Genomic DNA, 72089 nt, shown 5'->3' on the forward strand with positions numbered 1-72089 from the left:
TCTTCTTTGCCTGGACTCCTATGGAAGAACAAAAGGGAAGAAAACAGGGACTATCCGTTCAGTCTGTCGGATAGTGTTTTGAGAGTTCTTTCCACTTTATTCTCATGGAGCAAATGTATGCCGGTCCTTCTAATGAATATTTGAATGATCTCTTCCTCTGTTGTTTCTGGAGTCTCAATTGCAATGGGGAGCAGAATTCAACCTGCCCAGCCAGTTATTCCTGGCATCCTCTCTTATAATTTGTGGGATCGAGAGCCGATGAACACCACTGGGACTTGTGGTCCTTTGTTGTCAGCCCTGAGGAGTCCATCTGATGCTGGTTCCAGAAGGAATAACTCCACGGAAGAAAGAGGTATGAGTGGAGGAGCTCAACAGGAAATATGTCAGTTCCAGCTTTTCTAATACTTCTTTATCAGTGGAAGAGCCAGCATAGGAAATGAGATTAAAAACCTCAAGGGCTATGGCTTCTCCATTGTCCGTGAGAAAATCAGACCGGTATAAGCCCATTAGGTTTCTTCATGTTTATAATTTGATTATCTGGCACTCCCTCATTCTCAATCCATTAGCCTGATTTCTTCTTTATAGCTCTTATCATTACACGACACTTCATTTTCTATTCATTTGTGTATCCATTGTATGGATGTCCCATTCAAATATACATCTGATGATGGCAGGGGCTTTATGTATCTTGTTTACTGTTAAATTCTATACAACTGGAAACACTGCAGAGTACCAGGCAGGTGCTCGATTAATATTCTTTGGGTAAATAAAGCTTACCAGTGTACGGATTATTTAATTTACATTTAGGGACTGACCACTGCGATGAGGCCCTGTGTAAGAAGGTAAACAGAGCTTGTCCTTCAGTGTGAGACGCAGATACATGAACAGATATAACCTAAAAGTTGCAATGGTAGAGGGGCATGGAGGAAATCATGAGATTACTGAGATGAGGTACTTAACTGGAGAAACAAGCTGACCCAAACCTTAAAGAACGAGTAGGATATTCACCTGGTTAGAAATCAAATAACCTCTCTGCATTCCGCTCCCCCACCCCTTCCTCCATGGGACTGAAGGTCCTAGGGACTAGCGAGGTAGCAGCCTAAGATATTAGGAAATAAAAAACACATATTTTAGACAACAGCAATCCAAGAAGATAACATACGGGCTACGAAACATTTTAATAGCAGTTATCGTAGGCGCAATGGGAGCACAGGAATCAGACTGATGAGTACAAGAATGAGACAGAGTGGTGGGGATAAGTAAAAAGAGGAAGGGATATTGGATAACTGTGTAGAACAGGTGTTAGAGTTTGGGTTTGCTTAGACAGGCAGTCTGGAGCTTAGGGCTGGTCTAACCAAGATCGTCGGGATCAGGAATGACTAACCTAGAGTGCCGGGGTCCTCTGCCGTGCGGGCTGCCGTTGTGGACCTATATCCCCCCTAGCACAGCTTGCTTCTTTTATCCTATATGAGTATAGGAGGTAATGCGAGGGAAGATGAAAGAGAAGAGAGGAAGCAGAGTAAGGAAAAAGAGTGTAAAAGATGTGAAGGAGAGAGGAAAAACAATTTTTATAAGGCAACAAGGAAAGGAAATAGAAAGTTGAAAAATAAAAGAAGAGGGAAGGGAACTTTCCAGCCCTTATTAGGTTTGAGTGCTAGCAGTTATTTAAGTGGTCCCTTTGGAGGGGTAGACACTTTGAGCATTTCACTTTTGGTTTGTTTATATTTATACACCATAAAGTCAAGTTCAGATTTCTGCTAGAAAAGCACTTCTAGAAGGCTGTGAGATCTTATCTTTCATTTTCTATAGATCAGTTTTGCAGCCTTTTGAAGTATTTATAGTTTTAATACATAACCATAAATGCCCCCTAAACAAGTAAAATTGCACCGTTCGATTACTATTATTGCTTTATTGCTCATCACACCCATAAATTAGCACCATCCTTCGGCATTGCTGAAAGAGCATTGAATTAGGTTACCACACGAGTACACGAGAACCTATTAAAGCTTTGCTATTTCTTAAAAGTCTTTATAGTTTTCTAGCGCACCCCTTAAGTGTTTCAATTAAAGAACTACTTGCCTGCTCCATAATAGCCCTCGTGTTCAAGACAGGATAGTAGCGTCAGGAAAGAAAAGCAAGATTAAAAGGAGGAAAATTGGAATGTAAAATATTAAAAAATGAAATTGCTACAAAAAGGATATCAGGTGTTCACGCATTTTAAAGGCATTTAAATTGTCAAACTATTTAAGGCACCCTGATGTGCATACCGACCTATCTATATCATGTCAATGGCAAAGTTTATGTCTAGGTCTGTACTTACATATCTATTCCCCCCAGTGAGCGTGTAGTTCCATCTTTGCTATCTTTTACTTTTTCAATAATTGGTCACGTGGGAAAGAACTCCGTTAAAATGACAAAAATGGCACAAAAAATTCACTTGTAGAACAAAATAGGTAGATACTGACCTAGACATCAGCCTGATGCCTAGAAGACGAAGACGAGGATGGTAACATAGCACCTTGGAGATAAATACCACACAGACTATCATTAGGATTACAAATCAAATACGACATAGTATTTGTCCCAAATACATATCCCAAAATTATTGGGATCCAGGAGATCTGTATTACACAAGGACTCTGCTAGTAACCTTTATAAATATTTTTACATTTTTTCTGGGTTTCCTTGGGCACCGATGAGCTGATATAATCAGATAAGATGTGAGGCATTCATTTTAAATATGTACTAAGTAACTGCTAGGCATTGTGGGAAATTTTTTAAAAAGTGTATTTCTCACCCTCAAGAAGCTTATAGTTTTTTGGGGTTTTTTTTTTTTTTTTTTTTTTGGTTATGTTTTTTTTTTTTTTTTTTTTTTTTTTACATTCCGTGTTTAAAATGCAAATGATATTGCTTCTGGCTACTATGTGGAAAGTCACAAATGACCAGGACTCCCACCTTGATAAAGAGAATTAGCCAAATCTGCTACAAACACATACAGTGTGTGTGTGTGTGTGTGTGTGTGTGTGTTCAAATACACAATAGAGCTGAGTTTGGAAAGAAAGCTAACCTACAGAAAATGATGGCACCTTTCTAAAAGAGAAGAGACCCATAATAGCTTTTATTCCTAGTTAATTGTGGATAAGAGACTGTTACTCTCCTCTCACTAACGACAAAGATAAGCCATAAAATTTGTCTTTTTTTCAAGACTGTCAGAGAGATGAAAGTGCAAAAAAAAAAAAATCTAAATTTCAGAAAGTGAAAATAAAATCTCTTCCTAGGAGAGAAGAAACCCATGACAGCTTTTATTTTTGGCAGTGCTGTGGGATGAGGAAGAATCCATAGGAAACCTGGGTAAAGGGGAGACCAACCAGCCTGTCAATTCTTCCTCCTGAACTTTAACTGAGTAGAAGGGGAATTGTGCCAAACGATGAGGGCAAGGCAGGAAAACTGATACTCTCTCTCTTTAGTCATGCCAAGCCATCATCAGGAATACAGCAGCAACTTTCAGAAAGTTGGGATGGGAAAGGATATCAGATAAAAACCCATACAAAATACTCTGGCCCCTATGTAGTATGTAAGACAGTTGTAACACAGGCTAGTGGCAGGGCAGCTGAGTGGAAATCGATTTTCTGAGGTTTTGAGATCTTAAGGTGGTATTGGTGAGCAAAGAGAACTCTCTAGTGACCCAAAAATATGGCGTATTTTCCCTGAAAAACAGAGACCACTGAACTGCAAGGCACAAAATGATGTACAAAATTTCTTGAGGGCTCAGATCCTCACCATGCTAGAAGTAAAGTCCTGATCCAGCCCTCAAAACATTTGAAGTCAGCGATAAACAATCTCCGTTGCAAGAAAAGCCGGACCAAACTCAGCTGAAGATGAAATGGGCTTAATCCTCACAAAACACAGTCTGACAGAATAGGTGTGTCCAATTTGGGATATAATGTCATTTATTTCCGAATCTACTGATATATCAGAGACAATTCAAACATGCTATCAAAAATATGCATACAGAGACCAGAAAATGAAATTCCTTGGTCCAGAGAGAAACACTCAAGAGAAGTAGACGGGAAGAAGACTTAGATATTGACATGATCATAAAGGGACTTTAAAATAACTATAACAAATATATCAGTGGGTCTGGATCACATGTTGGGCACATGCTCAAATAGATGGAGAGTTTCACCAAAGAGATGAACTCTATGAAAAGAACCAAATGAATCTGTAGAGGCTTCCTCTCTGTTGTATAGCTGAATAATAGTCAGCACGTACATGTAAAGATAATACCTAAAGCTAGAATCACCTGAAAGGAAGCAGAGGCAGCAATTTCTGGAGCTCACACAGAGCTAGGAATAGTTTGTATTCCCACGCTCCAAAGAGAAAAAAAAAAAAAGGTCACAAATTGTGAGATAACAGTAGAATACTCTGACAGGTATTACTTCAAGAGTGGGGAAAAATTCACCTTAGAGTAAAGGCTGCTCTGGTCCCGACTAACAAAGCTTAAAAATAACCAAACAATTTCCAAGTGACTTAACTGCATCCCAGAAAAAAAAAAAAGCGTAAGAATTCAGTAAAGTATTCAAAAAGTAAATGGCACAATTAAAATTCCAACTCAAAAGTATCAGTTATACAGTTTTCAAAAAAGAAAAGGTGGGGCGCCTGAGTGGCTCAGTCAGTTGGGCGACCAACTTCAGCTCAGTTCGTGATCTCATGGCTTGTGGGCTCGAGCCCCACGTCTGGCTCTGTGCTGACAGCGTAGAGCCTGGAGCCTGCTTCCAAATCTGTGTCTTTGTCTCTGTCTGCCCCTCCTTTGCTCATTCTCTCTCTCAAAAATAAATAAACATTAAAAAGTTATAAAAAAAAAAAAGAAAACTTTCTCCACCACATAAAAACATCTCCGAAAAAAAACCTATAGCTAATATCACACTTAATGACATTAAGTGTGATATTGTACTTCTTTTTAGTATCAGAAATGAGGCAAAGGTATCCATATTCATCAGTACTTTTCAATATTGCACTAGAGTTCCAGTCAATGCAATAAGACATGAAAAAGAAATAAAAGACCTCTAGATAAAAAAAAAAGAAAGAAAGAAAGAAAGAAACCGTTGTTATCCTCAGTCATCCATGTAAAAAACCCTACAGAAGCCATAAAAAAGCCACTAGAACTAAGTTTAGCATACTAGAAGAAGTTGGAGTATATGAAGTTAATATACAAAAACACTTAAGGTGAATGTTACAAAAGATGTATAAGATTTGTTACACTGAAAACTATAAAACATCATTGAAATAAATTAAATATTGAAATAAATTGATATATAATGTTCATGGATAAGAAGATTCAATATTGTTAAGATGCCAACCGTCTCAAATTAATCTGTAGATTCCCAATCAGCAGCAGGCTTTTTCTTCTTCTTCCTCTTCCCCTTCCCCTCCTCGTCCTCCTCATCCTTCTTCTTCTTCTTGCAATTAAAAAAAAGTAGATCCTGAAAGTTATATGGAAATGTGATAGACCCACAGTAGCAAAACAACTTTATAAAATATTGAAAATAGCTCTAAAAATAATAAGAAAAACCTGCTTCGATACTTATTGTAAAGCTAAAGTCATTAGTTCTGCATGGCTTGAGAAAAACATGGACATATTCACCCCTGAAACAGAATAGAAAATTGAGTCATAGATCTACATATATGTAGTCGATTGATTTTCAACAAAGCTGCCATGGCAATCAATGGGGGGAAATTTTTTCAAACGACAATGTTGCAGTAATTGGGATGCCTATTTACAAATGACCCTCACTCTTTTTCTCCCACAGTGTATAATAAGGAAATCAAAAAGAAAAAGTTGAGAGTTGCCTGGTTAGCTCAGTAGTTAAGCCTCTGATTCTTGATTTCAGCTCAGGTCATGAACCCATGGTTCATGGGGTTGAGCCCCGTGTCAGGTTCCATGCTGACAGTGCAGTTTTCCTATCTCTCTGCCCCTCCCCTACTCATTCTTTCTCTCAATAAATAAATAAACTTTAAAAAAACAGAGAGAAAGATGATAAGCCAAATGCAAGAGTTAAAAATATAAATCTTCCAGAAAAAAATCAGTAGAAAGCCTTACTAATCTTGGGTTGGGCAAATATTTCTCAAGATTCAAAAAGCATGAACCATAAAGGAAAACTTCAATAACTTGGAATCCATCAGTTTTTAAACTTTCTCTTCAAAACACTATTACTAAAATTAAAGGCAAACCCCAGTCTTGACAGAAAACATTTTTTTTTAAATTTTTTTTTTCAACGTTTATTTATTTTTGGGACAGAGAGAGACAGAGCATGAACAGGGGAGGGGCAGAGAGAGAGGGAGACACAGAATCGGAAACAGGCTCCAGGCTCCGAGCCATCAGCCCAGAGCCCAACGCGGGGCTCGAACTCACGGACCGCGAGATCGTGACCTGGCTGAAGTCGGACGCTTAACCGACTGCGCCACCCAGGCGCCCCGACAGAAAACATTTTTAAAATACATATCCGACAGAGGATGTGCGTCTAGAACATAGTAAGAATGCTTACAACTCAATAATTAGAAGATAAAAAAGGCCAGGTAAAAAATGAGCAGAAGATTTGAATAGACATCTCACCAAAGAGGATATAAAAATAGCAAATAAGTACAAATGGCACAAAAAAAAAAAATCAACATCATTAATCATCAGGGAACATGAAATTTAAAATGAGTTATCATCTATGTTCCCCCTAAAATGCTTAAATTTAAAAGATTGATCATACCAAGCTTTGGTAGGATTGTAGAACATATAGAACTCTCAATTTCTGATGAGACATTAAATAGGAGAATAATTTTGAAAAAAAAATGGTTTGTAGCTTTATAAAAAGTTAAACACATACCTAATTTATAACATAGTTATTTTATTCCTAAGTTTTTACCTAAGAAATGAAAGCAAATGCTCATACAAAGACTTGTACATAAGTGTTCATAGCATATTTATTTGTAATATCATAGAGCTGGAATCTGCCCAAATGTCAAGCAACGTGTGAGTGGATAAACAGATTGTGGCATAAAAATATGGCAGAATACTGCTTGGCAATATGAATAAACAAATAACAACAACAACAAAGAAGAAAGAAAAAGCTACTGATATAGGCAACAGTCTGAATGAAAATCACAGTAATTGGGGTTGATGAAAAGGAGCCAGACAAAAAAGAGCCCATCCTATAATGATCCATTTCTATAAAATTTTAGGAAAATGCAAAATAATCTACGGCAACAAAAAGCAGTTCAGTTGTCACTTGGGATAGGAGTGGAGTGAGAGATTATCAAGGAGCATGAAAGACTTGCGAGTTATGGAAACGTTCATTTTTTTGATCGTAGTGATATTTTCATAAATGTATACTTCTGTCAAATTGTACAATTTGAATATGTGAAGTTAATTGTACTTCAATTGTACATGAATAAGTTTATTATTAAAAAAAAAAAAACTTCAGTAAAGTAGGAAAACAAGATAATTTTCCAACTTGGATAAGAAGCTTCTACAGGGGTCCTGCGTGGCTCAGTCGGTAAGTGTCCGACTTCAGCTCAGGTCATGATCTCAAGGTTCGTGAGATCAAGCCCCGCATCGGGCTCTGTGCTGACAGCTCAGAGCCTGGAGCCTGCTTTGGATTCTGTGTCTCCCTCTCTCTCTGCTCCGACCCCACTCACACTCTGTCTCTCTCTCAAAAATAAATAAACATTTAAAAAATGTTTTAAAAAAAGAGAAGCTTCTACCAAAAAGACCTAGTGATAAGATCATATTTACTGATGAAAGATTGAATGTTTCCCAAAGCTTAAGAAAACACAGATATCTACTCCCACCACGTGTATTCTTAGTGGAGCTCCTAGTACTAAATAAGAAAAAGAAGTACTCAATAAGTACTAAAATAAGAAAAATAAATTAAAAATGGACATTTTTAGAAAGAAAAGGGTAAAACTATATTTATTTACAGTTGACATGATCATGTGCATTAGAAAATCCTAAAGAATCTATTAAGAACTATCATAGCACATGAGTTTAGAAATACAGCAGCATAATAGGCTAATATTTCTATAGGTTAGCAATGGAAAATTGGAAGTGGAAATAGTAAATATAGTACCATTTTTATAGCATCCAAATATGAAATATTTGTGGATAAATTTAACAAAATATATGTAAAACCTGTGCACTAAAGACTACAAGACATTGCTGAGAGAACTTTTAAAAGGTGAAAGCAAATGCAGATTACAAAACAGAATAGAGAGTCTAGAATAAAACCACACGTAATTGATTTTTGACAAAAAGGACAGGGAAGCTAGTTGCGAAATAGAATCTTTCCCACAAATAATACTGGAACAACGGCTCATTCCTAAGGAGGCGCACGAAGAGCAACCTTAACCTTCTATTGTAACCAAAAACGAATACAGAATGAATCATAGACCTAAAAGTTAAAGCAAACTCTGCAATATTATATTAAGTCCAGGTGTACAACATAGTGATTCAACAATTCCATGCATTCACGACTCAGTGCTCATCCCTATGAGTGCAGTCAACATCTGTCACCATACGACACTATTACAACATTATTGATTATATTCCTTATGCTGTGCTCATTGTCTCCGTGACTTATTTTGTAACTGGAAGTTTGTATCACCTAATCCCCTTTCCCTATTTCTCCCATCCCCCACCCACCTTCCCTCTGGCCACCAAAACCAATATAGAGATGCTGTTGAAGTCAGCTTGCTTATCTGAAAGAGTTTATTCAGTATACCAATTACTAGCATCACTGGGCCAGTATAGGAATTGTTATGTTATAACCTATTATTAAAATACCACTGGATCTTTTCTAAGGTCCAACTCTAAAACTTGTAAAAGGAAACATTAGAGAAAAAAATTTTGTCACATGGAAATAAGTAAAGTCTTCTTCGATGGGACACAACAAGGATGAAACATAAAAGTTGGATAAATTGTACTTCATCAAAATCATTACCTTCCGCTCTTCTAAAGACGTGATCAAGAAGTTAAGAAGTAAGCCACTACCTGGGAGAATACTCATAGCTGACACAGGACTTACATTCAGAAAAAAACATAGAACTCTTACAACGTAACTATAAGAAAACAAGCAATTAAGACAATGGCAAAAGATTCAAAAAGAAGTTGAACGAAAGAAGATACATCAACGGTCAATAAGCACATGGAAGCATGCTTAATGTTTTTTGTCACCTGAAAAATGTAAGTTAAAATCACAATGGCATAATACGTCATGCACATTAGAATAGTCAAAATTAGGGGAAAAAAAAAAAAAACCCTGACAAATGCAAGTTTTGATAAGCTTGTGGAACAATTGGAACTCTCATGCATTGCTGGTGGGAATGGATAACGACAAAGCCACTTAAGAAAAAAAATCTGTCACTTTCTTAAAAAGTTATACATACATAGACTATGAAACTCAGCAACTCAATTTTTCAATATTTGCCCAAGAGAACTAAAAACATATGTCTACACCAAAGCTTGCACTGCCTATATTCACAATAGCCCCAAACTGGAAACAACCCAAATGTCCTTCAACTGTGGCATATGCATACAATAGCTACAACTGAGCGTTAAAAAGGAACAAAGATTTTATGGATGCCTGCAACAGCACAGATTAATTTAAAAATCAGTATGTTCTTGGGAAGAGATATAAAAGGGTACGTATCATAGGAATCCTTTCATATGAAACTATAAAAGAGAAAATCAAGAAATTCAAGTTTACCCTTTTGAAATATTAATAAGTTGATAAACTCCTTCAAAATAAACAAAATCAAAAATTACCAATATTAACAGAGTAGCACTACAAAACCTATGAAAATTAATAAAGCAATGAGATATTGGTACAATTTTATGACAATAAATTTAAAATGTAGAGGAAAGGTATAAATTCCTTGAAAAAAATAAAAGGGATATGAAATGGAGAGTTTAAATAGCCATATGTCTATTAAAATGGCTGAATTTGTAATAAAAATATGCCCAGAAAGGAAATTTCAGTCCTAGTTGGTTTTACTGGTCAATCATATTAAACATTTAAAGAAAAAATAACACCAATCTTACACACATTCTTTCTGAAAACAAAGAAGGAGAGAATGTTTTCTAACTTCTTTTATGAGACTAGCATAAACCTGATATCAAAACCCGACAAAGATATTTACAAGGAAAGAAATTTTCAGACCAATATTCCTCACGCACATAGATATATTTTTTTTAATTTTTTTTCAACGTTTTTTATTTATTTTTGGGACAGAGAGAGACAGAGCATGAGCAGGGGAGGGGCAGAGAGAGAGGGAGACACAGAATCGGAAGCAGGCTCCAGGCTCTGAGCCATCAGCCCAGAGCCCGATAGATATATTTTTAATGAAACATTAGTAAATATAATCCAGAAATAAATAAAAAAAAGATAATAAATTCTGACCAAGTAGGGTTTATACTAGGAAGGCAAAGTCAAATTTTAGAAAAATCAATCAATGTAATTCACAATATTAACAGAATACAGAAGAAAAACCATATGATATCTCAGTCGATGGAGGGAAAAATGACAAAATTCAATATCCATTTATAATAATAACTCAAAGCAAACTAGGAATACATAGAAACCATCTCGATCTGTTAAAGCATATCTGTGAAATACCTGTATTTAGTATCATTAATAATGGTAAAATATTTAGTTTTTTCCTGCAATCAGAAACAGCATAAGAACATACTATTTACATTAACTTCAAAAACACATCATAGACTTAAGAATAAATCTAACAAAAGGTATACATAACCTCTGCAGTGAAAACAAATTGTTGCTAAGATAACTTTAAAGACAAATAAATGGAGACATACACCAGATTTGAGAGATTTGATATTGTTATCCATTCTCCCTATATTTATCAATGGATTCAATGTAATTGGAATTAAGAAAAAAACAGGATTTTTTTAAAAACTTTTTTTAATGTTTATTTATTTTTGAGCCAGAGAGAGACAGAGCATGACTGGGGGAGGGTCAGAGAGAGGGAGACACAGAATCTGAAGCAGGCTCCAGGCTCTGAGCTGTCAGCACAGAGCCTGATGCAGGGCTCGAACTCATGGAGTGTGAGATCATGACCTGAGCTGAAGTCGGACGCTTAACCAACTGAACCACCCAGGCGCCCCAAATAGGATATTTTTAAAAAAGAGATTGACAAACTTTCTCTAACTTACTTGAGAATTTAAAGTGATCTAGAAGAGCCAAAACACTCATGAAAAGTAAGAACAAGTGGGCACCTGGGTGGCTCAGTCGGTTCAGCGTCTGACTCTCGATGGTCTTCATGGTGGCTCAGGTCGTGATCTCACAGTCGGGAGATCGACCCTCCCATCAGGCTCCAGCATGAAGCCTGCTAAAGATTCTGGCTCTCCCTCTCCCTCTGCCCCTCCCCTGCTCACTCATGCTCTCTCTCTCTCTCAAAATATAAATAAATAAATAAATAAATAAATAAATAAATAAATAAATAAATATAAGGATAAGCAGTGGGATGGATATCCCTTGACTGGAAGACTTTCTATAAAGTTCCAATAAGTAAGACAGGGTGATAGTGTCACAGAGATAGATAAACTGATCAAGAGAGCAGATTAAATAGTCCCAGATATATCCACACATATAAAGTCAATTAATTTTCAACCAAATCAATATGCCAATTCAATTGGAGAAGAGAAAGGGTATATCCTAGGAAGACAGAGTTAATTTTAAATAGTGCTGGGATACCTGATAAAAGTAGAGATCAAAAAATAATCCTCAACCCCTATCTTGCTTACCAACATGCATTAACATTGATCTAAGATGTCTAATAAATCCTAACATTAGCTCGAACACTAAACTGCTAGAAGAAAACATAAGCGAATATCTTTGCAACTTAGGGAAGTCGAAGAACTTCGTGTTTATCCAGAACATGAAAAGCATTGGCCAAAAAGAATAGGCAAGCCACAAACTGGCAAAAATTCTGATTGGTAGATAGATGATAGATACATAGACAGATGATAGATGAAGAATATATGAAGAACCTCTACAAGTGAATTATAAAAAAACAAACAATCCAATAAAAAAACCATGCTCGGACAGTTTAAAAAAGAAGCTACAAATGGCCATCGATGACAAGATTTATTACATGAGAAGAAGCTCAACATCTTAGTTGTCAGAGATACACATACTGGAACCAAAATGAAATACCATTATGTGTCCATGAAGTCAAAAATCAAAATGCCAGTTACCCCAAATTTTGGCAAGCATGTGGGGCAACCGAAATGCTTGGACTTTGTCTACGGCCGAGGAAAATGTTACAGCCACTTTAGTTAACCGTTTCTCTTGTTCTAATCATGCTAAACATACATCTAAGTTGTGACCTAGAAATACACGCCTACATATTTACTCAAGAGAAATGAAAATGTCTGTTCGCAAGAAGACAGGTAAAATACTACCATGCCTCATTCATAGTAGATCAATATTGGAAACACAGCCCACACGTTCACCAACAAAAGATAATGACATTGTTGTATGTTAATACAGTGAACACAACTCAGCAATTCAGGAGTGAATTATTGATAGGGGCAGCATCACGGATACATTTCCAAACACTACTTTAAGTGAAAGAAGGCAGACACAGAAAAATACACACTGTATGAGCCCATGATAAAGCATCTAGAAATAGACCAAACTAGCTATAATGAGAGAAATTTCAAAAGTATTTGCCTCAGGAGCATGGAGGAATTGAGCGGAAGAAGCCATGAGCAGTAGCGTCTGTTAAATGTTTAACAACGAGCGTGGGTGGGGTGAAAGTCCTGATTTATAGCATCTGTTGATTTTCATGCTGTAAATACTCTCAATTTCAAGATTTCCAGCTGCCAAATGACGTGACTGAATGAGGACTTGGGAATGGATATACACAATTGATTCTCACGAGGCATTGCAAGCTGGCTTCAGTACACTGCGGCGTGGGCACGAGGAAAATTTCTGACGATAAAAACATTTTATTTCTTCTTCTGGGATGTGGTTACGAGGGTATATATATGTCAAAGCTCATCATATTCCTTGAAAATGTGAGATCGGTGCATTTTTGTATGCAAGTTATATTTTAATGTAAAAAAAAAGTGATAAGTGCCATATGCTGGGTACAGCGAAATACTTGCCACTGGGATTGTTCCCATTGTAACATTATAGCATCCCAGTATATCCCAGTAGAAGAAACAACTCCCGGGGCGCCTGGGTGCTCAGTCGGTTGAGCCTCCGACTTCGGCTCAGGTCATGATCTCATGGTCTGTAAGTTCAAGCCCCATGTCGGGCTCTGGGCTGACACCTCAGAGCCTGGAGCCTGCTTCGGATTCTGGGTCTCCCTCTCTCTCTGACCCTCCCCCGTTCATGCTCTGTCTCTCTCTGTCTCAAAAATAAATAGACATTAAAAAAAGAAGAAAAGAAAAAGAAGAAGAAGAAGAAGAAGAAGAAACAACTCCGAAATGTAATGGCTTAAATCAGTGGCATTTTGTTCAAGTTTGGGCGGCTTGAAGGCTGGGCGTGGAATCATCTCTCTTGCATTTAAACATCTGGTAGTGAATAACGGGCTGTCGAGGGGACTACTTACCTGTGACCTTTCCATGTGACTTGGGCTTTCTTACAACATGATGCCTGAGTTTCAAGGGTGAATACCAAGAGAAGGAAATCCAAGCAGAAGCTGTATCACCTTTCCTAACCAAGCCTGGGAAGGCACAGTGCATCACTTCCACCACCTTCTACTTGTGGGAGTGGCCACAAGCTTGCCCAGGATCAAGAGACGGAGAAACAGATTTCAACTCCTGACGGCAAATGGCAAAGTTCTAGAACAGTATATACGACTGGAAATACTGCTGTGGCTATTTTTGAAAAATACATCTTGCCACAAGCTATCAGCTGGCCTACTTTACCTCTTTCCTGGACGCAAAATACTTGTCGCTCCTCCAACACCCTCCAAAGTCTTATCCCATTTTGGCATCATATTCGGATTGAGGGCCCAGGGTCCTATTGTCTGAGTCAGATGCAGGGGTAGAGGAGGCTCCTTGGATGTGTTCCTCAAGTACCGTGACTTAAATGGAGTTCTTCTCCATATGAGGACCTAGAAACTAAAGAGAGAAGTTTTCTGAACTCCACACACCTATCCTCAACTGTAGGACAGTCATTAAGATACCGTAATGCACTTACCACTCGTAAAATGGGGAAACTGGAAGCTTCCGATATTTATCGGTTCAAGGTCAATGTGGCATCTTTGCCAAACTTGGTCCTACTTCCTGGGAATGATTCACTATTACCTCTATTGGCTTTGCCATCTGGGATTTGCTTCTGCCCTCTGTGTAATACTTCCCTGCTCTATAAGAAGTGGCTAGTCCTTGAGGCGCCTGGGTGGTGCAGTCGGTTAATCGTCTGACTTCAGCCAGGTCACGATCTCGGGGTCTGTGAGTTCGAGCCCCGCATCAGGCTCTGGGATGATGGCTCAGAGCCTGGAGCCTGTTTCCGATTCTGTGTCTCCCTCTCTCTCTGCCCCTCCTCAGTTCATGCTCTGTCTCTCTCTGTCCCAAAAATAAATAAACGTTAAAAAAAATTAAAAAAAAAAAAAAAGAAGTGGCTAGTCCTTGCTTATAGCCATTCAGGAGTCTGATGCCTTTTTCCTTTTCTTTTCTTTAACATAAACCATAGAAATTCATTCAGATTTCTCTGGTTTTTCCATTAACGCTTAAAATCCCAGGATTCCAACCAGGATACTGCATTTCATTTCATTTTAATGTCTCTTTAGTCTTCGCCAACCTGTGACAGTTTTGCAGTCTGTCTTTCTAACCTTCTTAATTAAAAAAAAAACTGTATTGAAATATAATTCACATATCATACAATTCACCAATTAAGGTATACAATCCACTGGTTTTTAATACATCCAAAGAATTGCATGATCATTGAGGCCCTGTGCTGACAGCTCAGGGCCTGGAGCCTGCTTCGGATTCTGTGTCTCCCTCTCTCTCTCTGCCCCTCCCCCGCTCATGCTCTGTCTCTCTCTCTCTCTGTCAAAAATAAACATTAAAAAAAATTAAAAAAAACAGAAGTGCATGATCATCACTATAGTCCAATTTTATTTTATATTTTATAAAGATAGAAAGTACAAGTGGGGGAGAGGGGGAGAGAGAGAGAAAGAGAGAGAGAGAGAGAACCTTAAGCAGGTTTCCAAGCTGTCAATGTGAAGCCTGATGCAGGGTTTGATCCAACAAACCATGAGATCCTGACTTGAGCCAAAATCAAGAGTCTAACGCTTACCCAACTGAGCGACCCAGGCACTCCTCTCATTACAATTTTGATCTGAATCTCCCTAATGACTAAGTCTTGAGCACATTTTCATGTGCGTGTTAACACTTTGCATATCTTCTTGGGAGAACTGTCTATTCAAATCCTTTGCCCATTTTAAAATTGGGTTATTTATCTTTTTTATTATTGAGTCAAATACGTTCTTTATATGGTCTGGATACAATCCCCTTAGCAGATATATGACTGAAATATATTTCCTCTTATTCTGTGGGTTGTCTTTTAACTTTCGTGATGTATCAAGCCATTTGTATCACGTGGTTCTTAATTTGGTAAAAACGAATTTATCTATGTGTTATTTTGTTGCTGTTGTTTTTGGTGTCATATCCAAGAACCCATTAACAAGGCCAAGGTCATGAAGATTTACTTCTATGTTTTCTTTTAAGCGTTTTGTATTCTTAGCTTTTACATTTAGGTCTACGACCCATTTTGAGACAATTTGTATCTGGTGTATTTTTGCATGTGGTTATCCAGTTGTTCCAACACCATTTGTTAAAAAGATTAAGCGTTTCCATTTGAATTGTTTTGAAAATCTTGTCTCAAATCAATTGACCCTAAATGGAAGGGTTTGTTTCTGGACTCTCTGTTCTATTTCATGGATTTATACATCTATCCTTGTGCCAGTATGACATTGTCTTGATTACTGTATCTTTGTAGTAAGTTTGAAATTGCAGCAATCCCTCTCAAAATAACACCAGCAGAGCTAGAACAAGCAATCCTAAAGCAATCAGAGCTATAACAAACAGTCCTAAAATTTGTATGGAACCAGAAAAGACCCTGAATAGCCAAAGCAATCCTGAAAAGGAAAACCAAACCTGGAAGCATCACAATTCCAGACTTCAGGCTGTATTACAAAGCTGTAATCATCAAGACAGTATGGTACTGGCACAAAAACAGACACATAGATCAGTGGAACAGAATAGAGAACCCAGAAATGGACCTGCAAACGTAAGGCCAACTAATCTTTGACAAAGCGGGAAAGAATATCCAATGGAAAAAAGACAGTTTCTTCAGCAAATAGTGTTGGGAAAACTGGACAGCGACTTGCAGAAGAAGGAACCTGGACCACTTTCTTACACCATACATAAAACTAAATTCGAAATGGATGAGAGACCTAAATGTAAGACAGGAAGCCATAAAAATCCTAGAGGAGAAAACAGGGAACAACCTCTTTGACCTTGACCACAGCAACTTCTTACTTGACATGTCTCCAGAGGCAAGGGAAACAAAAGCCAAAATGACCTCATCAAGATAAAAAGCTTCTGCACAGTGAAGCAAACAATCAGCAAAACTAACAGGCAACCTACGAAATGGAAGAAGATATTTGCAAATGACATCCCAGATCAAGGGTTAGTATCCAAAATCTATAAAGAACTTATCAAACTCAACACCCAAAAAAACAAATAATCCAGTGAAGAAATGGGCAAAGACATGAGTAAACACTTTTCCAGAGAAGACGTCCAGATGGCTAACAGACATGTGAAAAAATGCTCAACATCACTCATTACCAGGGAAATACAAATCAAATAGCCAAACTGTGGAAAGAACCCAAATGTCCATTGACTGATGAATGGATAAAGAATATGTGGTATATATGTGTGTGTGTGTGTGTGTGTGTGTGTGTGTGTATACACACACACATACATACACACATATATATACACATACACACACTGGAATATTACTAGACAATCAAAAAGAATGAAATCTTGCCATTTGCAACAATGTGGATGGAACCAGAATGTATTTATGCTAAGCGAAATAAGTCAGTCAGAGAAAAACAAATATGAAATGATTTCACTCATATATAGAATTTAAGATACAAAACAAATGAACATAAGGGAAGGGAAGCAAAAATAATATGAAAACAGAGAGGGAAACCATAAGAGACCCTTAAATACAGAAAACAAACTGAGGATTGCTGGTGTGGTGTTGTGGGTGGGGCGGAAGGGCTAAAGGGGTGAAGGACCTTAAGAAGGATGAGCACTGAGTCCAATATGTAAGTAATGAGTCACTACATTCTATTCTTGAAAAATAAATATATTTTTATTAAAAAAAAAAAGAGAAATTGCAAAGTGTGAGTCCTCCATTTTTTTTCCTTTTCAAGAGTATTTAGTCTATTTTTAGTCCCTTGGATTTCCATATGAATTTTAACATAAAAGTGAGATTATCGCAAAATATGAGATCCGAGCTTTTGATAGGGATTGCATTGAATCTGTAGATCAATTAACACATCACCATCTTAACAATAGAAAGACTTCCAATCCATGAACATGGGATGTATTTCTATTTGGTTTTCCTTTATTTGGGTTTCCATTGAATTTCTTTCAATGATATTTTGTGGTTTTCAGGGAGTACGTTTTGAACCGTTTTTGTTCAATTTTTTCCTAAGTATCTTACTCACCTTGATACTATGGTAGTAGAATTTAATTATCATTTCATCTTTAGATCATTCATTGCTAGCATAAAGAAATACAGTGGATTTTCATAGATTAATCTTGTGTCATGCCCTGTTTGTTAGTTCTAAGAGCTTTTGGTAGATTCCTTAGTATTTATACTGCAATATCACATCATCTGAAAATAGAGATAAATAGATTATTTCATCCTTCACAATCTGGATGTCTTTTATTTCTTATTCATTCATTATTTATTTACTTATGTATTTATGTTGTCTAATTTTCTTGACCAGATATCAGTACAATAAAAATTGTGAAAGTGGTCATTTTTGACTTGTTCCTGATATTAGGGAAGAAAACATTCAATCTTTTGTCTTAAGTATGAGGTTTTAGCTATGGAGTTTTTACAGATATCCTCTATCAGGTTGAAGAACTTCAATCCTACTCTTAATTTGCTGAGCTCTTTTCTACTTTATGTTTCATTCTAAACATTTCATTGAGGTTGACTCCATGAGACAAAAGTAGCTACATAGCCACAAATTTCTTCGAGAAATTCTACCTTGGGTGTCCCATAAGGCTACTATGAGAAAACACCCTGAAGATTCTTAGAAAATGTGTTTTTTAAACAGACACTACCCTTGAGGCATGGCCTTACTATCATTGGACTAACATAGCTTGCGGAACTCGAGATGCCACCTTAAATTTTTCTGAGGTTTCAGTGTATGGTTGTTCAGTTAGGACATTGGTTTTCTCTTTAGATGAAGCCTTAGTTTTGTCCTTTCGGATGTAGCTCTGGATTTGACCTTTGCTTCGAAACAATTCATTAATTTTAGCATCATTTGCCATTTGGAGAGGCTGGTATTGAGAAACAGCAAGACCTGATTTGTTTAAATTTAACAGATCCTTCTTCAGTGCATTGTTTTCTCCTCACATTATACTATAAAGAACAAGAAGAGGCTAAATAACACCTTTAACACTCTGCCTGGAAATCTCCTTAGCTGCATCACACAGTTCATTAGGTGAAATTTCTATTTCCTATGTCATCATAGGGGATCAAGTGGCTAAACTTTTTGTCACTTTATAACAAGGGCCCCTTTCCTCAAGCTTCCAAAATTGTTTTCCTCACTTTCCTAAAAGCCCTCAGAGACAACCTCCTCAGGGTCATCAGACCTCAGCTAACAGACTCCTCAAGGGTTATCCGACATCAACCCTTTCCTTGGTCCCGAAACCACTTTAGGATGTTGTCGAGAGCTCTCTACCTCCGATACCAAAAATCTGTTCTCGCTATTATGGCTGCGTAACAAGCCACTCTAAATCTTAATAGCTTAAAACAATGTCAGCACTTAGTTTACTCATGAATCTGCAGTTTGAGCAAGGCTCAGCAGGGATCATCCATCTCTTCCCCACAGCAGCTTGAAGAGCGAGAACTAGAGTCATCCGAAGGCTTCTTTGCTCATGTGTTTGGAGTTGACATTGATGCTCAGCTGAAATCTTAACTGGGAATGTCAACCAGGATATATACAGGCACCTCTCAGTGTGGCTTGGGCTTCCTGCCAACATGGCATCTGGGTTCCAAGGTAGAGCCTATGAGAAAGAGAGAGAGAGCAGGAGTGCTAGGCAGAAGCTCTGTCGCCTGTTCTAAGATAACTTTAGAAGTCACACAATGTCACTTCTACCACAGTCTCTATGTTGACACATCGCAAACCTGCCCCGGGCGAAGGAAAGGAAAACAGCCTTTACTTCTCGCATGTAGAGTGGCAAGTTTCCGGAAAAGCATGTTGGATGGAAATATTGTGGTGGCCATTTTTGATGGAAATATCGTGGTGGCCATTTTTGATAACTACAGTCTGCCACAGGAATCAATTCGTCTTTCTTATGGCAATGTTGCCTCGAAAATATCCTTGAAAAAATGTAGAGCTGCATATGAATTAATGGGCAAGGTGAAAGATAGACTTATCTTATATACTTAACATATACAGTTGACCCTTGAACAACTTGGAGCTGAACTGCATGGGTCCACTTATACCAGGATTTTTTTTTTTAAGTGTTGACAGCAAAACCCATAAGACATTTATTACAACTGTCCAGCACCGTCTCCACAGGACCCAATGGAAGGTGAATGGCTCAGAGATTGACCTGCTGTTCTCTGAGTACCCAGGAGGTCTGTGGAGACCATCAGCACTCGTCAAAGGGGCCTGGGACCTGGCTTCAGGTCACCCCGTGTGCTGACATGGTGGTCAGGTCCATTGCCTGGGGCGGAGGGGAGGGCAGCCAGGAGACTGGGGTGAAGCAGAGGACCAGGCCTAGAGAGCAGGACGGTGCTGCACAGACCCCAGGCACAGATCCCTCCGCTGACCCGTGATTCTGCGTATCCAGGCTCCTGGAGGCCAGGCACTCACCTGCGACAATGGCTGCCGCAGTCGTGGGCCGTGGTGCACCGCCAGGCAGACGGGCAACTACAACTCTGTGCTCTTGTCTCCGCCACGGCGGCTGCTGCTGCTACTGATCCAAGGCCCCCAAGCTGTGATCATCGCCGTCGGTCAGGGCAGACCGGCTGGCACTCCTGCCCCCGCCTATTCACAGATTTTTTTTTCAATAAATAGACGATAACGTGCTGCAAATGTATTTTCTCCTTCTGATGATTTTCTTAAAAACATTTTCTTTTTTCCAGCGTACTTGAAGAATACAGTATATAAGACATATTATAACATACAAAAGATGTACTAATCCATTGTTTCTGTTATCAGTAAGGCTTCTTCTGGTCAACAGTAGTCAAGTTGCAGGGGAGCCAAAAGTTGTTGAGTTTGGATCACAGAGATCAATTGTGCAGGCGCGTGCACAATTTTTTCCCACCTTTTATTATTCAGGTCACTTATTAGAATCTGGGCTGGACTGAACTTTTTTATCCTGAATTTTTTGTTTGTTTGTCCATAATGTGCCTCTGGTTTCTGTCCCTGTGTCATTTCTATGGATGTCCCTTGCAGAAGCAAGAAATTGGACAGAGGCAAATCACTGAATCAGTCAAGAGATAGGCAAGGTTTGGGGTATTACATGAGATTGCTCAATACGTCATGACCTTTTTCCTACAGATGTGGACCTTCGAACAAGTGTCCTTGCTTGCACAGGAGGGAAAAAATAAGCCATGACTGTGGATCGAGAACAGAGAGAGAGATGGCTCTATGTCTCCAATTTGACTTACTACACGCCATCAGGATTCATTGGCATGCGTCTGCATTGTGCTCTCTGCCCATGACCAGCCTTTCAAGAACTAAGTGCCAGTAGGAAGGAAAGTATACACAGTAACTGGTGGGCATTAATCAAGGCCACACTGGGCTGCTTCCAGGGGAACACATGTCTAATGGCCACAGAAAGAGGAGAGAATAGAAATCAATCTGCTTAATGTTATTCTCGCCTCTGTCAAGAGATGAAGAGATGGGCTTATCATGCTTTGAAATGTAATGCAAACTTGGAAATCAGGATAGTGGACAGAATGAAACAGAGAGAGATTTGATTCTTTCTGCTCTCCAAAGCTCCCTAAAAGAGCCAACTTCCCATTCGGCAGACCATGTCAATAAGGCTGTATTTTCCTACTGTGTTTTCATAATGGTATCATGAGCGTGGTGTTGTCATCACCATTAGAGAATGACAGGCATCCCTTGGTACCAGTTCTGTGATGTTATGATTCTTGGGCACAGACGTTGATCCCAGCCAGAATATGGAGGCAGGAAGCATGGAGACAATCACTCCAAGGAAGGCAAAGCAAATCCCCAGATGTCATTTATGTAGGTAGTGGCCAAGGGATCAGACCCCATAAGTGTCTTTTCTTGCTTGGATCAGCAGAATGATGTTGGGTAGGTGGGTGGGAAGGGGAACATTAAACTGAGAACCAGGTTTGGCTTCATGACTCTACCACTAACTCACATCCTCAAATGAGGATATTGTGTCCCATGCTCTCTGAATTATTCCCCAGTTCTGATATTCCCTTCTTCATGGTCCCAACCTTGCCCCTGAGGAGCATAGCTTTTATCTAGGCTCCCCAACTAAAGAGACGGCCCAAACTGTTGTATCTTGTGCTATGTAAAGTTTTTATCTTTAGGGATTCTGATGTTACCACCAGAAACAGGCTTCTTGCAAGACAATCCTACAAGCAGGCTAATGTCAGAATTAACCAAAGGAAAAGGTCTGATGGAGAGTGCTTGGTGAAGAATCTGCTAGCTAACAGTTTGGGATGTGGCATATGCTTGCCCTGGAAGAGACAGGAACGTCCTGGAAAAGCAGCACATTTGTTGCAAAGCTCTGGAGATCCCACTTCCCTTCCAATGTTTGCATATTTTTTAATTAAATTATTTTCCATCCTCGGTGAGAAAAGTATGTGAGGTTATGGAGGAAATAGTTGGTCAGTTTGTTCCCCAGTTCCCAGTTCAGCTTCTGGCCAGCTCGTCCTTTTGGGCAGGCCACCCCCTCACCTCCCCGCGTTTAGCGGTTTCATCTGTAAAACGCGACTGCCTTTCTCACGGAGATACGAATTTTACATTTTTCAATGAAATCTTAGAGGTGAAATTCTTTGAAAATGGGATAGTGGAACACAATTTTGAGGTGCTGCTAGCGCTGGCTTATTAGACTTCTCTGGAAACGCCTAGATTAGTTTGGCTCAGCGTTGGGTGTTTTTCAGGTACAGAGAGATTCAAAGTCAGAGATTTTCGACTTCCAAAGCAACCTAAGCACTTAGGTCTCAACTGCATGAAGCCGGCACCACAGAGGAAACTGCAAAGGTGGGGACTCCCTGCAGAGTCTAGCTTTTTCAAAGGAAATAATGAGCTATTCAGTTACTATTCTGTGGGCTTACAAATTTTTTTTTTTTTGGAAAATGTTAGTTCAACCACTATTACTGAAAAATGCTCACTGCTCAACTTGCCTGCTGCAAATTAAGCCACCAAACAATTCAGTGCTACTGTGGATCCTGGAGACCAGAATGTTTTAAAAAGCATCAACTTCTTGGGTACCTAATCACATTTGAAAATAAAAATGAAGCTTCTAACTGAGCCTCAGAGCTCTTCTTTATATTCTGAGCCTTTCTTTCTTCCAGGGCTGGGACACACAGCTTAGAGCTACTCGGTCTTTGTCCATGGCTGGTCTTGCACCTTCCTCCTTTTCCTTGGACACTCATAGCTCAGCAAGGGAAAAGGGGTGGGTGTGGCTGGTTTGCATTTTGCCAAGGATCTCCCCTCCGCACTGAGCAGTTATCAAACATAGAAACTGGGTTCAGGTGAGCATACAGGAAGTGTTTACTGAATACTCACTATCATCCCAGTGCCACGTTGGGTTAGTGAGGACACCAAATAAGGTGTCATGGCTTTTGTTGTTTGTAAGAAGGAATAAAAGCTTTTGAAGAGGTAGAGAGGATTAGCTGCTGAAGCTCCTGAATGCATCTCTCTGGCCATACTGGCCTGTTTTCCTGTTTCTGTGCACATTGGAGAACTGCACCGCCATTATCTACATGTTGTCTCTGTGACTTCAGTGTCTTATTCGGGCTCTCTATTTCCTCTTACACCTTTAGCCCATCTTACCCTCACTCCTTAGCAGGTTGACCCACTCATCTCCTCTCCTTGACTTCCTTGGTGCCTCCAAATTTCATCTCTGTTTCACTCTTTCTTACCCCTCAGCTCAGGGGGGTGTTCTGGCCGGTCCCCAGTTCTGTCTCATTGCCCATAGGACAGGAGTTTTCTTTGTTCAATGAGTTCTTTGATATTACTATCTCCTGTAGTCAGGTGCACTGTGATTGGAGCAATTTCTGATACCCTAACAGGAAGCTAAACCCTAACATAACCATTTACTGGTGGAATTTTTCATTGAGCAAGCAATTCAGTGTTATATATTCAGAGATATAAAATGACTAAAACCTTTGACCTAGAATCCCACGTGTAAAAATCAACTCTAAAATATTGTTTCTTAAAAGGTAATTATCTTATTGGTGACAATATCCAAATGGGGTTAAATAAACTGCTTGAAACATAATGTAGACTTTGATAAGTTACTCCCTAAATATTTGTTTAATAAAGGAATAATTTGAAAGGTTGTGAACAAAGGTCAGATGTCCATGCTTGATTTATTCCCTTTCACTTTCACCCTTCTATGGAAATGCCCATGAAAAAAGCAGAACCCAGTCAGATCACCAAAAAACCAATGAAATAATTCAATGATACCATTCAAACTAATGTAAATTTCTTGGAGGGAATACTCCTAGTCTAGTGTGTCCAGCCGAGAAAGAAAAGCTACTCAGACACCGTGACATAAAACAACTGATCAAAAAGAGAGTGGGTTTTGAGCTGCTCATGCATTTTACCTCGACGTTGAAGATACGGAGTCCAAGCTACAGCCAAATAGCCTGATGGCCTCTCTCCTACTACAGGGGCACTGACTTTTGAGATGCCTAAAGATACGATCTTCATCAAAGCTCCTTCTCTCATCAGTACTTGTTTCTGAAACTCTTTGGAAGCCTCCAACTTGCAGCCATGCAAAATGGCTGAAGATGAAAATGGAGGTTATGCGTCGTGGCAGGAGAAATATATTCTCATATGTGTAAGAGCCCAAGAAATATTCCGCCCATGTATCTTTCCTGAAGGAGTTATTCTACGGCATAATCCAGTTGACAAACATATAAATCCAATGGTGGGAACTCAAGAAAGAAGTCAGAGGATAAGAGGATTGCATGCACAGTGGAGTTGGTTGAAATATTTATTTAGTTGTATATCTGACCAAAAAAAAAAAAAAAAAAAAATAAGGGCCAAAGTAAGAACTGTTGGAAAGAGTGGTGCCAAACAAAAATGATGCCTGGTTGATAACTTCACATTATGGTAGAAAGATTGTACAATGGGGAATGGATGGAAGTCAAATTGTGCTGAATTTCTTCTTTTATATTAAGATGAGTTAGCTTTTTGGTTCAAACTATTCGAATTACGAGGATAAAGTAACCAAAAGCTTGTCAATTCAAGAATTTGAGGGCAGACATGGGTTTTAAATGATACAATTAACAAAAAATTAATGAGTTTTAATTACCATAAAGCAGATTTTAATCACTGGAAAACTAATGCTCCTTTCCAAGTGTCCATGAAACATTTACCGAAGGTGACTGAAGACAATAATAATAAATTCCAAAGAGCTACCGTTAAAAGATCTTCTAACGTGTGTTTTCTCTTTTCAGCCCCCCATAATCAAAGTCTTCAAGTAAAATCATACCTACTGATGGTATTCTAAACCTCAGTGAGCATATGCCACCTCATTTTTACACTCACTGTGATTCCCAGCATCAGTGGTTTGAGAGTTTTTGAGTATGGACTCAGCTTTGTTAAAAAGATTACATCAGAGGGGCACCCGGGTGGCTCAGTTGGTTAAATGTCAGACCGGGTCAGGTCACCATCTCACCCTTCGTGAGTTGGAGACCCCGTGTTGGGCTCTGTGTTGACAGTTCAGAGCCTGGAGCCCGCTTCGGATTCTGGGTCTCCCTCTCTCTCTGCTCCCCACCCCCTTCCTGCACGCTGTCTCTCTCTCAAAAATAAATAAACATTTAAAAAAATTTTTTTAAAAATAAGATGACATCAGAGGGGCACCTGGGTGGCTCAGTCTGTTAAGCATCCTATTTCAGCTCGGGTCATGATCTCATGGTTCATGAGTTTGAGCCTCGCATCCGGACCCTCTGTTGTCATCACAGAGCCCACTTAGCATCCTCTGTCTCCCTCTTTCTCGCCTCTCCCTCACTAGCTCTCTCTCTCTCTCTCTCTCAAAAATAAATAAACATTTGAAAAAACTACATCAGAATATCAAGCTTCAACTTGGTTTCAGCTAAGATTTTCATCACTTTGCTAGGAAGCGTGACAATATACATCCACAGATACAAAGGCAGTTTGCAACCATTGAAAACTCTTTTTCATTGACTTCACTGGGGATCCATTAGGAAGATTAGAGGCAGGATATCAGACCCCAGGGAGACCCTTTGTGTTGCAGGCTTGGGGGATACGAGTAGCCTTTACTCTTATCAACATTACTGCAGAAAACATGCAAAGCCCTGTCCAGATTCTTCTCCCTATGGAACAAAGGACTTAAGCTGCTGGGAGAAGGTGGTAAGTCCTATCTTCTCCAGAGCACAGGAAGCCCACCCAATAGACCAGGGAGCTGGGGTTTTTTTGAGACTAAAGCTAAACCAAGACCACAGAGCAAGTCCCTCTGGGCCCCACCACCAAGCTGATAAGCATCAAATAGTAACAAGTAAGAGCAGTTTACTGCCTGGACGGTCAAGAACATGGAGAGAGAACTTCTCTGAGGTGCAGATTCACAGGGAAAACCTGAGGCTGAAGGCGATAAAGAAACATTAAAAAAACCCACCAGCAACCAAGACTCCACCGTAATCATAAGGTAGGGTTAGAAGAATTTGAAGCCAGTGTTTTACTGAGGGTGACTTTCACAACAAATCCCAAACCTTGAGTATCTCAGCACTTGACTACCTTGACCCAACTCCCCTCACTGAAAGTCCAGTAGAAGAGTGTGCCCATTTCCAGGCATAAACACTATTTACTTGAATCCCAACTGTCTTGTACTCAATTTCTGGCTTTTATCACAGAATTATAAGAAACACAAGAAAGAACACACACACACTCATACACACGACGCAACACTGTCAAGAATCACAGCAATGAACGGAACCGCATATGGATAAGACCTAGATGGTAGAACTATCGGACAAGTGATTTTAAATAATTCCGATTAATATGTTAAATGATCTACTGCAAAAGAAGACAGTGTGTAAAAACAAATTTTAGCAGGGATATGAAAACCAGAAGAATCAAATGAACATGCTAAAAATATTAATAGTAAAAGTCATGGTAAGAGATAAAGAATGACATCTATAGGGTTATTAGTACTCTTGGCACAGCTGGGGAAAGGTGTCAACTTGAAAATAGCTCGATAAAAATCACCCAAACCATCATTTTTATTTTGTTGCTAAATCTCCCAGGTTTGGCCAGTGAGAGCCCCTTCAAGACGGCTGCTCCTTCTGACATGATCTTATCATTGTGCATTAGTCAGGGTTCTCCAAAGAAACACACCGACAGGAAGTGTGGAAGTGTGCGTGTGCGTGTGTGTGTTTGTGTGTGTACATGAAGAGAGAGAGAGAGAGGAGGTTGGGAGTTTCCTTTAAGAAATTGGCTCATACATGGGGCGCCTGGGTGGCGCAGTCGGTTAAGCGTCCGACTTCAACCAGGTCACGATCTCACGGTCCGTGAGTTCGAGCCCCGCGTCGGGCTCTGGGCTGATGGCTCAGAGCCTGGAGCCTGTTTCCGATTCTGTGTCTCCCTCTCTCTCTGCCCCTCGCCCGTTCATGCTCTGTCTCTCTCTGTCCCAAAAATAAATAAACGTTGGAAAAAAAAAATTAAAAAAAAAAAAAAAAAAGAAATTGGCTCATACATTTATGGATTCTGGTAAACCCATAGTCTCCATGGTAGATTGGCAGTCTGAATACTCAGAGAAGAGATGATGTTGTGGTTTCAGTTTGAAAGCCAACCACTGGCAGAGTTCCCTTTTCTTCCAGAGAAGTCGGTCGTTTTCTACAAAAGCCTTCAACTGTTTGGATGAGGCCCACCTATATTACGGAGAGTAGTTTGCTTTAACCAAAGTCCATTGGTTTAAACAATCTTACCTAAAAAAAATAACTTCACAAAAACATCTAGAATAATGTTTGACCAAATATCTGGGTGCTATGGCCTAGACACATTGATATATGAAATTAGCTATTATAGATCCTTTGAGCTCTATATTGTTTTTTAGCACAAGGTGAAGTTTTGGGTTTGTGTTTTCTCTTCGCTCTCCCTGGAGACAGCCATTTCTCCAAGTAACCCTGTTTCATTTTATTTAGAAATTTATTTAGCATTTAGAAATCAAGATCTGGATCCCATGGATGATTTGTGCTTACTGGTACTGAATGAGCTTCTAGGCCCTCCAGCTGAGAGAGCTAGTAAATATATAAGTGTAGACACACACACACACACACACACACACACACACACACACACACAGAGGGGGATGGAGGGAGAGGGAGAGAAAGAGGATTATAAAGCAATTATAAGATATTAAAATGAGGGAGTTTGGGTTAATACGCACCAAAATTCTTTGCCTTATTTTCTTTTTAAAAGACCTTTAAAATATCATTTATTTCATTTTAATGTTATTTTCAACTTTTCTCTGCAATGGACATAATTTATTGGTGCAGTGATAAAGTGTAGGTAGGCTCAATTTGTTTCTCAGCTTTTTTTATTGTTGATTTGCAAACACAGGAATTTCCCAGGTGAAATCTGAAACTGACTCCCCTTCACAGAGGACACGGGGGATGGAAGAAAGAGGTGGACCATTCCAGACTGGTGGGTGGTAGGTTTAATAAGCAAGAAAACTCACCTATGCAGCTTTCCTTGAGCAGCTGCTAGACAAATACATCTTCAAACCCATTGGCCAGAAGCTTAAAAGTCTATAGAGGCCTTAACTGCATTCAGTCACATATTCATCCAGATGGTCTCAAGAACACATTGAGCCTTTCCCAAGGCTATGTCCTTAGAAAGGTTCCCATTGCAGGGACGGTGGGTAGAACATACATTGCAGGGACAGGAGAGGGAGTGAGAAGCCTCCAATTGTCTTAAGTCCCATCTGAGGGTCAACTGGTGGTCACATCCTCTCGATGATCTCTTCCAACATTTATCCTTTTATTGAAATATACTGACATACAATACTGTGTAAATTTAAGGTGTACAACATGTGAATGTGATTCCCACTGTAAAGATAATTAGCACCTCTATCACATTACATAATTACCCTTTCATTTTAGTGGTTGGAATAATTAAATTCTAGTCTCCTAGCAAGTTTGATAATTATGATATGATGTTGTCTACGTTCACTGCACTGTGCATTATCTCTCTAAAACTTCTTTACTACTCATTCTGAGTTTGTAGCTTTAAACAATACCTGTCTTGAACCCTTGCCCTCCATCTCTGGTAACCACCTTGTTATTCTCTGTTTGTTTGGTTTTTTTTATTACAAGTTTGGCTTATTTAAATTCCACATATAAGTGATATCATATAGTACTTGTCTTTCTCTGTCTGACTCATCTCACTTAGCATAATGTACTCAAGGTCACAAATGGCATTCTCTTTTCATGGCTGAATAATATTCCATTATGTACACGGACCACATTGTCTTTATCCACTCATCTGTGGATAGACACTTAGGGTGTCTGCATATCATGACTATCATAAATAATGGTGCCATAAACATGAAGGTGTAGATATCTTTTTGAATTAGTGTTTTGTTTTCTTTGGATAAATAGCCTGAAGTGGAATTGTTGGATCATATAGTAGATCTATTTTAATTTTTTTGATAAACCTTCCTAGTCTTTTCCACAGTGGCTATGTAAATTTACATTCCCACCAACAGTGCTCAAGGGTTTCCTCTTCTCCATATCCTTGTTATCTCCACTTGTTATCTCTTGTCTTCTTGGTGATGGTCATTCTGATAGGTATGAAGTAATATCTCATTGTTTTGATTTGCATTTCCCTAGTGATTAGTGATGTTAAACATCTTTTCATGTATTCATTCGTTATTGTCTTCAGAAAAATATCTATGTAGTTCCTCTATTTTTAAATAAGATTGTCTATTTCTTAGTTGTTGAGTTTTATGAGTATTTTACATATTTTGGATATTAATTTCTCATCTGACATATGACTGCAAAACTTTTCTCCTTTTCTGTAGGTTGTCTTTTTATTTTGTTAATTGCTTCTTTTGTTATGCAAAAAATTTTAAGTTTGATACAGCTTTATTTGTTGATTTTTGCTTTGTTTGTGTGTGCGTGCTTTGGGGGTTATATCCAAAAAATCATGCTAAGACAAATGTCAAAAAATTTCTTCCTTATATTTTCTTCTAGGATTTTTGTAGTATCAGGTCTTATGTTTAAGCCTTCGATCCATTTCAAGTTCATTTTTGTGGAGTGGTGCAGGATAGGGACACAATTTCATTGCTCTGCATTGTTTAACCATTTTCCCCAGCACCAGACTATTCTTTTCCATTGGGTGCTCTTGGCTCCCTTGTTGAATATTAGTAAAACAGGAATTTAATTCTGGGCTCTCTATTCTGTTCTGTTGGCCTATGTGTCTGTTTCTGTGTCAGTACCATATTGTTTTCATTACTGTAGCTTTGCAGGATACTTTGAAATCAGAGAGTATAATACCTCTAGCTCTGCTCTCTTTCTTCAGGATTACTTTGGTTATTTTGGGGTCATCTGTGGTTCGATTCAAATGTTAGGATTTTTTTTTTTTTATTTACGTGAAAAATTCTTTTGTTATTTTGATGGGGATTATGTTGAACCAGTAGATGGCTTTGGGTAGTATGGACATTTTAACAGTACGAATTCTTCTAATCCGTGGACACAGGATGTGTTTGCATCTGTTTGCGCTTTTGATTTCTTTCAGCAAAATCTTAGAGCTTATGATGTACAAATTTTTCGCCTCTTTGGTTAGACTGATTCCTAAACATTCTACTGTTTTTGATGTTATTGTGACTAAGATAGTTTTCTTCATTTCTTTTTCAGTTTTTAACCTTAGTGTATAGAAATGCAACTGATTTCTGTATGTTGATCTTGTATTGTGTCATTTCACTGATCCGCTATCTTAACTTTTAAAGAATAAAATTATTTCAAAATTGTAGGCTTAAAAAATAAGAACACATCAAAGATACCCTCAAATAGTATCTCTGCTATTATTTTATTTGCAACGAGGCAATAATATGGCATATCTCCCTTCTCACTCTAAAACAGCACGGTCTTCCACATTGGGTATTTCCCACCCTTTCGTGGACCACTGGAGAATCAGAAGTCAGTGGTTTTAAATGGCTTTTCAGACTCTTCCCTGGCCTGCTCCAACAGACCAAAGCCAAATGCGCACAGCATTCTGGCAAGTCTCTGCACTTCAGCTGCTCATCTATCTTCTTCTAAAACACGGATTCTCAGGTTTGCTGAGAATTATCTGGAAGGCTTTTAAGAAATACCGATACTCAATCCATGACCCCCCAATTCAAAATTAATTGGCGCGTGTAGAGCATATACCCTCTATAGGGGATTCTAATGTGGAGTCAGCATTAAATACTGCTGCTGTAAGGCATCGTCACAATCATACATCATCCAAGCCTCCTGAGCCATCCATCTACCATCCCCAAAACCATAAACATCCATAATGTGACCAATCTCCTACCTCTCCCTGCCCGCCCCCAATTTCCATTGTGCCTTGTGAAATGTATGGACTTTTGTCAATGGTCTTTTCTATATCCCTCACCTCTTCGTTGGTTTCTTCGAATTGCCGAACTGAAAAACGGCACCCTCTTTCAAGGGCTATCTCTTCTCTCACACTCCGTGAATTAGAAAGAGATAGGTATGCTCTTTGCTCTCCAGTACTTCGAAAACCTTCTTTTCTTTCTTCTCTCATTGAATTTCAGGCCATCAGATTTCACCACCTCCCCCTCTTGATTGGTCTTGTCATTCCTCAATTCTTGAAATTTTCCGTCACCGACTCGTTATTTTTTTCCTTCATCTTGCCCCCTATTGCCATTAGTGGTGATGTCAGGGTCTTTTGCTGGTACTGACTCTTTCATTTTCATTCTTACCTTCCACCCCCGGTATGAGGCATTCATTTCCATTTTCATGGTGGAAGCCAAGTCCTTGTACCAGGTGGACTTTGGACCTACAATCTTTGGGCAGATATCAAAAAACAAACAAACACACAAACAAACACACAAACAAAAAAACAGATTCCTATATCAATGTTTCCTGCTTGCACCAGCTTTCCACCATCAGAGTGCTACTTAAACCTAAGTCTGTTCCACCTGAAGGCCACATTCAAGAAAGATTAAAGGAGAGTAGGCCAGGATTGGTGTCTGTCTACGAGTAAGCTCAGCCCTTAATTTTTTTAAGTTTATTTATTTATTTTAAGAGAGAGAGAGAGAGAGAGAGAGAGAGAGCAGGGGAAGGGAGAGAGAAGGGAGAGAGAGAAAATCCTAAGCAGGCTCCGCACTGTCTGTGCAGAGCCTGATGCAGGGCTCGAACTCACAGACCGTGAGATCATGACCTGAGCCAAAATCAAGAATCTGACATTTAACTGGTTGAGCCACTCGGGCCCCCCCTTAGTTCAGCCTTTATAAGGAAAGAAATTCTTACCCTGATGGGTTCTTGCATCTCTAAGTGCTTTTTACTGGCTTCTATTGTTTCTTTCTCTACAGATCTCGTATCATCTGAAGCTCTTCTCTGTATTTTCATGCACTTTTTTTTTTCGGGTTTTGATTCAGCATGTTTCATTCTTTTTCAGTTTCCCCAATACGAATCTTATACTGTTATTTACTAACAAGTAGCCTGTCTTTTGCTAAATATGGCCATTTGTTCTAGAGAGAAATAAACCAAGATGGTCTGTATAATATGTATTTCAGTATTTGTTCTGTTTTTCCGTGCTCACTGAATAAGGAGGCAAGGATAAGACAAGGCAGTCTTTAACTTCTTAAGGCTGAAGAATTGTAGTTGGGCAATACAAAAGATATATACTCAAAATTGTGAGGTTTGGTGATATATTGCCAATGGGGGATATTGCAGCTACAGAAGTATTTAAAATCCGAACTGAGCCAGGAGTCATTTGAGTTCTAGCATCACCATTACCATTAATTAATGGTGTGATACTGGGCAAGCCATTATACCATCTAAACCTCAGTTTTCTAGCTGTAAAACAAGGAAAGTAACAGCTCTGTTCACTGTCTGATAAAATACGGGGTGGGAGAAGAGGTTGTTGCAGAGGCCAAATTAAAAGTCCTGGAGAGTTCTTGGAAAACAGGTAAGAGCTGTTCAAATAGTTTTCTGAATTTGTTGTTGGTGTTCGTGTTGTCACTGTTTTTCAAACAGAGGGCAGGGGTTTCGTCGGTATATAATTCTGTTCAGAATCAGGGCACGGATTCAGGATTTTCTTGGTCTCTTCTAATAGCAGGATGGAAGAGGAGATAAGAGTCACGGTATCTAAGGGAGCTCTGCCATTTTCTGTGTCCCTGACCCCACCCCACAGCCTCCATCTGACACATCAATGCAACAAGAGTTTTCTGTCCCCAGAAAAGAGACCCCTGGGGCCCCCTTCCCAACTTCCTGAAGCACAACTCATTCTCGGATGAACTTTTTTCCTCTCTCGCTAGCAAGCCTAATATCACAAACAAACTAAATTTGGAATTCGTTTAAAGGTTTAAATCCCTAAACCAACCAACTAGCTGTCTTCATCACGTGTGCGCAAATGGTCAGGATTAAAATGATTTATAGTACAGTTCTCCCCCTCGGTTAGCCCTGTTTGGTTGTAGTTCCCACCTAATAAAAGTCAAAAGCAAGGGCTTTCCTAATGCTGTATTCGCTTTCAGCCCAGCAGGAAAAAAAAAAAAAAAAAAAAAAAAACCATCTTTCAGCTGGGAAGCTACTGTTCCATAGTGGCTGCTTCGGGGAATGTTATTCTAATATGTTTTAACTCAGAGATGTTAGCTATCTTATGTTAAAAAAACGTTATAAGAGGATATTTAAGAAGTCTATAAATTAGTATTCATTGTGGCATTAAAGATGCTAATTTTTAAGGAGGAAATAATGTATGGCATTCTGCGAGAATTCTATATGACCATTTTACTGCAGCAGAGTTGTGGAGATAAAGAGCGTTGTTGCTTTCATGGACTCTAACTCTCATTTATGAAGGGAAATACACTCGCCTGTCTTTTACCAGAGGAGATGCAATTGTTATTCATGTTGAGAAAGAGGTTTATTAGCAGTTTTGTCATAGAGACTCGGAAATAAAGGCATTTGGGTTATTACAAGATATTAATTATGAACGTCAGCCAACGGCAGTCGTGTGCTTCTTTGTGGTATAGGGCACAAAATTATCTGCTGATTTGCTGGATATTTAGAGGCCCAGCGGTTTTGGCCTGAGTTCACAACTTTCATCACGTGTAGAAACACCCATAGATCGTTTAGATTATGCGAGCATGTTTCTATGTAACGTGTTTTCCTTGACGGATACATAGCCAAGTTTCTTTATCTGTAGACTATTCCATTATGGGTTTTTTTTTCCCCCTCCCAAGTGACAAAAGAATTTTTGAGTTACTGTTCATAGTTATTTACTCAGGGGGCATTGACTGAGTAATTTTTATGTGCTGGGGACTCTGCTTAGATCTAGGAATAAATTTACAGATAAGAGGGATTTTTGCCCTCTTAAAGCAGGAAAGACAGACAAGGCAATTGTAACACACGGTGTTACCTCTTAGGACGTGGGCGTGCAGATCATTAGGAAGCATACAGAAAGGGCGTCAGACTTAGATCTGAGGATCAGGAAAGGTTTTGAAGAGGGACTGCCTTTAAGATGAGTCCCAAAGGATGTGTAACAATTGGCCAGGTAAAGACGGAGAGAGAATAAGGCTGTGGGGAGACACAGAAATGTGAAGGAAGGCCCGGAGCCCAGAGAGGGCTATGTGGTGATCAGCTTAGGAACCAAAGTTCCCTGTAGCGGGAACGTCAGTTTTGGATACAGCGGTGGGTGGGGACAAATGAGGCCGATAGAGATGAGTGGGAGGCGGTCTTGCAGGGGCGCATGCACCCTGTGCGGTAGTTCGGGCTCCATCTTGGAGTCGGGAGGGTTTTAGGCAAGGGAGTGAAATGATCAAGGAGCCTGCATTGTGGGAAATGGATTGGGATGTGACAAAACGGGAAGTAGTTAGGAGGTTACTGCAATAATTTAGACACAAGCGCGGTCAATTGTGTGGCATAAAAGCTGGTGGCTTTTACTTTCTGCATGACTTGGGAATGGCGTATTTGAGAATGAGAAGAAAGGAGAGGCGGTGTTCAGAGATTTAAGAATCATAGAAGCAAAAAAAGGGGGGCGCTTGGATGGCTCAGTCGGTTAAGTGTCCGACTTCGGCTCAAGTCATGATCTCGCGGTCCGTGGGTTCGAGCCCCACGTCCGGCTCTGTGCTGACAGCTCAGAGCCTAGAGCCCGTTTCAGATTCTGTGTCTCCCTCTCTCTCTCTGCCCCTCCCCTGTTCATGCTCTGTCTCTCTCTGTCTCAAAAATAAATAAATGTTAAAAAAAAAATTAAAAAAAAAAAAGAGGTCTGACTAGGGAGACAGGAGGTCCAATGGGAAGGACTGAAGGAACCATTGGTGACGAAGGACATAAATTTACAGTGGCAATACCTGCATGGCTGTATGCTTTCTTCATGATCCTCTAAAGCATATGTGCAATATATTAGCAGTGAACAGCTGAACTGATCTGTAAGAACATCGGATGAAGAGATGAACAAGGGAATCTAAACTGGGCAAGAAAGCAAGAAATTATAAGGACCCCACATTGGGCTCTGTGCTGCAGGACGGAGCCTGCTTGGGATTCTCTCTCCCCCTCTCTCTGCCCCTCTCCCACTCGCACTGTCTCTGCCTCTTGCAAAATAAATAGATAAACTTAAAAAAAAATTTTTTTTTAAAGATACGTAAGGCAATGACCTATCACAAAGGCTAAGACATCGTTGGTGACTAAAATGTCACTGGAAATAAACTAGATGGAGGAAATTTTTAATTTGAAACTCCTCTCAGGGAGGAGAGAACTTACCGCGAGTGAGAAGTCTGAGCCGTGAAAGAGATGAGATCTACCTATATTTATTCTATATTTCTTTGCCTTGTCTTTCTGTCTTTCCTTCTCCATGACGCTAACTAAGGTTGGTGACTTCGCCAGGATTGGGGCCAGGAGGGGAAAGAAAGATAAGGAAACAGAAAACGTCTTACTGGTGAACTAAGCAGAAGCCTGAGGCTCTTCCTAATTCTTTCCTCTCTCCTCTCACAGGTTTTCCACCCACCTCATGATGGAAGTTTCTCCCTGATTGCTCTTGCTCCCTCTTCTTTTACCCTTCATAGGAGTTTTCTCAATTAAGTACCTTACACTTTTGATCTCACCTTGTCATGGGCTTTTTGGAGGACGTGACTGGCAACATCACTTCCCAAAAGTAGCTACCGCAGGCTGCCTCTTACTCTTCAGAATTTACAGGCATGAGTTCCATCCATCACGGACGCACGTTCCACATCCAGCTTCCTAATGGTCTTCTGTCACAGGGGACCCGGGACAGGGTTTGATAAGATATGGGAAGACATGAAGACACGGAAGTGAGTGTCATGAAGGGGGACATTTGTTGTACTCACAGATGGTTAGAAAAGAAGCACAGCATGCCCCGCGGTGCCACACGGGAAAGCCCCAGGGTCGGTCAGGAGGCAGAGGGAGTGAGGGGAAAACACGCTCACGAGTCTCTACTGTGATTTCTGCTGGAAGAAACAAGCCAGGAAGAACAAGCAGGCTTAGGATCAGCTAGTTTGAATAACTGAAGTGGGCTCTGGGGTGTAGGAATTTCCTTTAGCTGTCAGGTACCTGGTCCTTGGGGTGAGTAAGGCAGGGAATAGTGGCCAGAAAGAGAGAGTATGATAAACAAGGTGGTTGGGGGGGGGACAGGCCGGTTTGCATGTGAAAAGCCCGTTGCCACATGAGTTGTTTGCTGTCTCTCGGGGAATTAGCAGCCTTGAGAGGGACAAGTGTCCCTCCGGTGTCAGCAGGGCCTCAAGATGTCAAAGAGTCAAAATACAGAGAACAAAAAAGACACGATTAACACATCTTCTTGGAAGTCCTCACTTGTCTTGAGGTAAAGAGTAGGAACTCTCCCATACCTGCTCCATTGTGTGTGGGAAAGTGAGGGGAGAGCCCGTCCACAAATTCTCCCTCTACGTCACTCCTTTCTATTCCCCTTACTCTCCCCAATCTCTTTCATAGACCACAGGGGAAGATCATAAAATATGTTTTTTGAAAATATGTTTTGTTTGTGAAACCGACTTTAGGTCAGATCCTATGCAAATCCCATATAGGTGGTCTGGAACCTTCTTTGATCTTAAGCCAAACCCAACATGAACCATGGTTTCCTTAGGTGAGGAATGCTGTTTTCCAGGGGCGCATGGGTGGCTCAGTCGGTGAAGCGTCCAACTAACTCTTAGTTTCGGCTCAGGTCATGATCTCACTGTTTCATGAGTTCGAGCCTGGCATCAGGCTCCGCGCTGACAGCATGGAGGCTGCTTGGGACTCTCTCTCTGTCTCTCTGCCCCTCCCCTGCTTGCACTGTCTCTGTCTCTCTCAAAATAAGTAAATAAATTAAAAAAAATTTTTTTTAAGGAATGCCATTTTCCATTCCATGTGAAAATCTTCCCTATTTTCAAAGTTTCAACTAAAATTTCATCATGCTTACAAACTTTTCTTTAATTGCATTGCCAGATATACCTTCACCTTCCTCTGAATCCTCATAGATCTTTACTTTCCATTTTGAACTTCACCTTTCGACATTGACATCTCTTCGACCAGTTAACTGTTAGCCTGATTTTGATTTTGATCTTGTAGTACGTCATATCATTGCAGTAAGTCATGTGCTAGGAGCTTAGAGAACATGTTTGCCCTGAAAATTCAGGGAATTATCTTCAGGAGTCTAACCCCCATTGTGGTCCCTAGATGTCTTAGAAGAAATAACACAGGGATCTTTTGATTTGGTGATCAAAACCCAAGACACTGAGATGCAAATTCAGATAAGCAAGAATGCATAGGATTCATATTTAAAGAAGAATCAAACTTGTGTGACTTATTTGAGGACAAAGATTCTGAAGCAGAGATGCTACAACAGAAAAAAAAAATGCCGTAATTATTTTTGAGTTAAGGAGAAAGAACTAGCAGAACACGCATCAAGCCAAAATCGTAATTGTAGATTTTTATCCTGAGAGACATCATACATGTCGATAAAGACACAGAAATGAAGATAGAAGGTTGGAAGCATGGTAATGGAAAAACAGTTAATACAATAAAATTAGTACCCCAGAAAGATATCTAGACATATCTGAGACCTTGGTATATGATTGGAGGAGGCATCCAAAAGCAGCTGGGACCAAACTAATGTAGAACAAATTGTCTGTTCATACGTAAAATAGAACAAAATTAGACTCCCACCTCAACCAATGTCAAAAGCAAACTCCAAATGGTGTAAAGACTGAACTGTGGGGGAAAAAATAACTATTAGAATACCATGCAGAATAGGATAGTAGAACCTTGAAGTAGGAAAGTATTTCTTCACTCTAACAACAGAAACAGAAATCCTTAAAATGTAAACTTTCTGTAGAATAAAAGACATCAGAAATGAAATCAAGATATACCACAAACTGGGAGGAGAGATTTACAGCATATGTAACAGGCAAAATATTAATATCTTCCACATAAAGGAACTCTTCCAAATCAATTTAGATCGGACAAATTGAAAAATGAACGAAGATGCAAAAGACAATTCACAGATGAAACCCAAGGTAACAATAAATATGAAAAAATGTTCCACCTAACTTAATCAGAAAAATGCAAATATCAGCAAGGTACACTTTAACCCCATCATACTGGCAAGATCCTTAAGCCACACAGTGCCAAGCTTTGGCAGAGAAAAGGAGAAATAAGAACACTCAGGCATCGCCACTGAGAATATAAATTGGCATAGCTAGGGGTGCCTGGGTGGCTCAGATGGTTGAGCGTCTGACTTCGGCTCAGGTCATGATCTCACAGCTCGTGAGTTCAAGCCCCGGGTCAGGCTCTGTGCTGACAGCTCGGAGCCTGGAGCCTGCTTCAGATTCTATGCCTCCCTCTCTCTCTGCCCCTCCCCTGCTCATGTTGTGTGTGTGTGTGTGTGTGTGTGTGTGTGTGTGTCTCAATAATAAATAAACGTTAAAATAAAATTAAAATAAATAAACAGGCATAACTATTTTGAAGAGCAATCTGGCAATAACCAGTAAAATTGTTTGTGTGCATAGCCTATGACCCGGCCATTCCATTTCTCAGCATATACCCTAGAGAAATTCTCCCTCATGTGCAAAAGGAGACGTCTTCAAAGATACTCCGTGAGGCCTTGCTGGTTACATATAGCAAAAACAAAACAGAACAAAAAGGAAAAATAAATCAAATATCCATGAGGTCAAGAGAAGATAAAATGATGTGTGACATATTACACAGTAATTAAAAGAGATAACCTAGAACTAAGTGTAACGATACAGATCTGTCAACCATAATATCGACGGAAAAAGCAAGTAGCTGAAGGATATTTACAGTAGGATATAATCTTGACAAATTAAAAAAAATACAGTATGACGCTCTAGATTTTTACTGATAGATGCCCAGGCAGTTAAGGTAACTAACAAACATGGATTTGAAACCTACATCCCACATTCATGAGAGTGTTAACTTCTGTAGAGAAAGGAAAGACCTCGCAGCATGAAGAAGATTGAGGTGGCTAAGTTTATCTGTAACAATTTCTTTTTAAGATGAATGGATTTCTTTTTAAAACATTTTTTTTTAATTTTTTTTTTCAACGTTTATTTATTTTTTGGGGGACAGAGAGAGACAGAGCATGAACGGGGGAGGGGCAGAGAGAGAGAGGGAGACACAGAATCGGAAACAGGCTCCAGGCTCTGAGCCATCAGCCCAGAGCCTGACGCGGGGCTCGAACTCACGGAGCGCGAGATCATGACCTGGCTGAAGTTGGATGCTCAACCAACTGCGCCACCCAGGCGCCCCTTAAAACATTTTTTTAACGTTTATTTATTTTTGAGAGACTGAGAGAGACAGAGCATGAGCAGGGGAGGGGCAGAGAGAGAGGGAGACTCAGAGTCCGAAGCAGGCTCCAGGCTCTGAGCTGTCAGCACAGAGCCCAACGCGGGGCTCGAACTCACGAACCGTGAGATCATGACCTGAGCCGACGTCGGACGCTCAACCGACTGAGCCACCCAGGCTCCCCTAAAATGAATGAGTTTCTCAATCAACTGTGAAAAATACTTTATTTATGTGGTAGCACATGAGCAGTACAGAATCACCTGTAGTTTTTCACATTTTTAAAAAAGCTATCAAAGAGGAAAAAAAACAAAACAAAACAAAACCAAATCAAACCTGAAATAGCCTCTAAGGAGAACTGCAGAAAAGAGAAGGAAGAAAGACGTGGATTGAGGATAGAATCTAAGTAACAGAAGTGGATGAGGTTTCAGGTACAAATACCCCTAAAATCTTGATCAGGCTCTTGATCGTTTCCATGTGTCGTTGGCTATCTGTCGACACATCTAGACTACGGTTTCCCAAGAGTCTGGTGTGTGAGGCTCCTACATCTATCACCCACAGCACCTACCACAATGCCTGACATAAAAAGTGATCCCTAGAAGCATATTTACTGAATCAAATGAATGTTCTTCCCATTAGACTTTGCAAAAGGGGAAAAGAGAATTTTCCCCGTCACCTGGCGTGTCAGTTGCGCTGTTTGAACAAGAGAAAGATAAATCAGGAGGGTGGCCTGGAACCGTGGGAAGTTGCCCAAAGTGCTTTGAGGAGTCCCCACTTGCAGGCGTGACAGCTGCTCACACAATGGATCTTGCAGACAAATAGAGAAAATTAGCAAATGGATAATGGGTCAAATCGTTTCCGGTGAAAAGGAGGCAATGAAGATATCCTCATCTAACTGCCCCTGTAGATCAGTAACAGAATCTTATCTATGAATCGCCAATGGCTGAGTGGGGGATGCCAATCAGCATTAATTTGGTACTATGAATGTCCTGGCAGAAGGGACAGGAGGCTATCCTGCTAAATCATATTTAAATTAGCCAAGGTGGGCAGCTGCCTCACAATAATGCTGGTAGAGAACAATGCAAGACAGATGATTTACCAATTAAATGAAGCAGGCTTCCCAAACACTGATGGTTGAGGACTAGGGTGCCATGTGTTTCTGCCAGACACAGATCTGTTTCCATAACCAAATTAGGCTTCAAGTTTAGAACTCATATGTCTATCCCCCCCCCCCCACTCTGTCTCCCGCCCCCTACATAAGTACAAAGAGGATTGCATGTTAATGAACAAAACTCAGACTTTCTCCATTTCTCCCCTTGTCAAAATCTCTTTCACCTTCACAGCCAACAGTAAATCACACGTTCTGCTTGAACAGGCACTCAGACAAAAGCCCCAGCAAATGGCTATCATAGGAAAGAGGCCTTTGTCGGAGTACAGGCATTGTGCTTTAAAAAGGGAAAGGGGGCCCATGTGGAAATAGAAAAGCTTGTTTTGGCCATTCTTTTAAAAATACAACGTGTCTGGGGCAAACTAGAATTCAAAAACGGATTCGAGCACAAGTTCCAAGGGACTGCCAGGCCACCTAGAGGACCAGAGCATTGTACGATGACCACAGCCGACACTGGGGTAGAAACGTTTGCAGTGTGCTCTTTACTGTTGCATGTGCGGCCTTCAGGAAAGTGTTTAGTATTTTCATTGCAGTTCTTTTTTTTCCAGACGGAAAATCAGAGAAGTTAAGTAAGACTTATGAATTTCAAAAAGTAATGTTCTTTCTACTCTAGCACATATCTCTAAAATGTCTTTCTAATCTAAAATTCTGTGAGTATAGATCTAAAAAGCAGGAGGCCATGGAAGGCTATTTGGGACCATTCTGGGCAGGAAGAAAGAAAGAAAGAAAGAAAGAAAGAAAGAAAGAAAGAAAGAAAAGGAAGGGAAGGACAGAGGAAAGAAAGAAAGAAAGAAAGAAAGAAAGAAAGAAAGAGAAAGAAAGACAGAAACAGAAAGAAAGGAAGAAAGAAAAGAAAGGCACAGAGAGAGAAGGAAAGACCAGAAGAAAAAAACCAGAAGAAAAAAAAAAAACAGAAACAAAAAATAGAAGAGAAAACAGAATAAAAGCTGTGTTCAAAATTAAAAGAAGGGATATTTGTTCACCTTGGTTTTTGCTCAAAAAGTGAGCTCTGCTCCAACTTATCTTTTTCCGTGGCCGGGTAGAGGCATATAATGAAATTATAATAAATGTACTGGATGGTGCAACTTTGATGAAGCAGGCAAGGTAAAGATCTTAGACTAGCAAATGTTTTGGAAGATGAATAGCAAACGTGAAACTGTGGGCCAAGGTAGGTTTTAGAATCCTTGGAAAACGACGCTAAAAGAAGCCTATGAAGCCACTTACTGCAAATACCTGATCTTACAAATGAACAGACAAGTGAGGAGAAATGACCCATTCGTACAAACGGAGAACCAGCACGAGGCCTCAAGTCCTTGGGTTTCTCGTCCATTCCGGCACCGAAGGCAGCCCTCATAACTTGAGTTTCAGAGGGGAAGCAAAAGAACTTGTGTCTCAGAACTACCAGATCCTGAGCACCGAGCTACAGACACTTGTCAGGGGACTCCAGAGCAGCCTGTGGAAGATTCTATGGAAGATTCTATGGTAGCCAGAAGACTCACTGATACAAAGTAAACATTACTTATTGTGGTTTCGAAAAAGGAAATTCTGTCTATTGATCTACCAGAGCTGTTTGAAGAGCTTGGTAAATATTATAAACAGAGCAAGCCAACTGATGTATTTTTACAAAAATTCCTGATGTCTTCTGTCGGTTTTCTAACGGATTTTTTAGAGCACCTGATGCATGGAATGGACAAGGAAAAAGGCTTTATTAATATTTTTTTTAAGGTACTGGTAAAAGGAAACAAAAGATGAAGTACATGAGATGTTTTTTTTTTCTTTTCTGTACATTGCAGCAGAACCCGAAAAACCTCTAGGATATTGATACTGGAATGTATCTTATATTATTTTTCAAGGAATTATTTTGAAAACGGTACACAGTGAAGTTTGCGGGTAGAACTAAACCATTCCGTGTAGCAATATGCCAAGCCAATGTGCGTAAATTACAGGCTGCGAGACAAGGCAGATATCTAGCCCACAAGCTTCGGTATAAGCTTGTGTAGAGAATGCATTTAGAGAAAATGTAAATACAGATGATATTTGTATGATTACGGGTTCAATAGCAGGTACAGTTGGGAATAGGAATGTTGGAACCTGTGTATCCATTCCCTTAACTAGCTGTTTCAGGTGCTGCTCTTCTGCCAAACGACCAGCAATTACCTGGACATGACCAGGAAGGAGGCTGGGAATGCACAGACGATATTATTATTTTGTGTACAAAACCAGGATGTGGCTGGCTACAAGCTGGAACACCGCATCGTAACCTTGATGCATGCAGCAAGAGAGGAGTGTGACAGAACTGAAGGGAATCAGAGACCAAATGTGAAAATAATCACCAGCAAAAAGAAAGGAATTCGCATTCGAATAAACTGAAATAATACCTTCGGATATAAACATGAGAAGATGGGAATGTCACAGGCAAGCACATAATGTGAAAGGGACAAATAATGAAAGACAAGAGCAAGTCTCTTCTCCCATGTTAAGACTGGAACTTGAATAAGAGTATGTTAAGGGAAGAAAGGTATTATTTCTGTCTCCGATACCAACTAAGTATTTGACCTTGAGTACTTGCGCTACTCTCTCTCGACTTCATTCTCTTCATCTCTCAAATAAAGGGATCGGGATAGATTAAAGGCATGTCTCATGCAACAAGTGTTCACTGAGCAACTACAATGAATACTTTGAGACCTAGAAAGCTGTATGACACTTGACCTGTATCACTGCAAAGCTTACAGTCTAATCACAGGAGGAGGATATGTTCTAATTGTATTTTTTTTTTTTAAATACAGATTGAGATGTGTTCAGCTTTGCCATAGTAGAGTAACACACTGAAATAAAACCCTGGAGCGGGAGGTTTGCCTAAGGAAGGAGTTCCCAAACTCAGGGGCCATGAAGGGAAAAGGACACGGCTTCGTTTCTGTTCGTAATACCAAATTCAGTGACTTCTACTTAGAAGTGATTCAGTAATAAATGCTGATTGTAAAAGTAGCATTTAAGAAAATTAGAGGGACACCTGAGTGGCTCAGTCGGTTAAGTATAGGACTCTTGATTTTAGCTCAGATACTGATCTCACGGTGAGTGAGTTCGAGCCACATGTGGGGCTCCACGTTGGGCATGAAGCCTGCTAAAGATTCTCCTTCTCCTTCTCCCTCTGCCCCTCCCCCCTGCATTCCCGTGTGCACTCTCTCCCTCTCTCTCTCTCAAAAAAAAAGTGAATGAATAAAATTTGAAAAATCAATAGGATTAATAAAATTGTTTTTCCGTCAAAGATGGACATGGAGGGATTATTTATGTTTCAGGGACTTACATAGGGAAATGTGTAGAAGCAAGAAAGTATATGTATAGAACAATGAATGGTGTGGTTAGGCTCTCATAAAAGGGATTGCATGTTGGGGCGCCTGGGTGGCGCAGTCGGTTAAGCGTCCGACTTCAGCCAGGTCACGATCTCGCGGTCCGGGAGTTCGAGCCCCGCATCGGGCTCTGGGCTGATGGCTCAGAGCCTGGAGCCTGTTTCCGATTCTGTGTCTCCCTCTCTCTCTGCCCCTCCCCCGTTCATGCTCTGTCTCTCTCTGTCCCAAAAATAAATAAACGTTGAAAAAATAAAAATAAAAATAAAAAGGATTGCATGAGAGTTAGGAGCCAAAAAAGGATGCTTGAATTCCATGGTATGAATTTATATCTGGGGCCATTTAATAGTTACAATCAGAAAACTAAGGCTGATTAATAATGAGATTTCAAAAGTTGTTCTGAGGGAACAAGAAGGAAGCAGTTGTCAACTGCAACAAATATTATAGTGAATTTCAGTTAGATGAGGACAACGGAGATGGTTTTGGTCTGGCAGTGAGGACGTTGGAGACTTTCAGAAGGATCACCTGGAAAACTTGTCAACAGGATTCTTGAATCCTCAGGGTCTGATTTAGACGGGAGGGGGCCTTTGGATCTGCTCTTATGACAAGCACCACTGATGATTTTGATGCAGTAGGAATATGGGCCATATTTTTACGAAACACTAGGTGAGTAGGGTTTTCATTCATAAGACAAAAAACATTAAATTATCTAATTCAGGGACCATTTCAATGACCAAATCAAATCAATAGCCTCGTTGATCTGATCAACTGTGCAGAAACTAGCTATTGCTATAGCAAAGAGGGGGAGGAACATTAAAAAAAAAGAAAGAAAGAAAGAAAGAAAGAAAGAAAGAAAGAAAGAAAGAAAAGAAAAGAAAAGAGAAAAGAAAAGAAAAGATTGATCCATTGTTCATATCCAAGATGAATGTAGACGGGATTTTGTTTCAAATGATTTGGATGAACACTAAAAGTTATTTAAGCTCCAAGGAAATGTATATTTTTATTTTTTGATAACTCAATTCCATTACTGTTCTAATCAAATGGATATAAGACAGAGAGCAGATATTATATCTCAGTTTCTCCTGCCATAGCTTTGTTCTTACTGTTCCCTCATTCGGCGCAGTTGGAGAGAGATTGATTAATTTCTTGTTCCGTTGTTGCCACACTCCCCTGCACTTTCTGATTGCTGTTGGGACTGAAACAAAGAAAATGACACAAGGACGAATGTTGTTGTGGCATTTCCAATCCATCGGAACTGGGAAGTATTTGAAATCTTGCCAGATAGCTGGTGCTCAGGAGACAGTGTCTCCCTCCCTCATTTTACTGCAAAAGCCCCCTCAACTTCTTTGTAAAAGTTATATGGAGATGTCATGCTCTCGAAGTTTGGTCTTTAAGAATGAGTCCGCGAGAAGGGGTTTTTCAGGCGGTCAGGTTGTCTTGGAACATCCCATTAGGCAGAATCCCATGAGACAGACTTACACACTCAGAAGGTGGAAGACCTCGGTTCTAGTTTCTGCTCTGCTCTGATTTAATAAGTAATCTAGGAAAGAGTTCTAACACTTGTGGGATCATCAGAGATTCTGGGCTGGCAATGTCAGTGCTGGACAGAACCTGAGATGGTTTGGCCTGACCCCTTTGTGTCACAGCGATGAGAACTAAAGGGGCTGGTCAGAAAAATGACTTCCCCATTGTCACGTGACTGAGAGTGGCTCTTGCTGGGACTAAACCACAGGCGTCTTGGGTCCTTTGTCCTCTCCCATTTTCACCGCACCTCACAGCTTTGGGAGATGCACGAGGAAACACAACGATTCCTATTTCAGAAATGAGGCCATGAGGCCTCAAAGCAACGGACAACTTTCCCAACATCATATATCCCATACTACTACAAACGCCAGAGTAAATACTAATATCCTGCCAGGAGGGTATTCCCCATGTGTTAGGAACATGGCCATACACTTGAGGCACATTCGCTAATATGCCTAGTCTAGTGGTCTTTTTATTTACCACCCAGTACATACAAAAGAATCTTCTGTGGACGATATATTTAAAGTCTCAAAATTCTTAGGTGATAAAACCTGGACTACTACCAATATATTCTAACATTCGGCTTTGTGCTTTATTCCCAATAATACACAGCATACTCTCTGAAATACAAGCTTTGGTTTGTAGCACAGAATTCACCTCATGAGCCTACTCACTGTGTCTTCTTGCCTTCACCATTCCTAGGTAGAAAGTCTTTAGAAATGATCAATGGATATGTTTAAGAAATATATTTGTTTGTTTTCAAACAAAAATTTTTCAAAGAAAAATATTTTTGTTTGTTTTCATTCAAAGCACTTCTTTCCCACGCTAAAGCCTCTGGGTTGTGTTCTATTTCTTCTAGAAATAGGGTTTCCAAGAAAGGCTATCTCTTCATAATCTCTAAAATATCCTACTTAGGGCCACAACTCTGTGAATGAATCCATACGAAGAGCCATGAGTGGGCTTGCATGGGACTTGTAAATGTTTAGAAACCTCCTTCAGGAAACAGAGGGAGCTCACTGACAAGAGAAGGAAAAAGGGTGGGGGATGAACGGGTCCTGGGATTCAGAAGCCACCACAGTGAAGGGGCCTCCGCCTAATACTGTTCAAGTTTCCTCCGTGGCTTAAGCTTTGGTGTGTGAAGAGGCTTAAATAAAGGATTAAATGACAGGACACTTAGAGCTAGTCCTCAGGAGAATAAGCGGGGGAAACAGAATAATCTCCTACCAGAGTTAGTGATATTTGAGGGACATTTTTCAAAGCCTCCTGAGCTATCTACAACAGTGGTTCTCAAACCTCTTGTTCTCAGAACCCCTTTGTTAATTCCAAAGAAGAAAAATGAGTGAGAATAGAAAGGCATATTATTTTACATTTTTGCAAATCTCTTTAGTCTCTGGTTTAATAAAAGACAGCTGTATTTTTCAAACATCCCTCTGCAATCAATCTGTTATGTTTTTCTTGTGGAAGTATATGAAAAAAATGACCCCATTCAGACATGTCGTTGGAAAAGGAAGGGGTATTTTAATATCTTACACATATAATTGTAGATATTCATCTTCAATATCACACTGAAACTCAATGAGTAGATGCGTAAAGACTCGTTGCAGTGTGGAATCCGAAACCATATTGATGAAATTTTCATATTCCGCTACATCAAAATCCACTGGTCTCTCTTGCACTTTGAATGTATCTTTTATCCAGGCATGATTTTGTAACTTCCTTCCTTCCTTCCTTCTTTCCTTCCTTCCTTCCTTCCTTCCTTCTGTTTTTTCCTTCTTTCATTCTTTCTTTCTTTCTTTGATAGTGGTCATCCTAATAGGTGTGAGATGCTATCTCATTGTAGTTTTGATGTGTATGTCCTTGATGATTAGTGGTGTAGCATCTATTCACGTGTTTATTGGCTATTTGTTTAACTTGTTTGGAGAAATGTCTATTCAAGTCCTCTGCCCATTTTTGAACTGAGCTATTTGGTTTTTGTTGTTGGGCTTTAGGAGTTCTCTCTATGTTCTGGAGGTCAATCCCTTGTCAGATACACCATCTGCAAATATGGTCTTTCATTCTGTGGGTTGCCTTTTTACTCTGTCCATACTATCTTTGGTGCACAACTTTTGAAATTTTTCATGGAGTCCAAATTGTCTATTTTTTTCTTTTGCTGCCCGTGTTTTTGGTGTTACATCCAAGAAACCATTGCCAAATCCAATGTCATGAAGGTTTTGTCCAAGGTTTTCTTCTAAGAGATCTATACTTTAGAGATTTAGATCTCTGACTCATTTGAGTTAATTTTTATATAAGGTATAAGACAAGAATCAACTTTCATTCATTGGATATGAATAAATATTATGTGTGTGTGTGTGTGTATACATATATAATATTCCATTTTCCCAGTACTATTTGTTGAAAAATCCATCCCATACTTTGAGAACTTCTGATGTACACTATCTATTCTTAAAATGTCTCCTTGGCAAAGGCATTATAATCATCATGCCTTTTTATTTTAATTAGCTATCCCTAACATAGATAAATCATAAAGATGTTTACACTTCAGTATGAATTCGTTTATTAGAGATTAGTACCCTATCACTTGTAATAGTATGCCCTCTTGAGTTCTTGTTCTCACTCTGCCATTACCCAGCTATAAGAAAATTAGTGGTCATTTCCCCTCCGTGCCCCTCAGCTTTCTTTTGTGCAAAAAAAAAAAAGAGTGGTTATTTTCAAACTTTTTTAAAGCAGCAGAACACCTTAAAATGACTTGAGGCTTCCTTTTACTAACTTGATAAAAGTGCGGGTGCTGTGATTAACATAGGAGAGTAGCACCCAGCTCCCTCCCCACAGGCAGTCCATTCAGATATTTTTGTGACACTTAAAGGGTCCTAAAAATATAACTCAAAGGAGAGGCAATAGTCCAATTCCCTTCTGAACCCAGTATTTCGCGGGTCTGTGGTGCACAGTACATGACGCAGAAGCACTGAGAGATGTAGAATAAGGGCAGGAATATTTGCTGTATCAGGATTTTGGATGTACGCACAGCTAGATGGAATGTTTGGGTGGAAGGCAATGGAAAATTTTGAGAAATCCAAGAGGAAAAGGCAATGCGATCTGTTATAAGCATGGGGAGCAAGGAGAACAAACAGCGGGGCAGATGAGTAAAGGAAGAGAGGGAGCAGATTGTGCAAGAAACCTCTGCTTCATGGGCTTGCTTGGGGGCCATCTGACCTGGGAGACATATCCTTGACAAGCCGGTTGGAGGATGTTACGAGGTCATGCTGTTTTCAAATAGGGAGGAATCCTTTTTCCTTCCAAAGATAAGTTAGTGGCAGCCCCAAAAGTATCTAACACTAATTTGAACCCAAAATCCAACCTTAATCCTTTGCCGGGAAATTGGGTTAATCCCATTCCTAATCAGCATCTAATCAAGCCCTAATTCCCCTTTATCATTTAATTCTTGTCACCGGATAGCGTGTTCCATCCTTAGCTTCTGTTCTCAACTCCACTTCCCTGTGCCCTCAGCACATTGTCCATGTGCAAACACAAATCTCTCTCTTTCCCTTTCTAGTCATGTAATCTACAAAGGAGAAGAGTGTATATGGATTTAAAAAAAAAAAAAAGGAAAGAAAAGATGCTTTGCTCAGCTCTGAAGGCACTAACAAGAACTGGAGTAACATGTATGGAATAATTAAAGCTGCTATGATCTTTTACGTTTCAAAAGCCTCTTAAATTCATGTCATTTTTGGTCAATAGCTTTACAGTTCTAACAAGTAATTTTCACAAAGTGCTATTAAGGGCCGTAAACTTTATTTTCTTCTCTCTATTCCTCCTTTAAAAAACTTCTTTTGGGTTGCTTTGTGGTAAGCAGGGATGGAGACAATGTATCTTTAAATAATAAAGAAACCATTTTAATATTCTCATAAACATCATCCCCTCTGCTCTCCACTACAAACTCTAACAGCCCAGCAGCCAGAGAAGCAAGTAGGGCAAACAATACAAGAAGAGTCATTATTGTAACTAAATTAGACCGTTTGTTTTCTTTCCCTCAAATCAAATTGTGTAGGAGCTGCTTTATTGCAAAACAGACATTAAAATTCCAGCAAGACCTCAGAGAGAAAGTAATTTCTATTTTATCAGTGCTGTAAAGCTGTCTTTATGTTCTGAAGCAGGAAATATTGCAAGGATATTTATAGCTTCGGCTCCAAAGCCAGTTTGAATAGAAATGTTACCGCGGTCGCTGGAGCTGTCATACTGTTCGGTGGAGCAGGGAATTTTAGTGAATTTGTGAATTACTGTTTCGGTCTTGACAAGTCTGTGAGGCTGGTGTGTGTCTGGAGCCGTTTGGTGGTTTGGGAGATAATGATTAAAGACTTGGATTTGCTTTAAGAGGAGATTTAAATGATATGCTGCAGCTAATCAGTTTTGCTCTTCAAGTCCTCCCAGAACAAAGGCAAGGTTTCCCAACTTGGCCAGCTTTGGAGTTCGAGCTCGGTGGCCCGGCTCCCCCGGCCCCCCCCCCCCCCCCCCCCTCCTCCCTCTGCCACCCCTCCCCCTTTGCCCTTGACCTGCCCATCAAGGTATCGAGGCTCCTCCTCTGTCTGAACAGTTTACCCAGATTCGACAGTTATTTACCATCCTGCCTCTTCCCCCGGGGTCTGTTGAAATGATTCATCATGGTATCTTGCATTTATCTGAAACCTTCTTGCGAGATGTGCCAGGATTCGGTGAATATGATCCCCACCATCAAAGTGGAAAGAGCTGTGCTTGTTTTACACGGGGAAGGACTGAAGTCGAGACGTGGGGAGACATCTGACTAAGGTCACACGGTGCTTCAGGAGAACAGATGGGCTGAGCGTTCAGTTCTCTCATTTAGTTCAAGTATTCTCCACCGCCACTCGCGCATCACACCAGTGAAGACAGAAGTTTCGTGACTTGCCGTCTAAACAGACAACCATTTGAGCAGATTCATCTGAAAGCAGGGCAATGAATAGAGACTTTCGATAGCTCCAGGGCCACCCCAGGCTAGGAGGCAAGACAAAGCTATGCCGCGCCCCCAGTTTATCATTGCTCTGAAAGCCAAGGGCAGCGGGGCTGGAGAATGGTTCCTCATGACTTCCACCGGTTGGGAAGGAAAGTCTGGAAGTGTGCAGTGTTCTCTTTAATAAAGCGGGGCAAAAACTGATCAAAAGGGCTTTGCTTTCTGTTCTCGGTCACGGGTTTGATTTATGCCCCATTGTTCATCACCTGACCACTTGGGTCAATAGCAAAGTTTAATTCCCAATCAAGCAGTCCCTAGAGGGAGATTTTCTCTGGAACCACATCCCAGACAATCCCTTGGCTTTATGGGACAAAGACTCTCCCCTCTGCTCAGTGCCTGCTCTTTCTGGGTGAGATGAAGACACTTTTTTTTTCTTGCCTCCTTCAATTGAGAGAGAAACAGCAGACCAATGCAGAACCTGACTTGGGGACTGTCCCAGCGGTAGAGGTTCGGCCGTTATCGTCCAATTTTTCGATACACCTCTTGACTTGCCACTGAATCAGAGAACATTAGGGTTAAAAACGGATTCTTGAGACAACTTAATATAATCTGCCATTTAGACCGATTTGAGCACAAGTCTCGGGCCCTGTGATCTTGCCTCTATACCTGTGGTGCCCAAAACAGAAGACAGTAGTCACATGTGGCTAGGAAACACGTAGATGTGGGTAGTCCAAATTGACATATGCTGTAAATGTGTGGAATATATGCCAGATTTCAAAGACTGGGTAGGAAAAAAAAAGTAAAATAATTTTATTCTATTGATTTTTGTAGTTTTTATATTGATCACCTGCTGAAATGATAATATATATTGGGTAACATAAGACACATTAATGTCCCTTTCATTTACCCCTTTTTTGAGTGTGGCTACAAGAAAATTTTAAGGTGCATATGGGGATCACATTATCTTTTCATGGAATGACCCCGTGTTACATTTTTTTTTTTTTTTCATCTTTGAGTATGGGTTCGCAAGGAAAGCTATAAGAATGCTCAGACTCTCGAACCCTCCCACGAGGATTCAGCTTGGGAAGGTTGCCCTTTCCCTTTTTGTTCTCATATGCTTAAAAATCCAAGGAATAATGGCCTGTCCTGTAGCCTAGTGCTACACAGACTGGTCGCCGTCTGTTGAAGTTTAGAGTAGAGAATGGCTTGAAATTTATTCTCTTTGATCCCCCCCCCAAAGTCCCAGGGAGGAAATCCCAACTTAGAAAGGGGTTAGGCCACAGAATTATTACTGTTTTCACATGCAAGTCTAGATTTTCCTGATTTCTCCACTCCTAATTACTGAGGTAAGCTTTAGAAAGGATATATTCAAAATGATTTTATAGGCACTCAGTCCAAGAAGCAGAGACCTACCGTCATCTGAAGTCTGTATTTCCTTTCATTTCCCTTCAGATAGCACTCCTGTAAGGGTTAAGTTGCTGCTGACCGAGAGCCTGCATCTAATTTAGATTTTCTTTTTTCCTTTATAAAAAAAATCCCTTTTCCTTTCATACTCTTGATACGTTTGTTAACCGGAGTATTACTAGATAGAGATGCAATCCTTCACCTTTCAAAATTAGCTACGTTGGCCTTGTGTAAAGTTGGCCAGACATTGGCAAGGATGCTTGTAGTCTGAGCATATCTTTGGCTCCATGAAACTAGAAACACTTTGATTCCGATAGACTTTCCAGCGATGAATGGCTTGCTCCTATCATGGGCCCGTGGAGGTGATTCCCGGACTTCTCTGCACATTAGAATCGCGTGATGATCTTTCAAAAATTCCAAGGTCCAGACAGTACCCCAGCCCAACCGCATCACAGTCTCTGGTGGGTAGGGCACAAATTTCAGTAGTTTTTGAAGCTTCTCAGCTGATTCCGTGCGCAGACGAGTTTGGGAGGCACTGGCTCATCAGCTAGCTGGATGAGAACCCAAACACCAAACATCCCTCAGAGTAAAAACTATTTAACTGGATTAAGTTATCTCCGTAGAGGGTCACTGTTCCTCTCTTCTTAATAAACCAACAGCACTTTTTTTTTTTTTTTTTTTTTTAATAATGAGAAGAATCTGAATTGGGAAGAAAATAGAGCAGATCATGCATATGGATAAGAGCATAATATCTACCCACTGCTTACTAAGAGATGTTGGCTCTTGCAGTGAGGAAAGAGGCATAAATTGAGAAGAAATTTTAAGAGAAGATGAGATATGGAAAAAAGTCATTATTCTTATAAAAATGTTTCAAATTTTATTCCTTTGCGTTGGACTTCAAATCACACTGCTTACTCCCATGGCGCCTACAGGCATCGTGACTTGAGTGAAGTTTCTTAAGATTCTGCCGGCTCCACAAATCATTGTTCCTACGGAAGTGCTCTGGGACCGCAGATGGATCCCAGAGGCAGTAACACTGCTGGAGTCAGGACAGCTGAGGAGAACCATTTCCTATGCATTTCTTCCAGAAAGGACCTCTGTGCTCGGAGTTGTCAGTACTGATTGGACAACCAGCCCAGGAATGTAACACCAGGTCACGCACCAGAACTACTTGCCAAAGCCTATACCCTTGGTGGGTTCTTGATTCCAACTTATTGTAGCTGCCACGGACATTGATTGGATTCTGTAAAATGCAAAACCAAACCTGGATGACAATTAGCGATTACTTTAATACATACTTTTAAGTGGAAGTGTTAGACCTTCCGGCATATTCTAAGACAGCTCCTAGTGGTATATGCCAATGTTTTCTCAGGACACGGACGCCCCCGTTAGGTAGATACATATGGGAAGAGATGAGGCCAGAAGCTGTGGCCCTTATTTCCGATACAACACCGGGCTACCAAGTCTCTACTTTTCTGTCAATACCTGTTTTCCTGACACAGAGAACTTAGAGCATTTTATTCATTTATTTTTCAATATTTAACAAAAATTAACATGTATTTATTTTTGTTTTCCTGACACAGAGAACTTAGAGCATTTTTATTCATTTATTTTTCAATATTTAACAAAAATTAACATGTATTTATTTTTGAGAAAGAGAGAGAGAGGAGAGAGAGAAGAAGAGGTAGAGAGAGGGAGACAGCAGGCTTCGTGGAGAGTGCCCAGCCTGATACGGGTCTTGAACTCATGAACCGTGAGATCATGACTTGAACCAAAATCCAGTGTCAGATGCTTGAACCACCCAGGTGCCCTTAGAGCATCCATCAAGTGCCAGCCAAATATATATTATGATATATATACTATAAATGTCATATATATTTACACTTATATTTACATTATATATTTTATGAATGTATAATATATAAAATATACACTATATAATAACGTGTTTTCATATATAAGAATATATTTCTATGTAAGGATTTCTAACATATAATAAATATATATTATATGGTGTATAAAGATTATATATAATTATATATTTGGTTGGCACTTGCGTAGAAAACCTACACTCTATTCCTCCTTTACTTTCACACTATTAGGACATTCGCATCACTTGTGCCACCAGTCTGGTGGGGAATTTCCCCACACCAAAAAATTTTGCAACACTAGCTGGGTGTCCTACAATTTAACTTCCTTCAGACACTGTCTACCGGAAAATAAAAAATCAGATCCGACAGGTTAAGGGCTCCGTCCCACAAGACTCCCCGCAAGGTTTCAGATGCCAGTTGGGAGTTCTGCTTGTCACCTGTGCTTCTGGCCTATCAGCTGTAAATCAGAGGTTCCCATGACCCCCCTCTTCAGGTTCAAGTAATTTACTACAGTGGCTCACAGGATTTTAAAAAAACAGTTTACTTACGGTTCACGTTTATTTTCTTATTTTTTTGAGGTTATTTATTTATTTTGAGACAGAGACAGCGCAAGTGGGGAAGGGGCAGAGAAAGAGAGAGAGAGAGAGAGAAAGAGAGAGAGAGAATTACAAGTAGACTCCACGCTGTCATCCCAGAGCCCTATGTGGGGTTCAAACCACACCCGCTGAGATCATGACCTGAGCCGAAACCAAGAGTCAGACACTTAACCAACCGAACCACCCAGGTGGCCCAACCAGTTTATTATTGACAGAATGATAAAGGTTATAGATAAACACCCAGATGGGAAAGATGCAAAGGGCGAGTCTGTGGGGAAGGGCACGGAGCTTCCATGAGCTCCCTGGCATATACCTCTCCCAACACCTCCAGTGTTCACTTACCCAGAAGCTCTCTAAATCTTATACTGTTTGGATTTTTAAAATTATTTTAGAAAGAGTGGGGGGCACAGAGGGGCAGAGGGAGAGAGAGAGAAAATCTTAAGCAGCCTCCACGCTCAGTGCAGAGCCAGATGTGAGGCGTAATCCCACGACCTTGGGATCGTGACCTGAGCCAAAATCAAGAATCAGACACTCAACCAACTGAGCCACCCAGGCGCCCCTACTATTTGGATGTTTATGGAGACTTCATCATGTAGGCATAATTGATCATTATGTCCTCTGTCTTCTCTGGAGAATGGGAGTGGGGCCAAAAAAATCCCAAGCTTCCTATCTTGATTCAGCCTTTCTGGTGATGAGTCCCCATCCGGGAGCCATCCTGGAGCCCACCAAGAGTCAGCTGATTAGAATTAAAGACACTGTTGTCACCCAGAGAATTCCAGGGGATTTTGGAACTCTGTCAAGAACTGGAGTCAAAGACCAAATATTAGAACAAAAGATGCTTCTTGTGCTCTTATCACTTAGGAGGTTACAAGGATTTTAGGAGCTCGCTGCCAGGCACTGGGGGCAGAGACCAATGTATGTGTGTGTGTGTGTGTGTGTGTGTGTGTATATATATATATACATATATATATACACACACATATATACATATATATACACACATATATACATATATATATATACACACACGTGTGTGTGTATATATACACACACACACATATATATATATACACACATATACATGTATATATGTGTGTATATATATTTGTATATATATACATATATTTTTTATACATGTATACATATACATATTTTTTTATATTACCTGACAGCACTTAATTCCAATAGAATTTTACAGAATAGGAATTAAGTGCCATTCAAATATATATATATATATATATTCAAATATATATCAGATATAATTATATATTGTGTATAACTAATATATATTATATATCATTTGATCTTCATAATCACCTTATAAAGAGTATTTTATCTTATCTATTCTATAAATAAACATTGAGGCCCAGAAAGTTCAAGAAAATTGACCAGGATTGGCAAGTAGTATGATCACAATGTTAAGTCAAGTTTCTCTGATTCCAGGGTCCACGCTCTTTTTACTAGGCTGTGCTGTCTACCAAAATATGGAGAGTGACTTAATGGGACAGGGTTGTGTGGGTGGAGGCAAGATACTAATGGGGGTTTCCATGAAAAGATACTCAAAACTTTGTTTGTTTGTTTGTTTGTTTGTTTGTTTTTCTTATTTTCTACTTTTGTTTTGCAATTGTGAACCATCATGAAAGAAATAGAATCAGGACTTATGTTCTGTACTTACACAGCTGTTTACAAGTACTTTCCTGATTCACGATCTAACAAGTTTCGGAGAATTAATGTATTTTCTCCTGAGGCAAAAGAACATCATGTTAGGATATCGGGGGCAATTTTTTGAAAAACGAATATGTTAAGTTCTAGATTGGCACATATGCTTCTCACACCTCCCTGAAACTGCTAGGCTGCTGCCTGTTGATCAGGGGCCATATCGTGTTTCATACCCCTTCCTGGTGTGCTGAATTGTTACGGCTCCCTCCCTCTCATTCATTCAGTCAATATATATTATATTTTACTTCTCCCATGCTCCAGGCCTTTCTCCTTTTTGCCATCTCCTTTTGTGGAGATGCAGTGGCAAAGAAAACAGCAAAATGACTTGCCTTCTTCCTTCATGGTGCTCATTTTCACAGAGGGAGAGAGGCCATTAAAAAGGTATGTAAGTTAAATGCTGGACAGCGATGCGTCCCGTACAGAAAAATAGAGGAAGGAGATGGGGACTGGTATGTGTGAAAATGGTGTAAATGTAGACAGCCTGGCTAAGAATGACCTACAAAGGGTGAAGGGATGAGTGACAGATATCTGGGGAAGTGTGTTCCAGGCAGAGGGAATGGGATGGGCAAAGTCTTTAAGGTGGAAGTTTGTGCTTAACGAGGCCAGATCGTGTAGAGCCTTGCTCACCAGTGTAAAGACACCGGATTTATGCTCTGAGTGAACTGATTGTGAGCTGCAGAGTGGCATGATTTGACTTCCCTTTTGTAAGATTATTGTGACTGCTATACGCAGGACAGGCTGATGGTGGGAAAATCCAACCAGGAAAGGTTCCTGCAATATTCCAAAAGAGTTGGCAGTGAATTGGGCCAAAACAATAGCCATAAGAATGGTAAGATATAGCCGGGTCCTAACCTTCTTCTGAAGACACAGCCAACATGACTTGCTGATAGATTGGAGAGACGATTAAAGACCATTCCGTGGTTTGGAGCTGAGCGACTGGAAAGGCGGTGTTGCTACGAACAAAGACGGAAGATAGAGCAAGTGCGACCAAATTCCGGGGCCTCTATCGGTCATGCAGTATGGACAAGCCGTAATCTGAGATGCTGTTTTGGTCACTGAAGTAGACCCGTAGAGCAGGCTCACAAGAAAGCTCTGGACTAGAGATCTAAATTTTGGAGTTGTCACGAAGGCATTGGAAGCCATTAGACTAGTAGGTGCATCAAGAGAATAAGTGTATATAGAAAACATAAAAGGTACAAAGCCTGAACTATGGGCACTGCAATGTTCAGAAGTGAGTGGAATGAGAAGGAACTGACAAAGGACACTGAGAAGGAGTTGTTGATGAAATAAAAGGAAAACAAGCAGAGAGTGCTGTCCTAGAAGCCAAGTGTTACTAGATATTGGTGACAGATGCCTACTGAAAATAGACGGTGCTCATTATGTTAATAATGTTAGAGTGAGTCAGGAGACTCCAGGGTTCAAACACTGGCTTCTTCGTAAACTGGTTTGTGATGTTGGAAAAGTCACCCTTTCAGGAAACCGTTTCCTCCACTGTGAAAAATGACCGTGGTAAAGGTGAAATAAGATAACATGAAAACTGTGTAAAAGAATAAGAATCCAGCACACTACTCGATAACTCACAATGGACTCTGAATGGAATCGTATGTATTTAAAGCTCAATTACTTGCTTATTTCAATTCTCGACTGTTTTCCCGTACTTCGAACCCTGCCTGCAGAATCGGGTCATCATTTTCTGAATACTGCTCCCCTCCCTGGGTTGAACACCTAAGCACTCCCAGATTTAGCCCTGACACCACACCTTTCCCGCACTCTGCTATAACTAGCTTGGTTACCTTGGATTTGCAAGTCATTCGCTGGACGGTTTTTGGAGACCCTGTGCTAAATATTGGTCATGACCCCTTGGAGCTCTGACCTTAACAAACTGTCTGTGAATCCTCTCTGGTAAACTCAGATTCCCGTTCCTGATTTCCAGAGGTCCGAATAAATCTCTGATTATGACTTATTAATCATAAAATATTGGAGAAATTACTTAATTTCTTGAGCTTAATAACCTTGCCTATAAAACATGAATAAAAATTGCTACACTGAGAGACAGCGTTATTTGCATTGCAAAAATATTATTCACATTGTAAAAAAAAAAGATTCCTAATATGTGAAGCGCCTTGGTCTTTGTCAGTTATATAATTGGTCACATCGTAGTAATATGAATATCAATCTCCTCCCTCCATCCCACTGCGTGCTGATGCCTCCCAAGATGTGGTGCTAAGCTTCTGCAATTTTCCAAATGAATCTTGGAGAGTGAAAAATGGTGCATTACAACGTCTAACACACTCCGTTGGGTTGAGATTTTACACTGTTGGATTTGCTACAGCCATGGAGAACGAACGTACTCCTTAATTAGTAAGTCTTTTTTCATGGAATAGCCTTCCTGAACATGCATACACACACCCACACAGGCAGGTATGCATACACACATATATGCATACATGCAGATGGGCAGACATCTGGTCCTGGTGGGCATATTGACAAAAATTTTAGAAGGAGGGTTAGCTAATAATTCAGACAAGTTTCAGTGGAATTTAAAGCCAAAGCCCTGAAGAGAAAACCATGCTCCATCCCGAGGTTAGCCCTGTGCTTTCCCGCGTTTCTATACCCTTTCTTGATTCTTGACTTTGGCCAAAGGAAAGTACAAAAACAACAACAACAACAACAACAACAACAACAAATTTGTCTCTGCCTAGTCCGTAGGTATACATGTTCTGGGGATGACCTGAAGATAGTTCCAGAATAAAATGATGGGGCTTCCATAAAGATATAGGGAGGAGAAAACACTTCCATTAAGTTTTTTCTGCGGTGATTACGGTCATACTATTGCTAAGAGAAGACCACAAATTGTATCGCCATGTATTTGTATGAGGATATTCTAAGGACCCAACAAGCCATTTGTTTAAAAAGAAGACATTGATATTTTGCAAAATAAATCTTAATTTTGTTCATCAATGATACTTGTGAATTCCTGGTCAGACTGACGACTCTTGATTGATGTGGTCTATAAATGAACTTATGGAGGCTTAATTATATGGTGAGATCAGTGTATGCTTATCGATTGTGCCTTTGACAGGATTAGCCACATTAGATTATGATGTCCTCGTCCCCCAAAGATCAAAGCTAGGACTGGACTTTATTTAAGGGCCATTAGTCATATGTTCGTGGCACGTGCTCAATTTTTTTCATTACGTAATAGGTAGAGGAGACTATAAAAAGAGCATTAGCTTCGTGCCACTTAGAAATCTTTCTTAGAAATGTGCCTGATGGAAACGGACTGTCTTTCTCCTCCCAACCCAATAGATGCTTAGTAGCCATGAATGGAATTGAGAAGGGAGCATTTCTATGGACTGCTTCACTCCTTACCCTCCACCATTGTACCGGGGTGGAGCTGGGGTCCCTTCACAGCCAATCCTAAATCCCACATCACCATCCTTGGTCCAAATGCTCTAGTCAGCCACTGGAGACCAGGGCAAATGCAGCTGTGGTGTTTCTGAATCCAGGCTCCAGCCATGTGGAAGATCAAATCCCCAGGCCCCGCAGCCAACTTGGGACTCCATCCATTTTAGTCAGCCCAGCATTACTAATAGCCAGGAGAAACCACAGAAAATATGAGAGCCGTGGCAGCAGTGACAGGCAGAATGAGATGCAGAGCTATGCATGCTGGGAACTCTCGGCCTTAATTAGAATGTGCGTGTACAGTATTTATCTTTCCCTCAAACCTATAAATAAGGCCAGCGCTTTGGCGATTACTGATGTCTGCCGTCATTTCACAAGGCCTCTGTTTTGATGGAGCACCAGTTGCTGCAAAATCATATTTCTTTCCTCTGTAGCCTGCATCTACTCCTGTGGAAATGTTTCAGAGGTGTTCAGAACCGTGACTGCAGAGGAGGAAAGGGGTGAAATCTAAGAATCTAAGTGTGAATTATTCTTTTCGGTACCTATTACTACAATCAGAGATCATAAGATGTAAAAAAGTCCTCACAGGCAAGTAATCAACTCCCCTGTCCCCAAGAAGGCCTTCATCCTCGTCATCCCTGACAGCATATTTCTGTCTCTTCCCTGAATACTTTTAGTGATGAGCCCTTCACTGGCTCCAAATTTGGGGCACGGTAAAACCTTCTTACTATTGAATAAATCTGCCTCGCCCCCACTTACCCTGTGGATCTCAAATGGAAACTTTTTCAATGTCCCAAGTGCTTACCCGGTCCGCCTGTGAATCCCAGTTTTCAATATGACTGGTACCAACAATTACAAACGTACTCATGGTATACTTTCCTATCAGTTCTTCTTTTTTCTTTCTGATAACAGGAGTACCGAAAATTGGTCTGGTGTATATCTTCACGTGTGAACTAGAACAGTGTTGATATTTTGACGTAAAAGGATGAAAAATTATACATCTCCTCAAAGGACTTTCATCTCTGAAGTAAAAAAAAAAAAAGTCATAAGATGAAACGGTCTGTAAGAGGGCGGTTTAAATTTTTTCTCATACAGGCATCCCCTGGACCAACCTAAAGGCTAAGTAAAAAAATCATGGCTCTTTGCTGCTTGGTTCCTCTCTCACAGCAAATTGTAAACTCCTTATGGGAAGAAGTTACTTTGCTCTTGTTTTTTTCTTGTTAAGTTGGGTGTTTCCCAGTGCGCACATAGTAGGTCTTCAAAACGTAATGAATTGGTGAGTAAATCATCTCATTTAATTGGGCGACTGGAGCCTCAATTGCAGAAGTTCGTGTCTTCTCAAAATAAACACTTCTGTCCGTCCTCTGGTCCGGTTCTCTCCATGGGAGGATGTGAGGTTGAGATATACTCACCATCACCTCCAACGAATGTTTATTCAGAAGGTTCTAGTTCTCCACCTTCTCCACCGAGCACCAAACCATCTCCTCTGCCTGAGGAGATCTCTTCGACTCCTCCTTCGAAGGCACCTCAGGCCAGCAAGACTAAGTGACCTGTCTGCTGTCCCCATCCTCCTCCACCCAAAGAGAAGATAAGTAAAAACTCATCAACCAGCAACAAGCCCTCGGCCCCAAGCTCATTCCACCAGATGTTCACTCGCTGCCTCTGCATTAGTTCCCTGAATGACAATCAGCCTGCTGGTAAGCCTCCTAGTGGGACAACCATGCTCGGCTGAGGGCTCAGAAGATTTTCCTTTTCTTCTTTAACTGCCGCCATGAAAAAATGGGCCCCTTTGCTCAGAGAAAGGGGGGCTACAGATACATCCCCCAAGGCTGGGGAAAGGGACTTATGGAAATCTCGTGGAAAAACTGGGTATTTGACAATGAAGGGCAACTGTTTATATAAAAGAAAGTAATTTACAGGAGAGAAGGAAAGCGCCATCTTTAAGCTTTCAGATGACATTCAATGTTTCTTTGGGGCGCTAAAACGCCAAACAAGGGTGCGTAAACTTCACGAGGTCTTAGGAGACAGCTCTGGTGCGGTACAAAGCGTCTGGACTTAAAAGCAGGAGATCTGGGTTTCATTAGTCACCAGCGGTGCGCTCTGGAGCACAAGGCTGAGCCTCTGACTGAGACTTGTCCCCTCAGCTGTAAAATGGGGCGTTCAGTCACCACGAATGGGTTGCGCGGCAAGATACGTCCTTACCTCCAGCAGGTGTCCAGGGGCTGACGGGGCTGAGGTGTTGATGTCGAGGAAATGAACCAATACGCTGTCGCGGTCTTTCAGGAGGATGAACAGTCGGCCCGTCACAGATGTCACCCAGCACGAAGGTGGGGCTTGAAACGGAAGTACGGGGAGGTCATGCAGAAGTCCTGAAGACATGTGAGGTTACGGCAAGGATAAGAAGGTAGAGACTGATCCGTCTGTCAATGAGTCTCATAGTGAGAGGTAGCTCTAATTTTAATTTTTATTCTTGTGCTGAAGTAGAGTTGCCATATAACGTGATCTTGGTTTCAGGCGCACAGCGTAGTGATTTGGCAATCGCATGCATTACACCGTGTTCTTCGTGACAAATTTGGTTACCATCCGTACACCTATGGAAGAGTGAAGGATGACGGCTGGAAGAAGGAAATGCATCATTGAAAGAACATTGAAAACTTCCAACAAAATAAATACTGAAGTGCGCAGAATGCAGGCAGTCATTGCTGGGCTGACTAAATACTGTTGTTTTGAAAGTCTTCCAACGTGTTAGGCCCTGTGCTGCATACTCCATGCATATACTCATTTAATCCTCGTAATAATGCTGAAGGGGTTTTCCCTCCCCTTTATGGATGTAGAAACTCAGGCCAAGCAAACTGTGGTAACTTGCCCAAGGTGACGCGCTTGGTGAACGGGAGAGATGGAGCTCGAACGGAGAATCTGAGCTCTCAACACCCACAGTAGACTCCAGCATTCCTGAGTGATTGCCAGGATCCACCCAGAGCCAGGGAGAAAGGGAGTGGACTGTAGAGACTTGCAGATAGAGGGAAGTCGGTTTACCTTGAAACTGGGGCTCCAGATGGCATTTGGAGGCAAGGGCAGCAGGGGTAGAACAAATTGGTAAGGAAAAAAATAACGTTCAACATCTCATGATAAGAAGCCTGACGCGGAAAAGGAAATGACCGGTGGGCCTTGGATTTTTTGGCAGTATCTAATGATGACAAGAATATAAAAGATGGAGAGTTTGACTGGCATCAAAGCTTGGAATATAGCTTCGGAACAGAGTTACTCCACTGTGGACTCTGGCTTGTCGTTGGTCCTAGTTCCAAATCAAACTCCAGTAAGCATTGGCCAAGATGTTGCAAAAAAGACTCTCCCTGGGTGCCTTAAAAAGAGGGAATCTGGGGTCTCTGCAGCTGAAGAGGACTTGGTCCTTTCTGATGACCATGATGGCCCAATGCAGAAGCAGGTGCTCAAGTTTGTTTCCTTCTGTGCTACTGAACAGAGAAAAAACCAGATAGGATATAAATTCACAGAGACGGAAGGACCAGCCGATCCAACTTACGTATATACTTTGTAGTTTGCCTGGGATCCTGAAGTAGCAGTTTGTGCTGCTAAAAATCAACACTGTGGTTTGAATGATGATACCAGACACAGCATGGAAAACTACAAACTTTAGTCTTCTTCAAGCCAGCCTGATTGTTTTTTTAAGGCCAGAACATTCTATCCTGTGTATGTAACTATCTTCCATTGGGGGGTTTGGGGGAGAAAGGAAAACACAGAAAGGACTGACATGAAATGTGCACAACCCACCCTTGTCCCCTCATCATGATGGGATTCTTGGCAAATGGCTAAGAAAGAAGTCTTGAGACATCTTTGGTGCACAAAGGGGACTTTATTGAAGCAGGGGGACAGACCCTGTGGGTATAAAGAGCTACCCTGGGGTTGTGAGGAGTGACTGATTACATACTGTTAAGTTAGTGGGGGTTGGGGATAGCCTAAGTCTCTAAGGAATTCGAAAGCCAGGCTTTCAGGACCCCGAGGGACTGGCTGCTGTTAAGATAAGGTTCCTTTTAGTCTTTACTAGAACAAAAACATTAAGGAAGTGAGGCAGCCGTGGGTTGCTTGAGGAAGGTCACAGCGGATGTTTCCGGTGTCTATCAGTGGGCTGAGAGCTATAAGGAGATTGAATTTGAGCTGCATTGCTCTTCCCTTTGTTTCCCTCATCACTTCCCCCTCTGAACAATTTAAGACCCTTAAATCTTTAAGGTTGTTGAAGGCAGAAGGTCTCATCTTCCGTAGCTTCTTCCTACCGGATAGGGGCATAGAAACGTCCCCACCGATGGGTCAGCGTTCGTCAGTGGAGAATTTAATAGGAGTTAGGAAAGGCTAAGGCAGCTGTATCTACAGTTGATGACCTATGGGAGTCTCCTTGAGCAGAAAGGGTCACCTGTTGGCTTGAAGTTGTGGCACTGTAGGAGTCTTGGGACCAGGTGGAGGGACATGGGAGAAAACAGCAAAATGTGCTGAAAATAACCAAAAGGGAAAGAAGCCCAAATAGGAGTCCTTTGTTGACAAAAATCTTTCTTGAGTCCAGGAGTTTAACCAATTACTGAAGGAAAGAGAGGGATAATTGAAAGTGCCAATTTGAGTCTTTGTCAGTCAGAAGCTCAGAAGTAATTTTGTGGTGATCTGGAATGTATACACAGCATTGTGTTTTTAGGAGAGCATAAGTTCCACCTTGTGCAGCACTTGAGGCATCTAATGCCATTTTATTTTGCGTAACTGTGGAACGCGTTCGAGCTATTTTAATGTTTAATAACATGATGTTATTTTGGGAGTCACGTAAGGCCTTGATTTTGTAACAGGTGGTGTGAACCATCACACAGACTCTGTTTTGTCTAGTAAACAATCAGGTGCTTGATCAGAGGCACTTTTATAGAAACAAAAATATAGGTTAGTGGTTAGAGCAAATTGCAAACCCAGTTCCTGCCAGTTCTGCCAGTAAGAAGATTTTAGACGTCAGGCTCGAAGCATCCTCAGATAGAATGGGAACAGGCAGCGGGAATCAGATGGGGTTTTTTGTTTATTTGTTCTGGGGTTTGGGGGTTTTTGTTTTGTTTTGTTTTGCTTTTGGTTTGTAATTCAACTGTTTGTGGTGATCCTTTTGGATAGCCCATAGAGCAACGGGCCCAAAGATCGTCTATACGTGAGTTTTGTGATAATTTCCCTGAAGTTTAGCGCAAGTTGTCTAGTGTAGGCAAACAACAAACACTTAGAGACAATCAGAACTAGAATTTAACATCCATTAAGGTGTGTTATTGAAACATCATTTTTCTACCAACCCTGATTTCCAGAGATAGCCAAACGAACACTAATTCATTTGTAGAACAAATCTGGTTTTAACAAACTGAGCCTAATTATTCACATAAGCTCACCAAGAACAGCGATTGGTCATATAGATCTTTTAAATATTGCTTTTCTGGAACTTTTTATAAGGAATAGTAGCCTCTCCAGGTCAAGCCTCTACAGGCCAAGCCAAGTACTTGCTATCAGACATGCCTGCAAATCCTGGAGATTTGGGCTAATGCTTCTTTGTGAGGTCCCAAAGAAATCCTGAGGTTCCTGCACCTGCCTGGAAGTGACCTTCTTTACTCACCTGGTGAAGCTGCCGGGAACTCTGTAAGCAAGGTATCAGGCCTCCATTTCCAAGGGGCTTTATGGCTCCTTGTTTCGTAAAGTCAACCCGAGTTTCTTAAAACTGTTTGGTCATATCCGAGTCAATGAACTTGAGTCATTCTCAAATATGGCATTCCAGTCAAAGCCTTGGTAAGCTAACCAGTTTTTCCAGTGGTGGCCTGTCCCAGGAACAGATTCTTATTGAACTTGTGCAAATAACTGTAATTACCATGAAAGAAAGAATACTTACGAGAGCTTTTGAATTTCAGAGAGTTCGGGTTGAAAAGTTAAATGCCTCAGTTGTCTACAAACGAATACTTTATCACATTTCTGTATATCCTAAATATCTTAAGAGAAGGTTGCCTTAATCTGGAAGAGCAAACATTAGAGAACCAACAGTATTTCCAACAAGAGTTACAGAAACTGTAATCTTCCTCCATTTAGTTAGTCCCATGTTACTAATTCTTGTTCAGTTTGAATACAGCTTCTTAGTTCTGGAAATGTTTACCCCTTTGTTTTATAATCTTAAAGATGTCAAATACTTGTATTTGTCCTAAAAATCCTTTTTGTAAATCTCCTTGAAGATAAAACATGCTTTGTAAGAGCATCAGAACAATAACTATAAATAACAACAGACTCACAAATGGATATGGTTAACAATCTGACATGAAAGTTCATTATGATGCAATTGACAACGAACTTTGGTTATTCAATATATTGGTTGCTTCAATAATCGGAATATCCAGTGATCACCTTATACCAAAACATATTAAAACTTCAGGAAATATATATATTTGAGTGGTTATAGCATTTATCCAAGCAATATCACCTAAGGTTTACCATTATTTGTTTGACAGGGCTTTCCAAGTAACATACCAAATAAAAAGGCCCAACTGGTCAAAACGATTTCATTTACAATTTAAATCCTGGGAAGTTTGTGAAAACCTGAGAAAATTATAAAGCACATCCTAAATAGGATTACATAGCATCACAAATCTCAATTATTTAGTTAACCAAGGTGGCAATAAGAGATTCTCAAAGCAAATATATAGGGTTATATAGCTGCTAACAAAACCTAGCTCCTTTAACATTGAGAAGTTTTAGCTAAGTAATTAAAGACCTGATAAAGACAAAACATAAAGCTTTGGTTTTCCTGGCAGACAAAAGAGAAGAGACCTTGTTTACATTTTTTTAATCAAAACCAGATCAATAATCTGAGAAAACTTTGTCTTTTGAACAGAGAGAAAAGCAGAATTTCATCTTATACCAGTGTATTTTTAAAATCCATTCATTTCAACCTTAGTCAGGCCTAACCACGAACCTTCTACAATTTTTCATTTGCATTCATATTTTGTCCCAAGCCATTTCTCTCCAAACAACCAGTTTCATTGAGGACAAAATTACTTTCTTTTCTTCTTCTTTTTTTTTTTTTTACCTTTAACAAGAATGTATTTCCATTCCTTATATCTTTTTTACCTATTTCCTACTTTTTTTACATACAAAGTTGTTTTCCTTATTTCCATCAGTCTTAATTACATCTAGCAGAATTTTAACTCTTAGAAACCTTACACTCCAGTGAAAACTAAATAGTAACCAATTGTGCACGGTTACACCAGAATTCTTTAGATGGCAAATTTATGAATCAACTAAGCACTGCGTAGATTTTCCAACAAACTCAAATATCCTTAGTTTCTCTGCAATAAATCAAAAGCACCAACCTATGTTCAGTAAGTAATGCCTTAGTAGTTAATCTTATTTGGAAAAGACCTAGATGTCCAATGAATTCAACCCAGTGTATCATCCAAGCAAAAGTTTAAAGCTTCAGGTTACCAAAGACTTTAAAAGCTATCTTAACAATTACTCATGAAAACTCTTGAGACAGAATTAACCGTCATTGTAAGCCATCTTCTTGTTGACAAATTGCAACAGAGATAAAATGAGCTTATTTGACCTTCAGCAAACCTAGGTAGAAAAAGTTTCATGTTTTTAATGCCGATAACTCTAAAGACATGTCTGTCTTAATTAAACCAACAAACTTCAATTAGTTCGAAAACAAAATATGTTCCACTTGAGTCCGCTTAAAAGTCACGTAATTTGTTCACCATTGTCAATTTCTACCTGGGACTTTGGGGAGGACACCTGAAATGGGCAGTGTAAGTTCAAGGGGGCGCTCTTTGCTCCTTGACACTGAGGATAGGAAGAGGAGTTGATGGTCCCAGAGGCCCCCAGATAGTACAGGAGCCAGCTATAGAGGTTGCACCCGAGGGGGTGCAGAAACAGGAGGAGGGGCAGGGGAAGGCAGAAGAGGTGAAGTGGATAAAAGCCCAGAGGGCAGAGAAAGAGGTCTTCCAGTCCTAAAGCCTGTCAGTGGGGACAGATAAGCAGATGCAGATTTTTTTTTTTCCCCACCAGTAAATTGGAATGGGCAGTCCATGTTGGGCCAGAGAAGACAGGGCACTTCCCTGAAACAAAGGGAGTTTCAACAGCTGCTTGGGAATATTCCTTAAAGTCTCCTTCCCTAGGTAGACTAACCAGAGACAATTGGCTCCAATTATCAGAGTCATTAACCCAGGAAATGAATGAGGGAGAAACCCCTAAATACAGCTAGAGTAATCTGAGTCTATTAGGAAGGAGGAACAGTGAGACAGAGTGTCAGAGTCTCCTTCATTAGGGATGGCCTGTGTTTCCTCCAACAACCCGGAGGAAGGCCTGTTTAGACAATCATCCAATATATCAGGAGGGAGTTTATCACGCTAGTTAGTGGCCAAACACATTCTGCAAGAGGCCTTCAGATCTGCATCCTGATTTAGGGCCATGAAAGCCTGTACATAGGGTACGTCAGTGCATTTGCCCTGTTTCTTGCAGAAGAGATCTGATAGATCCTGTTAAGGCCATGCAGTCCTTTCCAGATCAGTCCTTTCCTAAATTTTGCAAACCAAATAGATTCCAGTGGGTTAAAAGGCATCCCAAGGGAGACGACCCCTTGGGGATTGAAGAAGATCCTATGTTCCTAGAAAAGTAGAGAGGCCCATTACCAAAAATACCCCCAACTCCTGGTTGGGATCCCATGCAGGATATATCAGAGGTTCCTGGTGTCAAAGTGACCAGAGGCGCCCCTCAAACAAAATCACTATGACCACCAACCAGCCGCGAAGGGCCCCCATTGCATCCTGGGCTACAAACGTGTGCCTGGTGTATGGACCTAAATGCCGTGCTGTGCCTTGAACACTGTGCCGTAAAAGGCTGTGCTGCAAAAGGCCGTGCCTTAGTTTACCTGGTCTTGAGGAGCATGCCATTAAGGTCATGCTTTAGTTTCCTTGAAGGCAGTGCCATTTTTAACCCATGGAAAACACTAGAAAGCTTTTACAAGGGGGAATCACCCAATTCTGTAATTTCAGTAGTAGGTAGAGAATGTTGACAGAAAACAGTAACGATAGAAATCCATCATGATCTAAGCGACATTCCAACACATATATTCTTTAGAGCCAGGTTCCCTAGGAAAGAGTCCTCAGTTGGGTTTTAATTCAGTTAGGTACTGGTTTCGGCTGGCTCCCAGTGGAGGTCCCTCAGCCAGAAGCATCTAGACCAGAGACGTGGAGGGGATCACATTAGACCAATGAGAAGGAAACCTTACACAGGAGTCTTAAGAGAGGCAGCTATGCTAGTCATTTAAATGGAGGTCCCATGCCCAAAACAGAAAACGTTGTATAAGGATGCGAATAAAGAGAGGGCATCAAGTTTCTGGGTCTTATTCCCATTCCAGCCAGGGTATTGACTTCCATCCCAAAGGCAGGCTTTCTCCTCCCCATACAGTAGCCACGGGCTAGAGGATTAGGACCAGAGCCATCAACACGAAGGCGTTTCAACGCGACCACACTCTTTGAAAAGCCCCTGAAATGACAGTAAAGGAAAAAGAGAGAAAGCACTCACCATGTTTGCACCAAGGCTCAGAGTCCAGATGAAAAGACCCCAAGCCCCATGTTGGGGGCCAAAATACTGGGCTTCTTGAGCAAAGGGCTAAGAAAGAATTCGTGAGACATCTTTGGTGCACAAAGGTGATTTTATTAAAACACGGGACAGGACCCATGGGGAGAGAGAGTTGCCTTGGGGTTGTGAGGAGTGACCAATAATACACTTTCAAGTGAATGGGAATTAGGGATAGCCTAAGTCTCTAAGGAATTCGAAAGCCAGGCTTTCAGGACCCCGAGGGACTGGCTGCTGTTAAGATAAGGTTCCTTTTAGTCTTTACTAAAACAAAAAACTTTAAGGAAGTGAGGCAGCCATGAGTTGCTTGAGGAAGGTCACAGCGGATGTTCCAGGTGTCTATCAGGCTGTAAGGAGGTTGAATTTGAGCTACATGGCTCTTGCCTTAGTTTCCCTCAACAACCATATGCAACCTACATTACATAAGAATGAAGTAATAGTTTGAGGTGTTCCTGTTTGTTGCAACTCTGGAACATTTACTCTGGCCCCGCTGTTTCACAGAGTGGGTAGTAAACTGCCGAATTCTTATTTATTTACTTATTTGGATTATCGATTGTTTGCTAGCGTGTTTGATTGATTGTAATCCATTGCAGGCTGAACATAGCTAGAAATTCAACAAGTTCAAAAAGGTAGAGAGGAATTCATGGATGAAATATCTATCGTGCATTTCAAAGGGACCCAGAATACCGAGTGATGGCCTCTGATTTTGGCTGCAAACCGGACAGGTGGCCTTCTACAGTCTCACTGCAAAAGGCATGTCCCATCTTCCTATCCTGGGGGCTTGGGCAGGAAATTGAGTCTGAAGAAGAAAAGGTATCATGTCCACAGTAGGTCATCAGGACCAGCCGTGTTCGCGATGAGACTGGAGGTCAAGACGCATAATCCTTTAGGGTCAGAACTATGTGAGGTGCCAAAACGAAGCACCAGGCCACAGCGGGTCAAGTGGAGAAGACCTGCGTGTGTTCTGGAGATGGGAGGTCTTGTAAGACGCCAGAATCACAAATCCTATATTTTTAATGAAACCGAGCCAGGTACTAGGCCCAGAAGGACAAGAACATCCCTGAGTGCATTAGCTTGGAGGACCGCACCGGCCAAACAGGTCATACTTTATTAAAAATCACAAACGTTGGGGCGCCTGGGTGGCTCAGGCGGTTGAGCATCCGGCTTCGGCTCAGGTCATGATCTCGTGGTCCGTGAGTTTGAGCCCCGCGTCAGGCTCTGTGCTGACAGCTCGGAGCCTGGAGCCTGCTTCAGATTCTGTATCTTTCTCTCTCTCTCTCTCTCAAAAAACAAAATAAGCATTGTAAACATCACAAAGGAAGTGAGAGGCAAATAAGATGGTAAAATTCTCTGTGCTCAGGGGGTAGTGGATAAGGATGGCCAAGGACAGAGGGCTCAGAGTTCTGCTGCAGAAGGAGGAGGCTGATATGGGAGTAGATTGAGACGAGATCCAAAGAAGTCCTGAGAAGTCAGTTCAGGGGGCCTCAGCAGGGAGGAGATACTGACCACCAAGACCTAACCTCTGCGGGAACATTACAGTTTACAAAGCACTTGAACAAGCAGCTGTTGCCATAGGTCAGCCCGAGCCAGCGTGGGTAAGCGCACGGTAAATTAAGAAATGTAGTGGGCTCATTCCAGCCTGCGCCGTGTTGTGTGAGACCTTCTTCCTCCTTTCTCCTTCCTCAATTTCTGCATGTAAACCAAGGCCTCTCAACCTCAGCACCGTGGACAATTTGGACCAGATCATTCTCTGCTGCGCTACACAGAATGTTTCACCGCATCTCTGACCTCCTCCCACCAGATGCCGGCAGCACCCCTCCCCTGCCCTTGTTGTGACACCCAAAAACGTATCCAGACATTTCCAGCTGTCCCCCTGAAGGGTAGATTCGCCTCTGGGTGAGGACCACTGACCTAAACAGACAAAAATCTTCCCTGATGGTTCTTGGTGATCTCTGTGCTTCTCTTCCGTCTTTCAGGAGGGAGCTCAGCAGATCATGCAGTGTTTTGTAATTGCACAGGTTTGTGGTGAGAGCCAGGGAGACGTGAGATCAAGCCTGACTCTGTCACTTACTAGTCGCATAATCACAGGCAAGTCCCTTAATCTATATGAGCCTTGTTTCCTTGTCTGCGAAATGGGGGTAATAATCAGACCATCTCAAAAGTTCTAGTGAGAAAATGATGTCATTCATGCAGAGTGCTGAGAGAGACAGGGACACGATAAATGCGTAATCATTGTTAGTGATCCTTATTATTGTTACCGTTGTATGAGAAGGTGGCTGTCCTTGACCATTCGGTATGTCACCTCCTCTCCCCTGTGGGAATCGGAAGATGGATAAGACCATCGCCTTCCCCTCAGGAGTCCGCAGACCATTAGGGAAGAGAGGGCTGTCCATGAATCACTGGAATGCAGGCCATCAAAACGGTTGCCAGAAATGAAGTACAAGTTGCTGCCTCCCAGTTTGAGATGCAGGGAAACAGATGCCAGGACTACCTCCGTACGGACAACTGTGGCGCCTCGTCACCTGGAATGCGCTCAGCAGTTCTGGATGCCACGTCGCAAGATCAAAGATGTCTGGAGAAGGTCCAAGGAAAGGCACCAAAAATGAGAGACGGGGTAGTGCTCTGCTGTCTTAGTCTGGGAAGGTGAAGGCAAAAGAGGTCACGATTGAAATATACGAAACCATGGAAAGTGAGTATTTTTTCATGCTTTTATTTCATTAATAAAAGTGTGTGCAGATCCACCTCCATCTTGGCTCTGTGCGATGAACACAGAAATAAACTAGTGCAGCCCCCGTCCTAAGGAACTCAGACTCAGTGAGGGAAATGGGCCTATAGGCAAGTACAGTTGAGTTTTGAACCACACAGGGTTGAACCGTGCAGGTCCACTTATACATGGATGTTTTCAATAAGTACCATAAGTACTATAAATGTATTTTCTCTTCTTTATGATTTTCTTAACAGCATTTCT

The sequence above is a fragment of the Herpailurus yagouaroundi genome, unplaced genomic scaffold (genome assembly GCF_014898765.1).
Source record: "Herpailurus yagouaroundi ecotype Mexico unplaced genomic scaffold, PumYag 195, whole genome shotgun sequence".
NCBI classification, from domain to species: domain Eukaryota; kingdom Metazoa; phylum Chordata; class Mammalia; order Carnivora; family Felidae; genus Herpailurus; species Herpailurus yagouaroundi.